At 38.7% G+C, this 72,089-nt stretch overlaps 2 protein-coding genes and 1 long non-coding RNA gene across 6 annotated transcripts in view; all 3 read right to left on the bottom strand.

Moving 5' to 3' along the window:
* The window catches only part of ALDH9A1 (aldehyde dehydrogenase 9 family member A1), a 21,535-nt gene extending 17,138 nt beyond the window's left edge, over positions 1-4,397 (bottom strand). The window contains exons 1-2 of one of the 3 annotated variants that reach the window (XM_072946208.1): positions 4,193-4,397; positions 2,267-2,412 (exon numbers count right to left, since the gene is read on the bottom strand). In XM_072946208.1, coding sequence (XP_072802309.1) covers positions 2,267-2,412; positions 4,193-4,373 — 327 coding nt within the window. In that variant the 5' untranslated portion in view covers positions 4,374-4,397. Of the gene's footprint in view, positions 1-2,266; positions 2,413-3,532; positions 3,661-3,847; positions 3,918-4,192 lie in introns of those variants that run through there. The other 2 variants (XM_072946210.1, XM_072946211.1) reach the window with 2 other exon arrangements.
* Positions 4,398-10,984: 6,587 nt separating this feature from the next.
* LOC140687950 (uncharacterized) lies at positions 10,985-14,808 on the bottom strand. 2 transcript variants are annotated; one of them, XR_012062579.1, is made up of 4 exons: positions 14,444-14,808; positions 12,807-12,832; positions 11,582-11,768; positions 10,985-11,172 (listed from the first exon to the last, which is right to left on the bottom strand). It is a non-coding gene; the product is annotated as an uncharacterized lncRNA (long non-coding RNA). The 2 variants fall into 2 exon arrangements; XR_012062580.1 differs by lacking the exon at positions 12,807-12,832.
* Positions 14,809-27,448: 12,640 nt separating this feature from the next.
* On the bottom strand, positions 27,449-68,178 carry TMCO1 (transmembrane and coiled-coil domains 1). Its single transcript, XM_006209024.4, has 7 exons — positions 67,908-68,178; positions 67,427-67,504; positions 61,363-61,422; positions 51,660-51,706; positions 50,151-50,218; positions 42,814-42,958; positions 27,449-28,013 (listed from the first exon to the last, which is right to left on the bottom strand). The coding sequence occupies exons 1-7, from the start codon at positions 67,975-67,977 to the stop codon at positions 27,915-27,917; spliced, it is 567 nt and encodes a 188-aa protein (XP_006209086.1). The 5' UTR covers positions 67,978-68,178; the 3' UTR covers positions 27,449-27,914.
* Between the last annotated feature and the right edge of the window lie 3,911 nt (positions 68,179-72,089).

The raw sequence follows: 72,089 nt of genomic DNA, 5'->3' as shown, positions 1-72,089 counted from the left end.
AGAGAGAAACAAATGAGGTGAGTCCTGCACCTGCTCCTGCCCGCTGCCTGGGGAGAGCGCTCCATCACAGCGCCGGGAGGAGGGGCCTGGGGACAGATACTCTGCGTTGAGGAGACAGGTTGGGAGTTCGGGGAGTCTGTGATGCCTACAGTCTGCAGTCTGAGGACGGCAGAGAAAAGAGCTGCACAGAAGGAGGACCCCAGAAGTCTGCAGAGTCCCCCTAAGTCTTCACCTGAGAACTGATGAGAGTGAGGAAACCACCCAAGGCTGGGGTAAAAACTGAGAAGGTGAAAAAATCCCCATAACGCACACAGGGCCAGAAGTGGTTCATGTTCCTACCAGCCGGGGGGAGTAAAATCTCACTCACACACAGAGCATCAGGCCAGGTGTTCAGAAGGGTACTCGGCAGTGGGGCAAAATGAGCTGCTCTGGCCACACCTAACAAAGGATAAAAGCAAGCCTTGCACAGGTTAAACTGATTCCAAGTAACTTCACTGTGTCCCAGAACAAAGCTCTTCAGTATTTTTTTAAGTACAAGAATATTCAGCATCCAACAACATAAAATTCGCAATATCTGGTGATAACAAATTATCAGGCATACAAAACAAAGGAACGTTATATAAACACCCAACCAGGAGGAAAAATCAGTCAACAGGAACAGATCAGAAATGACAGATGACAGAATTAGGGGACAAGGATGTTGAATGTTATCCGAACTACAGTCACGTGTTCCAGAAGGCAGAAGAAAACATGAACATGTTAAGGATAAAGGAAAAAAAGTCATTTTATAATGATAAATGAGCCAATTCTTTTTTTGCTTCTTTTTAAAATTTTTATTTACTTATTATTAGTTTTTTGTCTTTTTTTTTTTAGTCTTTTTTTTTTAATGGAGGTACTGGGGATTGAACCCAGGACTTTGTGCATGCTAAGCATGCACCCTACCACTGAGCTATACCCACCCCCTAAATGAGCCAATTCTTAGGAAGACATAAGAACCCTCAATTCTTATGCATAAGGAAAAAGTGAGAAACAAATTAGAATAATAAATTATCAGCTTTGAGTTACCACTTTTGGTTTATCAAATTAAAAATAAATTTTAATAGCAGAAAATACTGTGTTGGGAGAAAACTCTCCCTGAGTGTTCTGACATTACTGCATCAGGCTTTCTGAGCAAAGGACACTAGCAAGCTGACTGAAAAGCAAAGGCCTTGGAAGGCAGAGACAGCGTCTCCCTAAAGACAGAGGTCTCTGGAGAGATGTGGAGATACAAAGTTCTCTACTTCCGGTTCCTGGAGACATCTGCTTACATACCAAGGTAATAAATCTGGGGACACTGGAAGGTGTCCCCTTAACCCTGGAGATCTGTTTAATGAGTAACCTGTCTCTCTCCAGAGGAGAGGATGGGCAGATGTGCCACCAGCCCAATTTTAGGGCTCCTCTCCTGTGGTGCAGCCCACTGCGTGCAACAGGGTAACATCTGGCTCTCACAGCATCACCCCAAGGGGACTGGGGCTCAGAAAACTAGTGCTAATGTATTGCTCTGGATGCTGCATTTCGCTGTAATAAACTGTCTCTTTCCCTAATCCAGAAAGCCTCATGTCGCTTGTCAGGATACACATACAACCTTGCAAGTAGAGGAACTCTCCCACCCTGTTTCCGATGTAACACATTGAGGAAAAAAACCACCACAGTGCTATCACTGAGAGATATCCTTGATTCAAATTTTGGGGTATAGTCTCTGAATTTTCTAATTTTCTGTAATGAGCATCTAGTAATTTTGCTTTTTAAGACTGTAAAAAAGCTGAACTTTGCATTCTGAGAGGGGAGCATCTATGAATCTATGAAATCTTCCCAGGCAATTATAGTAGAAAATAAACCAGAAAAAAGAAAAGTCAACTTTAAAAAAACAAACAAAAAAACTAGAAACAAAAAAGAAACACGAATTTAAGAGTCATCAGAGGAAAAAGTAAAAAGGAACAATTCCACAGGGTTAAAATGGAAAAGAGACAGGCTCTAAAGAATACCTTACCGCTCCAACAAAGAGGAAAAAGAAAACCTTTCAAGGGAGATGTTACAAGAAGAGCCAGAAGGGAATTACTGAGTGAAAGCTTGCCGTACATGCCAAGGTGAGCATATGGAAATGTTTCTCAATTTCGTTATAAAGGTAGAACCTAGTAGCACATCCAAGTCTAACTGCAAATCATCAGAAAGAACTTGCAGAACAATGCAAGAGGACTTCTCTGGAAGACAGTACATTAAAACATACCCTTATTATCCTGGCAGCCTCCAAAAGGATTCGGCCACGCTCCATGCCAGATTTTTTACTCCATATTTTAAAGGCAGCCTTTGCATCCTGAACAGCCAAATTTACTTCCTTTTCTCCTGAACATGTGAAAGTAGCTATCACTCGGCCTATGAATACAGGGGAAAGTCAGTGTTATTGCAAATGGTTGCCACACATCTTTTTAAAAGTACTGTGTATCCAATTTTCCTTTTAGTGATCCACTTCTTAAGTACGGTTTGAACTAGTGACCACCCCTGCACCAGTAGTTCTTAACTCTTTTTAGGGGGTCACTGGCCCTTTTAAGAATCTAATCAAAGTTGCAGGCTTCCCTCCAGAAAAATGAACTTCACCAACCTACAGAATTACAGAGACCGTGTCCCTTGCCTAACACACCAAGAACTATGGGCATGTCCTCAATTGGGCAAACCTCTAGTTGAGTTTACTGACATTAACTTCTATCAGTTATTTTGCAACTCTCCTTAACAGTGTTTGAGAATCTCAGTGATCTTGCAAAACCAAAATTGAAGTGCTCTGTCTCCTGGGTTATGAACTGATTTTAAATCATTGGCTTTTCTTCTATACAAATCATATAATACTACTAGTATTTGATAAGTATGGTTAATAAACAGATCAAGAAAAAACAGTTCAAGAAGCAAGAAATTTTTTTCCCCAACATAGGAAAAAACCCAACCTCCTTTATTTCACTGTTATTCTCTATCCCAGGCAAAATATGAAATGATGTTTTTCTAGACCTTAATCCCAAGGGTTGTGACTGACTCTACCAACAAGAATTCTCTAAAATAACAAGTCAGCAGTTTCTTTTCCCCTCCCACAAGAACATGTGAAACTGCTTTTTCCAGAGATTTCACAAACCTGCAATTTCTGTTTCAAGTTTGAATAGCTAATTGGTAGAGCCAGTGGCTAAGGTTCGCACACATTGTAAGCAATTAAAATAAACGGCAGTGTTTTTTTGCTTTTGTATCAATATCGGGGTGGGGTTCAAGAGCTGTTTCCTCCTACTTAAAGGAGAGCCTGATCATGCCTGTGACCCCTTCCTGCTCTGAAAAGTCGCTGTTCTGTGGTTTAGTGCAATTGGTCAAACCTAAATTCTCCAGTCCCTTGCAATCCCGTTTCATCCCTTTGGCTACACGCCATTCTGGCTTGCACAACAATTTACATTTTTCTTCCAAACAAATACTGCATTAAAGCTCAGCAAAACAAACATAAAACAAAAACAAAACAAAAAACCTTTTCCTCATTTGCTTCGTGATCTTCTGAGCTCCCAGGGCAGAACCAGAGCTTGGCACACATTAAGCACTGGATAAAGGCAGGAATTTTCTTCCCTCCCCCTGTTCTGATTCGTGTCCAGAAATACTTTAACACTAGGGGATGGTAACAAAGTCCTCATTCACGCTCATTAGGATCATCTGGGCGCGCTCCTCCATTTTGGCACAAGTGTTTCTTTTCACTCCCGTCCTTCTTAGAACTCTTCTCCGTGCACGGTTGAAGACCTTACTGCAGTCCTAGCTTTAAAAATCAATAATAGTAACAACAGAACCTCACACATTGGGCTTTGTGGACTCTCCGTTCAGGCCGTTGTAAAAGTCCTTCAGACGCCACCACGCAATTCGCCAGCTTTTTCAGGTTCCTACGACTCCCTTCCCTCCCGGGCCCGATGCATCCGTGTTTGCAGAGCACCGTTAGCTGCCTACACAAACACCTTTACAGTCTACACGGCCACCTGCCCCGGTTCAATAAGCGTCTGCTGAACGCACTAAATGAAGGTTGAGGGCGCTAAAACAGGTGCCCCGCCGCGGCGGCGGGGCGTCCCCCCGCGCCCGAGCCTCACCCCAACCCCGGCCCCCGCCCCACCGCCCGCGGCCTGCCGCCGGGTCCCCGTCCCATTACCCGTTGCTGGCTCGAACGCCTTCTCGATGCCGGAGGCGTCCGCCGGATCCACGCGGGCCCCGCCGCGGTAATTAAGCGGCTGCGACACGACAAAAGTGCCAGTGCTCATGGTGGCGACCGGAGCAGGCACGAGAGCGCGGAGAAGCAGAGAGCGCGCCGCCCTGACTGCTCCGAGAAACATGGGGGCGGGCGCAGCGCGGGACGGACGTTGAGGGCGGCGGGGAGGGGCGGGGCCGAGGGCAGGGGGCGGGACCTGTGGTGGGAGCAGGGCTGCGGGAGGGCAGGGGCAGGGGCGGGGCCGCGGGGAGGGGCGGGGCTGCGGGAGGGCCCCCTGGAGGCCCCTTAACCGGAAGGACGGGCAACACAACAGAGCCCTACACACAAACACACACTTGCGGGCGCGCGTGCACACACACACACACGTGTGCGCGCGCGTTTTCTCTCTGTCTTCCAGATCAATATTTAAATAGTAATTTGCAAGAATTTTCGGGTACATCACTGCCTGTAATTAGCCAAGGATTCTACTCTTGATCCTTCCGGCTAAAGGAAGCGGAAGGTTGGAGTGCTAGGAATTATACTTTGGCGATTACTTCACTCCCAAGACTGTTTCTTTATCTGTATAATAGTACTTTTTAAAAGTTATTGTAAAGACCAAGGGGAGGACTGTCAAGGAAACATACGACATTGTGATGTCAAGCTGATTTTTAAATTCTGAAAGGGCTATGTAAGTGCTATTACTGACAGTGGCGCAAACAGAAGCCTAATACCAGGGTGTAAAGAGCAAAGCGCTTGTGAAAAGGTGTGAGAAAAAAGGCTCTCTCTGTACGGCCACTTGGAGGCACTCCCAAGGGCCCATCGGCTAAGGCATCTTACACAAAAGCAGCCTTGTTCGTTCTTCATATTGAACTCCCAAGCATCCGCCGCAGAGACTCTCATGAACAGAAATTAACTGGCAATTTAGACATTCCATTATTCCCTGCAGGCTTGTTTCTCTTCTCGGGACTGCAGTCTTTCTCCATGTTCTTTCCCTTACCTACCAGCACAATATTAGGGAGGGTGATTTTCAGGTTTGAAACAGAAATAAATTACGCTGGTCAACTTTTTCCAGAACTCTATGCCAATTTGTTAACCCTCTCAATTCTACTGACATTTGCAGGTCTTTGTCCTCAAACAGAAACATACTCAAACATAGAGCAGTGTTCAAACATAGAAGACCTTGGAGCCAAACTCAGCTACTACCTTTATTATTGACTACTGGAAACAATTGAAAGATATTAGGATTCCTGTAGATTTCTAGAATCATTGGAGCAAGGATGGTCATTTGTGTGTACAGAGACCATACATCTCAAGGGATTTTTTGGGGGGGGGTAGGCAATTCCTATTTATTATGTTCTATCCCAACAAATGCATTTTGACACATCAGATCATGATTCTTGATATTTTAGACACATGGCCATGACATCTGTTGATATCATTCACAGATTGTAAAAATGACAAACCTTTGCCAAAGTATCTAGCTGTTCTCCTTACCTACCGGTGCTTTTATTATTAGTGTTATCAATATATTACTGTTCACACAACCCAACACTAGAGCTTTATAAGTTGCAAAGCCCTTTCACATTTACTTTTGCACTTATGTGTTTCATAACTCTGGGAAAGAAAAGGAGACTAACACAGATTGAGCTAGGAACTCATATAGGGTACTCGCATGAATATCTCAGTGGCAATTCTGCAAGACAGGGTTTATCATCCTTTGTGTAGATGAGGCAACTAGCTCAGAAAGGTTGTAGTGCCCCCCCCACACACACCTCCCCGGAAGGAGCTAGGATGGGAGTCCAGCGCTGTGCAAGTCCAAAGCACATTTCCTCTCACTACACCAGATCCATATGTTGTCCCATGAAGACTGCCATCAAAATCCACTCTTATTCAGGTGGTCATTTATCAAAAAAAAAAAAAAAGAGGATTTTTAAACCCAGCAAGCTGGCCCTGGGGAAAAGATTTAAAGGACCTGTTAAGTTTCCAGGGAGGAGCTTGTTATTGTTAGCAATTCTCCTAAAGCAGCTGAGAAGCCACAGAGGGTGTTGGCCAGTTGTATAGGGTCAGGGGGAAAATATAAAGAGAAAGAGGGGAGCACACGGAGCGAGAGGAGTGCACACTCTGAAATGCGTGTGCAATGGAGGGCAGTGGTGGAGGGAGAAAGGCCTGAAGAGGGAGTTTACAGATTGAATTCCATCTTAAGCCTTGAGTCCACACATTCTTCATATGATTTTCCCACTCAAGAGTTAATAGGTTTCCTGATCTAGGTACACTGACACTATGATTAGGTCCTTAATGAATATTTGTTGAATGAGGAAATGAACAGTAATTCAGTCAGAAGTGTTGCAGATCTGGACTTTGACATCACCACCCTGATAAGGATGTTCTGGGATGTTAAGCATCTCTACTTGGAGAATCCAGTCTTTTCCGTTTTCAGCATATTTTTCAGGCTATAATAGTCATATGTTCAAACACATGTCTGCCTTGTAAATCTCAGGTAGTATGAAAGAGGGTATGTGAAGTTGGTCTAAAACTGGAAAGCGCTATAAAATTTCTGTCATTATAATCGTATTACGGTCATAGTTTATAATGCCTTTTTGGTTTGTTTCTTTTTTTTCCCAAATGAAAATCAGAGTCATTGACACTGCAGTTTGTTCCTAGAGTTAATAATTACAGAACACGGAAGACCATGGACCTTACAGAAAAATTTAGAATCCATCTGTATCTGAGAAAGCGGAGTTATATAGGAATTATTTCAACTCTTTTAAATGTATAAGACACATCAGTGGTTGTGTTAGTGGGGTTTTTTTTTCCTAGAACATAATAGAACTTTGATTATTTGCATGTATATAATATGTAGTCAGTTAAAAACAAACTTTAGAAACCTAAACAAGGACCTCTCTGTACTATTCTTCCAATTCCTTGACTCTCGTATTTCAAAATAAATGGTTTAAAAATTAAACAAGGAATATAGGCTCATTATAGAAAAAAAAATTTAGAGATGTTTTAAGACTATTAAAGCAATTTTTTTCACCACCTAGAAACAATGTTAATAGTTAACCCCCCATTAAATACTGTCAGACTTTACAATGTTTTACTTTATACTATCTCGTTTATTCCTCAAAATGACACTATAGGGTAGGAACTATTATCCCCGTTTTACAAGTGAGGAACCTGAGGTTTGGCAAGATGGAGTAATTTGTCAGATATCAGTAAGAGATAGAGCTGAATCTGTCATTGGCTTTACTATTTTCTGAGGACAGGCCTAGAAGTAGAATTTCTAGGTCTAAGGGTATAATTGTTATGAAAGCTTTTGATACCAATCTGCAGGAAACTTGTTTTAAAGTTAGAGGTATTGAGGTATATGGTTTTACAATAAAATGCACTCATTTCAAAGGGACAGGTCAGTGAGTTTTGGCAAAGGTGTACGCCCGTGTAACCATCACCCCACTCAAGATAGGTTAAGCCATTCATTTTTTTACTGTATGAGTGTGTAGATTTTAATCACCATTGAGCCATGTAGTATATTTTAATTACATTCACTTTCTTGAGCAATTTTTTGTTTTTCCCGGAGTTCATAATTGTTCTAATTTCTATTTGTTTAGTTTTTTGTGAATCCTTGACTGAATCCTTCCACACCCTCTAGCAGCTCTGTAAAACCATGCTCCACACACTTTCTTCATGGTCAAACCTATTAGAGAATGTGTTTTGTTTCCCTTGAAGGGATCTGTGTTGAAGCCTTTTGACTTCCTCATCTACCCTGGACTGGTTGCGCTCTCAGCCTGCTGCCCAGCTGGGGCCCCCGGGGCTTCCCTTTGCTGTCATCTTCAGCATCCATTCCCTGTGCATTCGCCCTGTGGTGTCCTCTGCTTCCTGTCTATCATGTCTTCTTTTTCCCTCAGTGTACTTCCTTATTTTAACAAAGCCACTTTCTGGTAGTCACTTTTTGAGAAAGGATACAAGGAAGGTAAATCTTTGAACATTGCCTGATTGAAAAATGTTCATTCTCATCTCATACATGATTCATCAACGATCTAGGTGGGGTTAAGGTAAGTACAGAACTCTAAGTTGAAAATAGGTTTCATTTAGAATTGTGAAGATAACCCCCTTAGCATCTTCTGGTTTACAACATTGCTGTTGAGAAGTCTGGTCTGTAGGCAATTTTTCAACAAGCATTTTTTGTTTTTGAGGACCTGTTCTCCACCAGGTATTGAATTAGATGTTGGGAAGTACACATATAAAAACAAATAAACAGGGGGAGGGAGATAGCTCAGTGGCAGAGTGCATGCTTAAGCATGAACGAGGTCCTGGGTACAATCCCCAGTACCTCCATTAAAATAAATAAATAAATTATATATAAACAAATAAACAAACAAACTTAATTACCTCTCCCCCCCAAAAGAAACCAAATTAAAAAACTGTAAACAAAATAAACTAAATAATTAAGAAAAAGACACACATAAAAAAGATGCTAGAATTATACAAACCTGAATAAGCCTTGCACACAGTAAGAACTCAATAAATAGCTGTTTGTGTAGCCAGCGTCCAAGGTGGCCTCAAACAATCCCTGCCTGATGGTATTCACACTTTTATGTAGTCTCCCCTCAAAGCATACCGGGGTTGGTCTCTGACCAGTAGAAAATGGCAGAAGTCATTCCAGGATTAGGTTATAAAAAAACACTGCAGCTTTCTTCTTGGCCACTTTCTCCCTCTAATCACTTATTCTAGGGGATGCCAGCTGACATGTCACGAGATGGCTGTGGAGAGGCCCACGTGGTGAGGGACTGAGGCCTGTTTCTAACAGCTGCACCAGTGGGATTGGAAGCAGACCTCCCCAGCCCCAGTCTGCAGATGATGCCGGCTCCAGCCGATGGCTTGACTACAACCTCATGAGAGACCCTGAGCCAGAACCACCCAAAGAAGCTGCTCCTGGATTTCTGACCCTCTGAAACGGTGTAAAATAAAAATGTTTGTTGCCCTCAGATGCTAAATCTTGGGATAATTTTTTATGCAGCGATAGATAACAAATACACTATTGAATTAATTGAGGAGGTTACAGTTCTCTTGCCCTCCAAAAAATTGGAGCCTTGGCTTTTTTACTGGGCCAGAGTCCCCTCCTCCTTCACTGTGTCACGTGCACCCCACCTGAAGCTGCAGGCTCAGTGGAAAAGGATGACCTTCCCCCACAGAGAAGGGCCGTTCTTCCATCAAGGGTCTATGAGTACTCAGCCATAAAAAAGAATGAAATAATGCCATTTGCAGCAACATGGATGGACCTGGAGATCATCACTTCTAAGTAAAGTAAGCCAGAAACAGAAAGAAAAATGCCATACGATATCGCTTATATGCGGATTCTAAAAAAAAAAAAAGGACACAAATCAACTTACCTATAAAACAGAAACAGACTCACAGATAGAGAACAAACTTATGGTTACCATGGGATACAGCAGGTGGGAAGGGATAAATTGGGAATTTGAAAATTGCACCTCTTGGGGAGAGATGGAAATGTTAGGTATCTCGACTGTGGTGGTGGTTTCATTGGTGTATATATCTATCAAAATTCATCAAAGTGTACATCCAAAATATGTGTAGTTTACCATACAGGAACCATACCACAATAAAGGTGTTTTTTGAAAAAGGGTCTTTGAGTAGCCACACTCTCCACACCTGCCAGTGGTCCAGGAGGGGAGCAATCGAGGTGTTTGGATTTGTCTAGGGTGGAGGATTGATGGAGCAAGAGAACAGACGGCCCTCGTGAGAGTGTCATTGAATGGTAACTGCACTGGGTTGGTAAGAAAAGGAAACTAGAAAAAGAGAATGATGGGTAGAGATTAAGGCTCCAGAGGTTTTCGGAATGTGGAAGAGCAGGTCTGGTGGGTACACACACACATGGGAGAGTTGGGAGGATAACAGGGAGTGTCCAAATGTGATTTCTGGGTTCAAGGTTTCAGAGGTTTAGGTGGTGGTTAGCTCAGTTCATGGGGATGAGCTGTTGGAGTGAACTGGAGGGGAGTTTGCTGCAGTGCAGGGTGCCCAGGAATTGTAAAGCTAATAGACAGGAAACATAATGCAGCAAAAAGAACAATGGCCACCGTTAAATCTTGGCTCTGTCCCTTAGTAACAAATGAACTGGAACACATTGCTCAGCCCACTCAGCCTCTGTTTCCTTATTTGTTAAGAAAAGGAGAAAATAATGCCTATCTGGTAGGAACAAGGTGAGCAGACAGCATATGAGACGTACGTGGCACAGCGGGCTCAGTGAGCGGGAGCTGTCATTATTGGATGGGTCGGCTCTGCGGATCTTATAGATGCCTGGAGGGACAGCGGAAAAAGGATGAAAAGGGGGAGAACAGGCCAGATGATGAAGTCCTCCGTGAAGCTGAGGAACGGACTCGCAAGTTGCTAAAGGGGAGATCGTGATCTGAGAGATGGCTGAGAGGGTGGTCTTAAGAGTTCTCAACACACACACACACACACACACACACTCACACTCTCTCTCATACACAGAGAGAGAGAGAGAAAGAGAGAGAGAAAATGCTAACTATGTGAGCTATGTGAGGAGATGCACCTGTTAATTAGCTTGATTATATCACAATGTATATTTAAACATCATCATATATCTTAAATGTATACGGTTTTTCAATACAGAGGTTCCTTAAAAAACTAAAAATAGACTTACCATGTGATCCAGCAATCTCACTCCTGGGCATATACCCAGAGAAAAATAAAATTCAAAAAGACACCTGCACCCCAATGTTCATAGCAGCACTATTTACAATAGCCAAGACATGGAAACAATCCAAATATCCATCAACAGATCACTGGATAAAGAAGATGTGGTACATATATATAATGGAATACTACTCGGCCATAAAAAAGACTAAAATAATATCGTTTGCAGCCACACGGATGGACCTGAAGATCGTCATTCTAAGTGAAGTAGGCTGAAAAAAGAAAGAAAATGCCATGTGACATCACTTATACGTGGAATCTAAAAAAAAAAAAAAGGACACAAATGAACTACTTATTATTTATAACTTAGGTGATTGATTTCTTGAATATGTGTAAACACATTTGACTGTCCTCTATGATTGGATTACTGCATTCTGTTGATTCTTACTTTGTGGTTGGCTTTATTCCTTTGATAACTATGTAAGATTATAAGGCTAAAGCTCTAATCTGTTCTTAGAAACAATGATCAGAACATATACGTAAACTAAAAAAATGTGCAGTATGTTGTATAAATGTGTTTACATACAATATAATGTATATGTGCAGTCAAACTGTAATAATTCTACCTAATAAAACTGAAAAAGGAAAAAAAAGTATACTTTTTTTCTTTGCCAATTATACCTCAGTAAAGATGGGCGGAAGAGGGCGGAAGACCTGAGGGAACTCAGAAGATGTTAAGCCCCCGACCGTGGTACTTCTGTATCCACTAGCCTTATGTCCTCACTCGAAGTGGTGTGGAGACTTCTCTTCCGACGATGATGGAATAACTGGGGCCAGGTTCATCTTCCTGCCTTAAACGACTAGAAAACTGGACAAAACAGAGGAAACAATGTTTTACAGATATTGGACAGCAAATAACATAGGGCAGGGATCTCTGAGAATGGGCCCTTCAAATCTCCCAGCTCGCTGCCTTAAAAGGGTTTCACAGCACAAGAGAGGGAACCCAAAGAGAGCCCACTCATCTTCCTGAATTAAGGACATCACTCAGAGTAGCTAGAAAGGAAGGAGCTGTACAGAGAGAGAGCTTTGGAGATCTGCAGGGAGTCCCTTGATTTGAATGAAGGCTGTGTGCTGATCCATGTTACTCAGTAATGAGGAAGCTACCCAGGGCCAAGGGAAAACCCACCAGGGACGAGGAAGAAAAAAAAAAAATCCCTTGGCTCACATAGGACTGGAAATTGTTTTTCCACCAGCCAGAGTGGAAAGACCTTAAATTACAGGGTATTGTGCAGGGCCCTCAGAAGGACATTGCCTCAACAGGGGGGCCAAATTAGCCCTAGGCTAGTGGCTGCTCCGGGACTGACATAACAAAGCTTAAAGCAAGCCTCAGAAGGATCAAGTCAATTTCAAGTAAATTATCTGTGTCCTGGAAAAAAAACCCTCAAATTATTTAAAGGAATACAACGAAGCCCTGACAAAGTAAAAATCGCAATGTCCAAAAGCCAATTAAAATTATCAGGCACGCAAAGAACCTGAAGGGGTATCAGTCAAAAGAAAGACCCAGAAACCACGTTAAGTGTTAGAACTATTAGATATGAATGGTAAAACAGTTGTTATAAATGTACTCCATGTGCTTAAGAAGGAAGAGGAAAGCATGAAAGTGAGGAGAGGGAAAATTTGGAAGGTTATATAAAAGACCCATATTAAATGCCAAAGACGAAATACATTAACATCAAAAATTAAACATACACTGTATGAGATTAACAGGTTGGATATTGCAGAAGAAAAGATAAGCAGATTTGAAGACAGCTGTAGAAACTCTCCAAAACTAAATACACAGAGAGAAGAAGACTGAAAAACGCAATGAACAGCATTAGCAACTGGGAGGCCGTATCTAGTGACCTACCATGGATGTAACCGGATTCGCAGAAGCTGGGCAGATCGACGAGTGGAGAGAAAAAATATTCGAAGAAATGTGGTCAACATTTTTCCAGATTTCATGAAAATGATACGTTTACCCATCCAAGAAGTTCAGTGAAACTCAAACGGAAGAAATATTAAGGAAACGACACCAAAACACACCCTAATCAAACTGCTGGAAACTTGTGAGAAACAGAAGTCCTAAAGAAGGCGTTAGGGAGAACTATTCAGCTTTTGCATCCTGATCTCACAAATTTGGGAGCTGAGGATTTGTTTTATTATAGCAAAACTTTTTTTAGGTCAGGCTTCCTGTGGCTTCCTCAGGGAGATTCTCACTTCACAAACTCACAAGGCATTTAATCGACTTGCTTCTCTCCAGTTCCAGGCGCCAGGGACTGGACCCTGGGTTCTTTTCTAGGCAGAATCCTTAATTGTTTCAGTGTTTTGCTTCCTTGCCCTGAAGCTTCTTCTTTCATGCTTTCCTCTACCTTCTTAAGTTAGTGGCAGTTGCCTTGAGACCATCTGAAACAGTTGGGTGAGAGTGAGCTGAGGTCTTTGTCTGACTGGGATGGCTTAATGGGAAACCTCTGAGCGGTAAGTCTTGTTTCTTTCTGACAATGGCAGTGAGGCAGTTGGCTTTCCGATGTCCTCAAGCTCCCAAGTTTCTGGGCCCTTTATTCCCTTCTTCTGCTTGCAAACCAGTAGATTCTGGTCTGAACTCATCTTCTTTCTTGTCATACCTTGCTAGAAACAGTGAGCAAGCAGCCAACGCACACATCCTGACTCATTCCAACCACGTTCCCTAGGAGATCTGGCACGACAGGGGTGTGCCTGCCTTTTTCACCGCAGCACCAGTCCTGCCAAGCCTTTTGCTGTAACATAAGAGGAGACTCCATCTTTTCAGCCAGTGATATCAGTTCCTAACCTCCTCTATGTGCATCTACTAAGTCAATGCCTATACTCTAGGTGTTTCTTTTAAATAGCACTCACTCCGCATCAAGGTACCAATTTCTCTATCAGTCAGGGTAGGTTAAATTAGCTTATTAAACAAATACAAAATGTAGTAGCGAAAGGAGGGGGAGGGTAGAGCTCAGTGGTAGAGCGCACACTTAGCATGTACGAGGTCCCGGGTTGAAAAACACCAGGCTGTAGCAAAGTCTAAGCAAAGAACAGGAGCTGCACAGGACTCGGTGGAGAGAAAGGGGGTAGCAATGAGGAAGCAGGGTTTGGCTGGATGGGGCGACCAGCAGGATAAGGGGAACCCTTCTAGGACCATCTGTTTCTCTTTCTCCCCTGTTTTTAAGAATGTAACCATGTCAAGGAAGAAACAAACCTTGTTGTTGTTATTGTTGCTGTTTTTCATGGAAGGATATTGAGAGGCTTGGGGAGTGGCAGGAGAATCCAGGAAGGGAAAAAGGTAACAATACCTGCCATGAGCCTATGAGGTCTGTGCCTTCGTGCTCAACAGGGAGCCTCCCATTAGCCCTATTCGAGCACCCATTCTGGAATCCTCTCAGTATGTGGTCCATTCTGCCTGCCTCCTTTCTGCTGTGCCCTGGACAAGCGGCTCCAACGGAACACAGCATCTCATTCCCTTGAAGATCTTGCAGGACCAATACTCACCACGAGGTGGCACACACACATTAGCAGTAGGTTGAGTGGACGGAAGAACAAGTTCAAGACAGCTAGAAAAAGCAAACCCATATAGTATAGGTCTTCAACGTTGAGGTCCACGGGTTCAAAAGTCTGTTGCATTTTTTAAAATCTTCACCACCAAGTGGCTTTTTCCAGTGCCCTCAAACTTGAGGCTGGATGCTTGGAAAGACATATCTCTGCACCAGGTGGCAGCAAATAGCAAGATACAGAATCAGAGAGGCTGACGACCCACCAAGGGCCAGGTTGCCCCCGAGGCAGCCCAATTCTACCTTGAATGGCCCCTCTGAATCGTTATCCCCACCTCTTAAGATTTGTATCCTACCCGAAGCCGTTTCTCCCTTTTCCCAGGCGTGCAGGTCCTGAATTTTGTTCCAGTGTCTAACTCCCTCACCACATTTAACTAGGGCAGAGCATGAGTAGGTGAAGCCAACCAGGGTTGTCTTACTCCCCTTGGCCCTTAAGAGCTTGGGGATGAGCATGTGACCCAGATCCAGCCAATGAGCGCTGGAGAGGCTGGGCATCACCTGGGAAAAGATTTCCCAACTCTTATAAACAGTAAGTCCCGATATAATAAGAGCCCTCATTCCTTCTCCCACTAGTAAGGAAACTAGGTTTGCCTAAGCAAGGAAGAGGTTTACCAGAAAGTCAGAGAAAGAGGGTTTTGTTTTGTTTTTTTTCTCAGTGGGTGGTGGTCGGGGAGAAGCAGTGAGAACAGGGGGAGGGGGGTGCTCCCAAGCTGAGCCTGAGCTGTGGCTATGGCCCTCTTCCCACCCCTCCCTCCTCCATCTCCCAGTTCTCCCCAGGTGGGGAGGATGCTGCCAGGGCCCCAAGCAGCCTCAGTGCTGATACAGAGGTAGCTGAGCAGGGGCCCAGCCCCCCGGAGCTCTTCTTGCCCCCCTCCCTTGTTCTAGTCCCTTCTAAGGTGCACGGAGACCCAGCTATGTGACCCCGGCTAATCCATGGGCCCAGATGCCACACATGAGCTCCGTGACTTATTTAAGCTACCTCTTCAACCTTTAAACAAATTCAAGTGCCTCTCATCTTAAAATAACGGTCCTGGGGGGAGGGCAGAGCTCAGTGGTAGAGCGTGTGCTTAGCACGCAAGAGGTCCTGGGTTCAATCCCCAGTACCTCCATTTAAAAGAAAAATAAAATAACAGTCCTCTTCTACCCTACCCACTTGTCTCTCTCTCTCTAGCTGCAGACCTCTCTCCCTCCTTCCTTCCAAACCAAACCAACGGTAAAATAGTATACCTGCTGTCTTTACTCCAGCTCACATTCACTCCCCAATCCACTGTAACCTCTCTACCACTCTAACGAAATTGCTTTGGATAAGGTATTAATAAGATCCATATTGCCAAATCCAAAGGCGGCTCTCCTGACCCTTTCATGTTGGCTTTTTCGGACGCTATTGATCATTCACTCACTTGTTCAGCAAATATTTGTTAAGTCCTGACCATACACCAGGCATTGTTCCAGGTGCTGAATGTACATTAGTGAGTGAAATAGTCCCAAATCCCTGTCTTCATGAAATATCTGTTCTGGTAGGAAGAGACAGGCAATAAGGTAAATTAATAAGAAAATTATATGGTACATCAGAATGTATTAAGAGAAAGTTATAATCAGAAGGCATTATAAAGAAAAATAAAGCAAAAAAAATGATAAGAGTGATAGAATGATCTGAATGTAGAGTGTTACAAACATAAGGGCCAGCGAAGGCCTTACTGAGATGACCTTTGAGCCAAGACCTAAAGGAGGTGATGAAGAGATCCATGCAGAAATCTAGGGGGGAGACTTTTTCAGGCAGAGGAGAAAGCAAGTGCAAAGTCCCTGAGGTGGAGTGTGCTTGGAACATCCTGGAAGTCCCTATGCCAGGACCAGAGTGAACGGCAGAGAACATTAGGAGATGCTGTCAGAGCATAAGGAGGGGTTGGGGTGAGGAGGAGAGTGGGGAATGGACACATCTCATAGGGTCTTGTAGAACCTTTGAAAAGACTTTGAATTTCACTCTGACCTGGGCAGTGTTATGGGTTGAATGTTGGAGTCATAACCCCTGGTAACTCAGAATGTGACCTTATTTGAAGATAGTCTTTGCAGAGATAATCCAGTTAAAATGAGGTCATTCGGGTGGGCCCTGATCCAATAGGAGTGTCCTTTAAAAAGGAGGAATTTGGACACAGAGACAAGACACAAGGAGAACACTGTGTGAACCCTGCAGTCATGCTGCCACCAGCCAAGGAACTAGCAGACGTTAGGAGAAAGTCCTGGAACACACCCTGTCCTAGTGTCTTCAGGGGGAACACGGTCCTGCTGACACTGAGCTCGGACTTCCAGCCTCCAGGACTGTGAGACAACGAAGTTCTGTGGTTTAAGCCACTAAGTTTGTGATGTTGTGTCATGGCAGCCGTAGCAAACTAGCAAACGGGAGCCAAGGGAGGGTTTTAAGCAGAAGAGTTACACAATCTGGCTTACTTTTTAAAGCAATCACACATTGTTGCTGTGTTAAGAATAGAATAGCAGGGGTGGGGGAGGGGATAGCTCAGTGGTAGAGCGTGTGCTTAGCATGCATGAGGGTCCTGGGTTCAATCCCCAGTACCTCCATTATAGATAAACAAATAAACAAATCCAATTACCTCCCTCCCCCCCCAAAAAAAACCCAAAACAAAACAAAAAAAAGAATTAGAAGAAAATAAAGAATATTAATAAAAATAGAAGAGCAGAATCAAATGGGCCAGTTAGGATGCTAATGCAATAATGTAGGTAAGACGTGGTGTAGGGTGGGGTGATAGACCAACGTGGCAGAAGTGATGAGAAAGGCAGAGCCAACGGAACATGCTGATAGATTGGGTGTGGGGACTGTGTCTGTGAGAGAGAGAGAACTGACAGTGCCCGCTTCTTAAAATATTAATTCATCTTCAGCTCATACAGCCTCCCTTTCTCCTGGGTTTTCTCTTTCTTATTCTGTGTAGGCATGTCTGCCTCTGTTTCTTCTATAACTGATCATGCTCCCCAGGATTTGTTCTTCTTCCTTCATAATCTATAGGTTCTCCCACAATCTATAGGTTCTCCTCATAGATCATAACCAAACCTATGACTTCAAATTTCACTTGTGTTCTGATCACTCCCAAATACGTAACTTCATCTTTGATTTCCCTTCTATGCGCCAGAAACACATATCCAGACCCTATTATAAGGGATTCCCACCTAGCTACCCCACAAGCTTCTTGCACTCACTTTGTCTGAAATTGGACTCAGTATGTTTTCCCCAAAGCATGTGCCTCCTCTGGCTGTATTCCCATCGGTGGAGCTGTGAAGTTCAAAGGTGGCTTCAGCTTTAGGCACAGTTAGATCCAGGGGCTCAAACAATGCCATCAGCATCTTCCCCCGCCCACCCCCACCTCTCCTGTGCCACTACTGTATGTCCACTGGATTCATTCTCTTGTTCTCCACATTTAGCAGGAAAGAAGGTTAATGGTTCAAGCTTATATACTTACTATAGCTTTTGATCCGAAAGAATGAAAGGCCCTCTCTTTCCAGCACCCACGTATCAAACATTAGAGAAGTTCCTGATTAGTTTTGTTTGGCCCACATGCCCAGCCTGGAGCCTAATCAAGGGGCCAGGAGAATAGAGCGTTTTAATTCGCTAGTCTTGGTTTATATGCCCCCCTTTTAGGAAGAGGGGACAATGCGCCTGACAAACCACCTGGAGTGGGGCAGGTAAGGTTCCTTGAAGGAACCTGTTGTCAGAAGGAAGAAGGAATGCCAGGCAGTCAGCAACAGCAGATACATGAAGTCACTCTGCCATATTCTCTCCCAGTGATTATTTAGAATACTTCTACTTCGTAATTATGTGTTCATTTGTCTGACAATTAATTCAACACCTACTTCCCCCACCAGGGTGGGACTTGATGAAAGTGTAACTCTGCATATTTTTGATGACCACAGTACCCTGGCACACAGTAGGCACTTAATAAACATTTGACTGGATGGTTCCTAATCTGTCCAAAGGCTCACCTTTTCTAATCTCGGTCCACCCTGCCACCAGAGTGAGCTTAAAATGCAGATCTCATCATCCCCCTTCTCTGCTTGTTATCAGTGACTTCTTGAAGATTTCAAACTAAACTTCTTGGCTGGCCTCATGGCTTACCAGTTCCCCATGTACCCCCAGTGCTCCAGTCAACCTAAACTACCTACTCTTTCTTGACTCTTTTTTTTTGTACATTATTCTGTCTACAATGCTTTTTCTTCCAACTTTTTCTCAGCCAACTCCAGTAAATCTTTCAGAATTTGGCTCTTGTCACCTTTTTCAGAAACCCTTCTTGAGCCTGTGTTCGATGACCTCCTCCAGCACTGTGTTCATCTCTGCTTGTCATACCTGATTCGTTCAGACGCTGCCCCCACCTACCCTCTAAGCTCCTGGAAGTCAAGGGTTCTGTCTTACTGATTTTTGCTGACCTGTACCCCTCCTCCTCCCCAAATAGCATCGACGGTTTCCTTCTCTCTGTGGATCCGCCTCTATTGCAGCATGCACCACAACCACTAATGCTGCTCATCTCTGCTCCTGGAGGATACTGACTATGTACTATTAGCCCCTGCACCTAGCCTGGTGCTTTTGGTTTGCTCTGATGTAACTGAGAAGAATCACAATGGGGAGGCGACAGTCAGTCACATTGTTAGAACTTTTCAGGGTTGAGTCTTAACAGAGTTACACAGATTGTGCCTGTAGCCATGTGATTTTTTAAGAGCAGACCTAATAGTACTTCATGTTATTTTGAAGTCTTCTGGGTGTTTTCTAAATCTTTGTTGTTCATCCATAAATCCTATCTACTAAGATAAGCAGGAAATTGGTTTATTATTGTTTATTGGAAGATAAGATTTTTTAATTAAATCATCCTGTGGACAGGGGTACAACCAAGACTAGAAGGAAAGGAAATCTGTTCACCTGCAAGTGTAGTTCTTTTTATCAGCAAGATTTTACCAGATAAAGCTAAAGCTTTTAAACAAATGAACTTCAGAAAGAAAATCTTCTAGCTACAACCTGGAGTCCTTTTAAATGGATGATTAAAGCGGGAGAAAGAAAAATAAATTGTCAAATGATTGCTCAGTATATATAGAAATAAAACAAGTGAGCATTTTACTATTCAACTGTTTCTAGTAATGTTCCCTTACCATTTACGAGGTATGTATCTATTTTTTTAAATTCGTTTTATTTTTTCAATTTTTTCCTGAAGTATAGTTGATTTACAATGTTGTATCTGCTTCTCATTTCATCTTTATAACCATTTTGTGAGTAGCAGGAATTATCATCCTTTTTTGTTAGATAAGGTAACTAACACTAATAGCTATGCGCTGTCACTCGTTTGAGCAGAATCCTGCTCAACTCACTTTTGTGGCCACTGTACCCCCAGCGCAGGCTCTTGCATCTTGCACAAAGGTGGTGCCCTGTGTGTGGCGTGGCGGACAGGTGAATGCACGTATGTGATTACATCCTGACACAGACGTCAGGTTCTTGGTTCTTTCTGGGATTCCAGGAAGTGTCATTTCAGCATATGTGAAGGAAAAAGTCACACTTTGGCTAAATCCTTTCTAGAAATTTGATTGTTCTTCATTTTTAAGAACAAATTATCGATTAACATAATACAGTCAAAGTCTTAGATGAGTTTACCACATCTAATTGGAGCAGTGTTCTTTATTGCCCCAAATCCAGCTTTGGCCAAATCTCCTAATTCAAGTTCCAAAGAGATCTCTCTCTCTCTCCTTTTTCTTCTTCAAACTACCTGGTACCACCCATTAGTATATGGTAAAATTAGTGGCTTGTGTCCAAAATTTTTTTTTTGTAGATACAGTATTTTTATAGATTAAAATTAGAAAAATTGGTGTGAATGTGGAGAACAAACAAAACTTTAGAGGGATCTCTTCAGCAAGTTGACTTTTCAAATGTACTATCACATTTTTATGTTTTAAATACCACCCCTGAGTCAAGAGATATAAATGGAAATAGGGAAGTGGAATTTCCATTTTCCTGCCCAAGCTGACATTACTGTTTATATCTGAGTGTTCTCGGAGCAGTGTTATAAAAAAAAAAAGAGTGGAAATGCCATTTAAAGGATTTGACCAAATTTTTTGAAAAATAAAAATAGTATGAAATTATCGAAGTGCGTACAGGAGGAAAACATGGTTTCTTGTCTGGGTTACAAAAATGAAATGTATTCCTTACCATGGGCTGTGGTCAAAAACATTTCAAAACCACTGCTCTGAAGTTACTGTCCCATTCTGCTTAAACATGTGAAATTTCCTCCAAAATGGAATAGTCCGTCACCACCTCAAGCAGGTTTCAGCTTTTTCCAACCTTCTTGATATGACCTGTTTACGATCAAATTGATTCTGTCCAGCAAACGTTTGCAGTAATTAATTACAAACCTAAATCACTTGTGTTAAAAAATGGCCTTTGCTTGTATTCATAAGCAGCCAGATGGGCTTTGGATGCAAATATAATTTTCTGGATTAATACATGTGTTTAGCCTCCATCTTCAGCAAGCAGCCATTCAAAACACCATCTCTTAGTAGACTTGAGTTTATTTTCTTCCATATTCATCGGGTGACAGCTAGACAATTTCCTAATTGATTTAATAATTTAACATTTTCTTCTAAGATTCAAAAAGTCTCGTTAATATGTACCATTCAGATGGTGAAATAGGAATGTGGGGAAGTTTTTTTTTTTAAATAGAGGGAAAAGTGATAGTCATTTAACCGATCCTCCCTGGGAACCCCAGCTTGTCTTACACGAAGACATTTTGCACACACGGTAACAAGTCCAGGTAGGTTTCCAGTTCAGCAGTTTCACAATAAAGCCCCAATGAGTCAGCCTACTGGGTGCTACAGCAGAAAGAGCATGGACCCTGAAAACTAAGGATCTGGGTTCTTCCTGGTTCTGCCACGTACTGTGCTCCTGGATACATCACTTAATATCTCAAAACCTGATTTGTCATATATAAAAATCAGGATGATAAAAAACCAGTATCCTATCTACCTTATAGGACTGCTGTGTTTGAAGATCCAATGCTTTCAATATGCCAGGCATAGATCAATTGCTTTATATAATCCATCAAAGACACTAAGGGAAAAACCCATTGAGCTCATGTGACTGGGATCAGAAATTTGCAGGTTAATCTAAAAACAGAATCATGAAAAAAATTCGTATGTACTTCAGACACTTTTATTTTAACTTAAAACACAACAAATATGTACCCGTTCACTTTTGATGTAGGGCCAAGGCTTCTTCCTTAAATAAGAGTCTATTATTTGGAGTCTCAAGTTTTTTTGTTTTTTTTTTTTAATACCCCAAACCCAAAATGTATCCCCTCTTTTTTGTTTGACTGTTTCATCATGACTTGCTCATTTATTTCAAAGAATTCTTATCTTTGTTTTCCATGCATAATTTTTAGCAGAAATACAATAGAACCGAAAGTTGGAAAAATTTAAATAGAATTTACGATGAAAATTCCACATTTTGTGCTGCTGCTTCCCTAAAATAAAATGTTTTTAAGACCAAGCTGTATCACCTCTGATTTCCAGTGCTGATTTCTTTAAAATGGAGTATGAACTAAAACACTACAAGAATATGAGGGCTGAATCTTTCTAAATTTTTATTACCTTTTTCAATCTGTTATTTCACCCACATACAAGTCAAAGCAATAATTTTTAGCAATTTGCTTTTATTGAGTCATTCCAAACCATTTAAATTGGTTTTCATGGACATAATTGTCTTTTTTTTGCATTCATATTTCATTAATTTACATAATACTTAGTCTATGTATATAATTAAAATTAACCAATAGAACAAGTAATGTTATCCAGTCCCCTGGTGAGAGCTGAAGTGCGTAAGCGTGGCTGGGCGTTCAGCGTGCCTGGGCATCAGTCAGCATGCTTTGCAGAGGGAACTCAGGGAATCCAGCTGCACTCAGATAAAACTGGGTGTTGGATAAGGGAGTTCTGACTGGAATAGTAATCCCATTATCCAGATGAGGCAGCGGGAGGCTTAGAAAATTCAGAGATCTGCCCATTTAAAAAAAGTGACTCGTATATGAAAGCTCAAACTGAGATACAGGGAAAAGGAAGTCAACACGGCTGCGTAAAGGTCAGAGGAAACATTTCTGAGGAGATGCCTGAGCTGAATCAAGAAGGAAACGGGAGAAAATCAGGCAAATAAGAGGAAGGATAGTCCAGGCAGAGAAAACAAAGGTAGTAAAGGCTAAAAAGAATGAAAAACGCAGAATGTAAAAATCTGCTTCACTAGAAAGCAGGATGTATGCGAGACAGGGGTGGGAGAGACTGGAGATCTATGCCAAAGTTTAAATTTACCTACAGGCTACTGGCAGCCGTTGGACAACTTCCCTTGGAGAAGCAACACAATGACATTGATATTTTTAAAAAGAGCATCGCTTTTACAGGATGGCTGACGGAGTGAAGCTGGGAGAGACCAGAGTAAAGGTGGCTGGCTACCTGGGAGGCTATTTAGGCAAATGAAGGCGACAGCCAGGAGGACCTGAATGGGTTCATGTTTGCGATGTCCTCCCATGGTATTCTTTCCCCACTGGGTCTCCTCCCTTTATTCAAGCGTGGGGATAGAACAAGAGAGCAATATCATGGCAGGAAATGTTTCTGGTTTAAAATAAAACTGTTTCTGCTAATACTCCGTATCTGCCCATCTTTCCACACATTTGGGAGCTTATGAGTGGCGTTATGCCCATAAAAGAAGTATGATAATGGGTACTTAGGTGCCCATGTCTACGTAGGATTAAATATGCTTTTATGTGAGCTAGCCTGGAAACCTACTAAAACACTATGTGTCATTTTTTATAAGGTAAAATCAAAGAACATGCCCTAATGAAAATAAAATCAAACAAATGTAAATGGTGGCATAAACTCAAAAAACAAACTATCCCAGGTAACTTGAAATCTCAGTAATTTGTGAACCCAAAGTGGGATGTATTTTAAAGACTCTCCCTCCCCCTACCAAAAAAATACTATTTTCAGTAATCATATTGTTGGTAGTAATGTTGGTGTCGACAGTCTCAGACTTTTGGTTGGATATTGTGGGATTATGCTAATGATTAATTATATGATATTCTATCATTTCTGGCACTAAAAACTAGAATTCTTAGCATGTGAATTAAGAGACACAGGTCAAACAAATCAAGGAAAAACTCTGTAGCCCTGAATTTAAGTGAGAAGTAGAGTACTGGAATAGATTCATGACGTATTTTATCTTAAAACAACAACAAAACATATATTACCTATCTTAATCCACAAAAAAGGCCTGGAAAGCTAGCAACCTAGTCTCAGTGACCATTTTACTGCTGATTGTGGTCTCCAAATAATTTCCCAGTAAAACAACCCAGGTCTTCTTGGAGAAAGTGTTGTTTTCAGGTCAGGCAGGAAATGTGAGATGGCCCTGGGACATCTTACCATCATCATCATCATCATCACTTGGCAAGGATGCTACCAGTGAAAACTACGGTCAAGTCAAATAGACCCAGAAGACAACTTAAAGAGCCCCTCACTGGCCAGAAATGGGACAACCTGAGCATCCACAAGAAAAGCAACTTCAGTGAACTGAAGTTAATCAGGTATGTTTAAATCTACAAATTGCTAATAACACACATTCTCACACACATTGTTCACCACTGGAGATAGGAGTGAACAACTTATTTTGAAAGCATTTATTCTACCTTTCCTAAAAAATTTAACATTAGGTAACCAAACAGTAGATGAAGCAAGTTTCTACCTATAGAGGCATTTTTCCTCATAAATGAAGGGATGCTAGCATTACAGTATCATTTTTCAATCTCCAATGAATCAGTAATTAGTAATTAGATTAGCAAAAGCTCCTACCACTACAAAAAGAGACAACCAACCAACAGTGTGTAAAACAGGCATGCAACCAGCAAAATCCAAACTGAGGGAAACCCGACAGGGTCAACAATGCAGTTTATTCAACAGATAAACTGCAGGAGGGGGAATGAAAGAGAGATGGTGGGAAGTAAAACATGAGTGGACTTCAAACAGGCCAACATCAGTGTCACCTTGCGATCTGTTGAAATGCTAATTCTCAACCTCCACCGCAGACTCAGAATCAGAAACTCTGGGCTGGGGCCCAGCAGTCTTGTGTTTTAACAAGCTTTCTAGGTGATGCTGATGCATTCTAGTTTGAGAACCACTGCAATAGATTAGATTTACAACACTTATCAACCAACTGCAATAAGGTTCTTACTTAGTGCCTGATTCCAAAAAACTAAAAAATTTTGACATCTATAGACAATTATGCTGTCAAGGGATTGTCAATTTTTAAAGTGTGAAAACAGTATTAAGATTATATAGATATATATTTTTAAAGCCCTGAAATACTTATGAATAAAAGATACGTCTAGGATACAATGTCTTTAGAATAATGCAGGAGGGGAAAGAAGCAAGTGAGGGTAGACGGAAGACTGGGCATGAGTTAATAATTGTTGAAGATGAATAATCAGTATCTGGGTATTCTTTATACTATACTTAAAAAAAAACTTTTATTGATTTTTGAGGTTTTTTTCCATTCTAAAAAGTTTAAAAACTCAAAGCAAGAAGTAACTTCAAACAAAATAAAAGACTATAACTTAAGTAGAATTAATCCCTAAATGGAGAAAGTATATGGTGCCTTTATTTAGAGGGCAGTACTGAAATTCACAAAATAAGTTTAAGTACGTTGAAAAAACCCTACTACACACTAGCATGTGACACAGGATTTTGATTTGGATGTAAGGGAGTTCGAATGCTCATCAACCCACTGATGTCATTTTAAACCCCTGATCCTACTGAAGAGAATGACTTACAAATGAGAGAAGAGGGAACACAATCTGGTTCAAGGCATCTGAGCACACACCTTTGCTTTCCAGCTTTCAAACTGGCTTAGATTTTGAAATGTTATCTGTTAATACAGTCAGGTTTACCTGCATTTTTTAAAAGTTTACAACTTAAGTACACAATGAGGACAACCTGACTGGCCTAGTGCAGATATTAATGTTTGATTATTTTTAACTAGAAAGGGGTCAGTCTATCCTTTACGTAAGCAAAGTAGCCAAATCATGTGTTTTGAGAGCTATTCCGAGGCTCCTCTGGCTTGAAATATCATCTCCATTAATTCAGTGGTGGTCTGGATTTAGAGTCATCGAAATGACTCGTCTGGAAAATTTTACTGGCAAGTAATTAACAAAAACGAATTGTGAGGCTGCAGTAGCCCTTAATATCTCCTTGAATTTACACTCTTGTGATGTGATAGCTTTATTTCCTCTGTAATACATCTTTGCTATTGTGTCGTTTTAGGAAAAGGGTGAAAGGATGTTACCTTTCCTCCTTCCTTCTCCCTTTTTACTTCTCCCTCTGATTCACCCTCTTCCATTGAAACACTTGCTGAAAGCTTCAGCCATAGGAAATCTGATTAGGAAGCAGCAGCTTCAAAACTGAAGCGGGCGGGTGGTAGGATGAACTCTATACTTTCACTTCAAAAGCGTGATGGCAGAATTTGAGTGTGGTTCCTTTTCTTTTTATGCTTTGTTTTAATAATTCTACCATTTTGTCATCATTGTTGTCATAATCATTTCCCTCACTGTCACCCTTTTAATTATTATTTTGCCTGGAATAGTTAATGACACGGAGAAAAGACCATTAGAAGTCATCACCATACATTATCAGGCATCTTTTCTGACAAAGGTAACCTTGAAATAGAGACTCCGATTCCATTTCATCTGCTTTTAATGAGCACCTCTGTACTCCCACCCACACGAGGGCTTCGGGGAAACAAGAACCAAAAAAAAAAAAAGACAAAGCCCCAAGTTCAGAGCTCAAATGCTCTAGCCAGAGAGATGAGGGAAGGTGATGGGAAGACACTCACCACCACTACGTGGAGAGTACAAGAGAACATAGCATCTGAGGGCCTGGAAGGTACGGCTTTAGACTGCTTGCGTTCAAATCCTAACTCTGCTCCTCCCTAGCTAAGTGAGGCTGAGCAAGTTACTGAACCTCTCCTGCCTGCTTCTTCATTTGTGAAATGAGGGGGAGAATAGTCATTATTAACCTTATGGGCTGGTCTTGAGATAATCCTTCAACTGGATAATCCATAAAACATTTAAATTTATCCATTTATTTTATCAATTTTGGTGTTGACCATTGTTTCTTATACCCCACATCTTCTCATGGTTTTCTTTTTTGCCCCCTGAAGCATATCGCTTAAAAATTCAATGACCTTGGATTACATAGCTCTGAAAATCTTGTCCCCAGTTTTGTCCCCAAATTTACGGTTTAGCTGTGCATAAAATTCTAGGCTGCTAATTATTTGCCTCGGCTTTGAAAATACTATCCCACTGTCTTCTGGACTTTGCCTTGAGAAGTTTGCTGTTGGTTTAATAGTCGTTCCTCTGCAAATAAATGTATCTTTCTCACTGAAAGAACACATGCATCTAAGGACACTACTGATAAATGTATATATTTGTCACTAGGTTAACATGCCACACAAGATTCCCAATTGCGTGGATTAGGGGAAGATCGTGGTATAAGCATCCTCTCATCCGTTACAAAGGAGCATGGCAGCACTGAAGGCCATTGTGACTACAAGGACGTGCCGTAAGATCAACCACGTGTAACTATAACCTTGCCTCCGGGGAGTCTGCCCAAGAATCCAACAGACTGTACGAGGGTACGGAAGAAACTGCTGAGGACCCTCATGTTTATACTTCCGTGACTTATTACTTTCTTCTCCCCTCATTTCAATAACAGGACAATTCTATATTTTGAGCATAAGAGGCGAACATGACAAAATAGTACATTTAAAACATTGCCCCTTCCTGGCCTATGTTTACCCTCCTTATGGTTCAGGGGATTTAAAAACATGTATCTAGAAAAATGGCAAAACAAAACAGATCTCTCCTTGTAGATGAAATAGCTAAAATTTTGGCCTCTTTATTGATCTCAAGTCATACATTTGGCTTGGAAAAAAGCACACAACAAATAGTTTCCATAAACTAAATGCGTCCTCCAGATCTCTATGCGCATGGAGAGTCGGCTTCCCTGGGACACAGCACAGAGCACGCACTTGAAGGTCGATCCCACAGAAAATACTTGTGTAAGCAAGACAAGAATTTGTTTCTCATTATATACACACATCTGAGCGTACTTAATCAACACAACTGTTTTTTAAAAAAAAAAAATTAATCTGTGACCAAAAGCACTATCGTGTTTGCTGGGTGCCATTCTCATTCGAATCATATCCAAAAAGTCTAGAAAGAACTCAAAACTAGAAAGTGGCCCAAATGCTAAGGCTGCCTATGGCTCTTGCTGAAAAATAGTTGCCGGTCTGATTTGAGTGTCTAAAAAGAATGACAGGAATTATCGGGTTCTTCCTGATTTCAAGAGAACTTCCCAGAAGGAGGTGGAGGGCCAAGAAAGCCACCTGCCTGCTTGGTGGCCGCTCGTGAAGGGGCAAGGCCAAGAATCTTCTGGATGTTCTGAAAAGAAAACAATAAAAACTGGGTTTTAATATGAGATATAGAGAAAAGTGTTTTACAGAGACCTTATAGACAGAGAAGACGTTACAGATAAAAAGTACCTCTGCGACCTAAAATAGGATGATTACTACTGTGCTATTTTTAAAAGGTCTATGATGCTGTGGAGATCACTGAACAGTAAAAGCCCTCTTACCTGATGGGACCCTGGGCTACTAGCCAAAGAAGCTGAGTTTTTCAAGTGGAGAATCAAAAAAAAAAGATAATCTTTTATTTCAACACAAAGCATATAAAGCATATTCAACTTAGCTGCTATTTCTTGTAGCAAAGCCTTTTCTCTGAGTAAGGGGTCTTATGGCTGGATTTAGTTATTACTGTACCATCTGAAGTTGAAACTCAACCAGTTTCAATGTCTTCAAAGGTGTGAGAGATTTCAGAATCTTGCAAAGCAACCTGAGTCCAGAATCCTCCTAGATTTTTAGCACTTCCCCTCATCTTTTTCAGTTGTCTCACTTATATCTAATTCACTAGTTTTTCTTTTAGAAACTCAGCTTTATTAAACCAGTTTTCATAAAAAAACAACTATTTTTATACTCAGATTTCATCAGTTAATAACATTAAATTAAATCACATAAATACAACAAGTAAAACCCAGCATAAACAGTTTGAGGGTAAACACAGCTGACTCTTGACAAGGCAATGACTCAACTTGTGGGAGCAGAGAGGTGCAGGCATACTAAAGAGCAGTCAGGAGTGGACAGTGTGATCTGGGGAGGGATCGGTGCTTGAAAAGGCGAAGGAAGGGGGCTCACGAGCAGAGATTAAGTACAGGTCAGTTAAGGTTTTGTACAGCATCTGTAAGAGCGAAAAACCTTAGAGATCATCTAATTATTCTTCCTCAATTCTTTCATTTTATATTTGAGAAATTCTAATTAGAACTTGGAAGAGTAGAATGGCTTGTCCAAAATTACAGTTAAGTGAACAGCAGAGTGAGAATTAAAACCCATGTGCTTTGAGTTATAATGTAAAGGATTCTCTTGCACAGTACTTCCTCTGTTAAAGTTCTGATCTTCAGAACAAACTGTACGCCATGGTAGGCATGTTAGCTTGTATGCATTCACTGACTCAACAGTTACTAAGTACCTGTTGTGCATAAGGTACTATGAGAATGTCCATATCCATGCTTCTGACGTATACTCTCCCCTGAGCCTTTATCATTAAGAATGATGATTGCTACAGAGGTGAGTGTTCAGATTTCTGAAATAGTACTCTGTCAGAATTTAACAGAATATTTAAATATGAAGGCACAACTTTAAAACTCATAAAATACCATAAAATATTCATTCATTCATTCATTCACTCACTCACTCTCAGTACTATAGATCATGCTTTACTTTAAAAAGAAATCTGGGGAGGGGTGGGTCGAACTCAGTTGGTAGAGTGCATGCTTAGCATGCACAAGGTTCTGGATTCAATCCCCAGTACCGCCATTAAAAAGAAAAAAGAGAAAGAAAGAAAGGAAGAAGGGAAGAAAGGAAGAAAGGAAGAAAGGAAGAAAGAAAGAAAGAAAGGAAGGAAGGAAGGAAGAAAGAAAAGAAAGAAAAGAAAGAAAGGAAAGAAAGGAAGGAAGAAAAGAAAATGGAAACACAGAGAAGAAAAAAACAAGAAGAAAAATCAATCATTAGTAGCTCAGATTACTTCTCCTCAGTAAAGCTGAAGAATGTTTTTATTACTTTCATAATAATTATTCTTCATGGCTCGCTCTAAAAATTCACTGCACGAGGCATTAAGAAGACCAAATGATATAAAGTCACTAATTTCCCAAGTTCTTTTATTTAATCACTAAGTATTTACTGACCACCTACAAGTATGCTGCATTAAGCAAGGCATTGCGGGAAATTAAAGATAAAATTCAAAATAATAAGACATGACAGAAATAGCTGCTGATAAACACATTTGTCTGGTTAACAAACACAGTAACACAGTCTAGACAAAATACACAAGGCATCACAGCTCAGTTATCCTGTAGAGACAGGGGGTCAGTTAAGGGAGTCCTTATCATTTTGGAAATAAAGACCAGTGTAAAAACCTCTGATGCCCTTTAAATTACAGGTTTACTATCATTTAAGGAAGACAAATGAAAGGAAAATAAGAAATACTCTGAAGGGCAGGCCAAAAGGGTAGACTGTTGACAGTCTCAATACGAATTAAAAACATGTAAGTGACTGCTGGACACAGGCCAGGGCTCTAGATGGAAAACAGCCCTAACGGCAACAAAAACGTTAAATGTTAGTAACCAAGGCTGAAGTTCATGGAGATACAGGCAGGTCTATAATGTGTTCTCCTTGTGGCTCCTGTCACAGGCTCCCTTTGGGAACACTAAATCAAATTTATCACTGGTACATTACCCAAGTATTTGTATTTTAATGTCAAACGCTCTGCATTCTCTGTCATAAATCGTATCCTTTAGTGAAGTTCTAAGTAATCAGTTTAAATTCCTAAAGTCTCACAAATGAACTCATGATGATTTTTCTTAGATAAAACTCCCCCGGCTTCCCCGTCTGTGAGGTCTTCTCCTCTCAAACACAGGTGGGAAATAACTGGTGGTCTCAAGATGCAAAAGACGTAAGTAAAAGAGTAGAGGTCACTATTCTGTCCACAGTGGTAATAACATCCTATATTTCTATGCACTTTAAAGTTTGCAAATAGTTTTAAGGACAGGGTCTTGGTCCATAGTTGTCTTGCTTTTGATTTGACAAAGCTGAGGCAGAGTGAGGATATAAGTCAGGATGTGAACTGATACATAACTCAAGGCACAGTTTTCCTCTACTAAACCACAACTTTCTAAGGGACCTTCATCTTAGGAGTGATAAATCTTGTAGCAGGCCTGGCCTATAAAAAATTCACAATTATGAAGACCATATATGAGCATACCATAGAAAAAATATGTTATATTGTTAAGTGAATTAATGCATATAACTCAAAACCCACAAGCACCAAGAGTGAACACTAATGTAAATTAGGGACTGTGGGTGACAATGATGTGTCAGTGTAGGTTCATCAGTTGTAAAAACTGTGCCATTCTTATGCAAGGTGTTGACAGTGGAGGAGGCTGTGTGTAAGTTGGGGACAAAGAGTAGATGGGAAATCTCTGTACCTTCCATTCAATTTTGCTGTGAACCTAAAACCGCTCTAAAAAATAGTCTTAAAAAATGCATACAAAGACTGCAAGAATATATGGAAAAATAACAGTTGTATTAATAATAGTTGTATACCCTTTTCTCATTCATTGCCTCCAACTGTTTGTAATATTGCTAAAAAGGACAATTTAAAATAAAGATAAATATTTCCGTAGGTACCATCTCAAAGGACTTTGCATGTATATTCTCATTTAATCCTCACAACAACTCAATGGAGCAGCCTTATTATTATCCTTACATGCACATAAAAAAAGAAGATCCAACTGCTGGGCTGTAATTCAACACATACTTGCTGAGCTTTACACCGTAGAGCAGGTATGTTTGTATATATTATCTCCTTTATATCTTTCAACAACCTCATCCATTAAACTTGACCTGACTGCTCTCCTATGGTCTCTCAATTCTCCTCCAGTTTTTCAGGCCTTCTTAATTAGCAAGATTTAGTTTAGAAATATGTATTTTGCTAAAAGACAGGAGTTTTAACATATTATGGAGATAATATGGAAGAACACAACAGAAATGCAAAATATAAGGTATGGTAAGGTTTCAGAAAAATATAAAACAATTATTTTGGATTTCTGTCCAGTCCTATAATAGGGTAGCAACTGAAGACTGTATGTCAGAAGGGAAAAACAAAGGAAAAACATTTTCCCGTAATCATGCCTTCTATTGGAAGGAAACCCAGAAAAATACCACTACAGGATTTGCGTTCCTTCCTCCCTGAAAAGGATAAGGACCAGTGATCAAGAAGAGGAAGTTGTTGGTTGCTAACTGGATATTTTGGGAAGACTCAGGTCACTGGCAATAAACACATTCTGCTAAATTTTATTCCTTAGTCATTTAGCTAAAATAACTCAGCCATGGCAGTCTCAGCTCACTCTTTGTTAGTTTCTCTGGCATCTGGTTACTAGCCTTCGCTTCCAATTGATTACAATTTCCCATCAAGTTCCCATAACATAATCTTTACTTTATCCATAATGCTGTGTGGAAAATCCAATCACTTTAAATGGCCCCATCCAATAGTCCCAGGATTTTCACATTGTATCTGAATAGGCTGATTGGGAGAATGGTGTACAGATTAAATTTTTACTGAAAAAAAAAATGACAGTACAACATGGGTATAGCTGAAATATTACTGGGTTAGCCTTCAGGAGACTTATTTCCAGTACTGGCAAACTAAGGAAAGAAAACAAGCATTCTCTTTCACTTTACCAAATCTCAATTTTCCTTACGTTTAAAAGAAGGGGGCTCAGAAGATCAATTGTTTTCAGACCCTTTAGCTACAGAATCCTTTCTTTCTTTTTTTTTTTATGAGAATCCACAGAATGTAGCAATCCAATCAAAAGGACAGTCAAATGTGCTTACACATATTCAAGAAATCAGTCATCTAAATTATAAATATTAAGTAGTTCATTTGTTTCCTTTTGTTAAGGATTCCACATATAAGTGATATCATACAGTGTTTTTCTTTCTTTTTCGGGCTTACTTCACTTAGAATGACGATCTCCAGGTCCATTCATGTTGCTGTAAGTGGCACTATTTTATTCTTTTTTGTGACTCAGAATCCTTTCTTTAAACAAAATCTCACTTAAAACTCCAACAAATAAAACAGAAAAAACAGTGTTGGGAACCTGAAGCCCCTTGCTGGGCCCTTCAAGCTTCCCCAATAAGCACCTTCAAGGAGCCACAGTCCTGTGGCTACGAATGCGTTTATATTGCAATAAATTATATTGCAGACTTTAATACATATTCTCCAGAGTGGAAATCAAAATTCTGAAAAGGAGGATGAGCACATAAATCTGCACAAGAGTAACACCACTTCCTTTGTAAAGCTGAATGACTATTTTCTGTCTGGGACTGTCCAAAGGCCTCTTTTGTAATAAAGGTCTCTTTTTGGGGGGGGGGGGGTAAGGGATCAAGTGACAATTTCAATCTCTCTCTCTCTCTCTCTCTCAACCATATTTCCAAAGAAAATTTCCCTATATCTCTTATTTATCCCCTATTTAAGGATCAAGTCAAGGAAAATGTTCTGAATTTTAGTTAAGTACAAGAAGAAAAGATGCTTTATTCTTTTAAAATCTCATAATGGATAGAAGAACCCAGCTGGCACTGTGTGGGGTATCTAAAACTCAGAATGAAATTGCAGCCTTACTAGTTTGAAGAACCAAAGGACAGGGTTGAGAGCAGCCATAACAGCTGAAAATCAAGGGGGAAAAATCCTGTAAAACTGAGAGGAGTTCAAAATTCTACATCTAAACCCTGCCCACATCTCTGGCTGACTCAAACTATGCATGCGTGAGGTTGCCTTCAAGCAGCCCAGCTGAGACTAAAATAACAGATTTCAGGTGCTGCTACCACAAAGGAGAAAGAGTTTGGAGTTCTAGTGCTAAATTAATTGCCCATTTAAACAAACAAACAAATGAACAAAAACATTCTTTTAAAGAACAACAAAATCCAGAGTCTCTACAGCCTATCAGTAACAATGCCCAAGATACAAACCAGAATTACTAGACACAAGAAATGGGAAGGGGGAAGGGCATAGTTCAAGTGGTAGAGCGCACGCTCAGCCCTCAAGAGGTCCCGTTCAATCCCCAGTACCTCTTCCAAGTGGAACTCAGTGAAGAATCCTAATTACCTCCCCCTCAGAAAGAAGGGGGAAAACATGATTCATGCTAAAGAGAAGAACAGGCAACAGACAGCGTTCAACCTTGAGATGATCCAAATTTTGGAATTAGTAGACAAGGTTTTCAAAGCAGTTAAATAACTATGCCTAAGGACGTAAAAGAAACTATGTTCATAATAAAGGAACAAGTAAGAAACCTCAGCAGGGAAAGAGAAAAGCCAAAAAGAACTAAATGGAAAATCTGCAGCTAAAAAATACTATGTGAAAATTTTAAGATCATTGGATGAGCTAAGGGTTAATTCATATTAGAGCTGAAAGAGGAGTCCTTGAACTTGAAGACATATTACCAGAAATTATCCTATCCAAGGAACAGAGAGAAAGAGACTTTAAGCCAAACTTAAAAGGAAAAAGCCTGAAAGCAGCCAGGGAAAAGTGACACATTATCTATAGGTGTACAAAGATATGAAGGACTTCCATCAGAAACAATGGAGGCCAGAAGGCAGTGGAAAGGTACATTAAAAAGCCAAAAAGATGAAAACAAAACAGTCAACCCAGAATTCTATATCCTGTGAAAATATCCTTCAAGAATAAAGATTAAAAAAAAAAAGAATGATAAAATAAATATTTTTGGATAAATGAGTATTAAGAAAATTTGTCACTAGCAGACTTGCACTATAAGAAATACATGCCAAAAAAAAGAAAGAAAGAAAGAAAGAAAAGCAAGCAAGCAAAAAAAAAAAAAAATCGCTTAACGTTGTACTGTGAGGTAGAGACATTAAGCAGTAACATGCTTCATCTCCCTGTTATATCCCACCAGTCACTCTGGACTCAGTGGTCTCCATACTCACCACATACTTTCAGGCCTCCATGTTTTCACTCGCACTGCTTTCTATGCCAAGAATATTCTGATAAGACTGGAAAAGTCCTACTCATCCTTCAAGATACAACTCAATTGGCCCTCTTGTACAAAATCTTAGTTTCTTAGAACTAATCCATGTAGCATTTCACTTCCATAACATGTTTTTCCCTCCTATACCATTCTGAACATGCACACATGCATAAAGGGCGTCAATCACACGCTCCTCTTACTCATGGGTCTGTCTGCCCACACTGATTGTGAGTTCCACAAGGGGAGAGAAAATCAGTTTTTGCTCTTGTATTCTTAGCATCAAAGAATAATTCCTGGCATAGTATAAGGACTTGAGTCATTCTTCAGCAACAACAGGAATATTCTAAATAAAGCCTTGAACTCACGTGCTGAAACACTTCACAAAAGGATTAGATGAAGATGATGCCTGAGTAAACTGTTCTTTTCACTCAGTAGTTAGCTATCACTTTCTGAACCCATGCATTCTCCCCCTGATCTGAAGTGAAGTACTACTGCTTGCAGACGAGCTATATTGAAATTAATGAATTAAGTTCTAAGCCTTAAATAAAGTGACAAAAATAAAGATGAGGTGCAGGAGACGGCAGGCATCTGTCTGGTCCTTCTATCATTTTGATGACTTTAAGATATACTGGCATGACATAATTAAACTCTGTTTCTATGGATATACAAGCCACATCAAATTTTTTTTTGCCCTAGTAAAGCCAAAAGTGTGAGAAAAAATAAAATTTACTTATTTCTATCACTGTTTTGAGCACATATACCTGTTGAAGGAGACAATAACAAATTCTTACTGATACTTTTTCGGATTACAGTCATACATCCATAAAGTTACATATTAAGATGTGGGTGACAAAAGAAAAAAAAAATTCTTTCTTGCACTTTTCCTCAGAACTACTCATCTTTCTCGCTTTCAAAAAAAAAGGGGAATTCTGTTCATAGCTTTTACTGTCATATAAATTTAAAAGAATAGACCAGTTTTCCCTTGGCTGTTTACCAGGTAAGTTTGCTTGGATTTTCACTAAGATTTAGAGCACTCTCTATAGAGATCACCATTTACTCAACCCACTACAGACTCAAAAGAAAAAGAAAAAAAGCAAGTACTTGAGTTTAGGAGTTCAGAAAACTTCCTTTTATTCTTAAATTCCAGCACTACCTTGGACTAATTTAACACCTCTGATAAAAGCTGGCAGATCTACCATTTCCGCTGCTACAAATTCACACAAAGGAAACAGCGGTGTGAAGGTCAAGGCAGCTAATCATTCATCACTAAACATTAACAAAGTAAACAAAAGGGGAAAGAAAAAAAATGAGGAAAGGGAATTAGATTTGTTTTCAGTTAATATGACATATTACCATGTTTTAATCTGTGGAAAGAAACTTTGTCCTATCTTGGACTGGGAAACAGAGATTAATTTTTAAAATACCCCAAGGGTTGGGGGCAGGCACTAACTGGTTAAAGAAAGAATCACCTTAAGAAAAACTGCTAATGTTCTATATCACTGTCATCTGATTATGATAACATGGTAATGTGGTGAGGCTGTACACTGAACCCCACTAAGACTCAGACAGTTTATAAGATTTTCTGAAGGACACTCAGCCAGTTAAGTGGCAACAGGAATCAAACCTTGGTGTTTTACCTCCAAATACTGTATTTCCTTAACCTTACAATGCATTCCTACTCTATCCTCACCATTTTAAAGTTTCTAAAGTAGGAATATGTCTTAAAAGCTATTATACGATCAGTATAGTATTATTTCTGCTTTTTCTTGAACACTCTAAGTCAATGGTGAATCATATAATCAATAACATACTAGAATGTGAAAAAATATGTAATAGATGAAAGCCAGACCCTCAAACACTTCTGTGAATTAGTAAAATGTCATAAAATTGCCTTAGTTTAGGTTTAAAAATAATCTGCCTCTACTCTGAATTAGTATAACAGAAATAATTTTAAATATACTTCTACACTCCATATTTGATAATGATTTTTTTAAGTGGAGCTGTAAGTGGGGAAAATTAACCTTTTTATTTAAAAAAAAAAAATTAAGTTCCAGAAGGCAAGGGCCATAATTATATGTCAGTTTTGTCTGCAACTGTCTTTTAAGCACCCAGCACAGACCTTGATACATGTATGTGTTCAATTTTGTTAAATGAATAAATGAACAGAGGACTCTATTAAGGAATTATTACTAATGTGATACTAATAAGTTCTTTGAAAGATAGGGGCCAAAATTACTGGAGCAGATAGATACCCTTAATTCAACGTAACATTACATCTCCATCATAATAAGGAGGGCATGTTATAATTATCAGATGACAATGATATAGAAAGTTAGCACTTGTTCTAAAGGTGATACTTTTTTTTTCACCAGCTAGCACCCCCATCTCCCCGCATCTGGGGTATTGTCACGAAAGGACTAGAGCTAGTTGGTTTAATCATTCCATTACTCACATTTAGTAAAGGAAGTGGATTCTGGTTAATACTGTAGAGGTGTTATTAACTGACGTATGTAAATGTGGTCACAAACAAAAGGAGTTAAAAACATGAATTCTGGAAACCTGCTGATGAAATAATCTACTCTTTTCGGCAAGTAAACTGTTGACACTTTAAAGACTCTAATAAGAGAAATGCTCCCCATTCTCAACAACGCTCTGTTCTGATTTACTATAAGAAGGCTTCCCCACTAAAACAAGCAATGCCATTCTCCCATTGCTGGAGGTAACTTGAATAAAATATACTTTGTTTTTACATGTTTAGCATGAACATCAACCCTGAGCGAAGGAAATTACGTTTTTCACTCATTGAAACAAAAGCATGCGAAATTACTTGTATCCTTTTAAAAATGGTCTCAAGTTGGTGGTGAACTAAAGCCTTAAGATTAACAGTACTGGGTAAAACGGAGTGTAGCTATGGAAAACAGTACGTTGATTCCCCCCAAAAAATTAAATATAGAATTGCATTATGACCCAGCAATCCTACTCCTGGGTATATTTGCAAAAAAGAAATGAAAACAGGAACTCAGACGTTTATACATCCATGTTCATAGCAGTGTTACTCACAAAAGCCAAAAGGTAGAAGCAATCTAGTGCCTTTTGACAGATGAACAGACATTCCATACTATGTGTATACCACGTCTGGTTTAGCTATTCACCCCCAAAAAAGGAAGGAGATTCTGACACATGCTACAATACGGATGAACCTTGAAAACACTACGCCAGTTATAAAAGGGTAAGTATCGTATGACTATACTCATATGAGGTCAATCAACTTCACAAAGACAGAAAGTAGCATGGCAGCTGCCGGGGACTGAGGAGGGGAGTGGGTAGTGCGGAGTTAATTAATAGGCACAAGATTTTCAGCTTGGGAAGACGATAAAGTTCGCGAGATGGATAGTGAAGATGGCTGTACGATAATGTAAACTGTACTTCATGTCATAGAACTGTACAGGTGAAATGGTTAGAACAGCAAAGTTTGTATCTATCTTATCATCATAAACAGAGATTATCAGCACTGGAATTACTGGATACAGGAAACCAGAAAGTAGTTTCTAGGCTTAAGAGAGATGCCTTGAGAATTCCTCAGGAAAACTGCTATCACGAGCAGTCAGCTGACAAGTTTAAACCTTGAGACTCTCCAGGCATGACACACACGTGTTCTGACCCACTCTTCCATATTCTTTTACTCAAGAGGTTCAGAACACACTGCTTAGCCTGCCCTGTGTATTTAACACCAGCACATTCCAAAAGACCTGATTATCTAAACAAGGTGTGAAGAACGTAGGAGTGTCCCTAATTAAACACTTGCCACTGGATCTGAACAGACTTTCAAATTTCAGAGAGGAATTTAGCCAAGCACTCTGGAGAGAATACTCAGAGCAGGCTGCTGACAGGGATTCAGCAATTCAAACACACACCACATTCAAGAACAATCATTCACCGCACTGCATTCTTTTCACCCTCTGGCTTCTTAAGTCTTTGAAAAAAGGGGTAGGCAACCTTTGATCTCAAATGAATCCATGTTTTTACATTTTCCCTCATAAAAATCACGTAAGAGTTGGCAAAGTACAAGAGAGCAAAGAAAGAATAAATAAGGTACACTACTATCAGCGCCAAATGGGTCAACCCATGACTTAAATATAAGGAATGAAACCAAAAAGTTCTCAAAGAAAACAAGGGTGACTTTCTTTACAACTTTGGTGTAGAGAGGGACTTTCTAACCATGACTAAAAATCCAAAAGCCATAAAAGACTAATAAACCTGACCAAAAAAGAAAAAAAAAATCCAGCAAATAAGATTTTGCCTGGACAAAAACCATTCTAAGTAAAACTGAAACACAAATAACCATTTGCAAAAATTATTTGCAACTTGCAGCATACAGAGAGGGCTAAGAGCTAAAAATTAAGAGAAAGACCAACAACCCAAGAGAGAAACAGGCAAAGAGCATACAATCTCTCGACCACCAAAGAATGAAAAAATATATAAACAGCTCTCAGACAAATAGAGACGCTAGATGCAAATGCAAATTGAAACTACAATGAGATATCAATTCTTATCTATTAGATTGTTAAAACCCCAGAAGTCTGATAATTTCTATTGGAGGTTGAGGAAACCATGAATTTTTCATGCATAGCTCTAGGGAGTGAAAAATGGTAAAACTCCAATTTACCCAGTTTATAAGTTTATACTTTGGTGACGCATCCACTGTTTGTTTAACATGTGCTTTTCAGGTACATACTATGTACCATGCATAGGAACTATAACATATATAAACACAATTAAGAAATTACTACCTTAATACACACCTGGAAGCATATCCATGAGATTGTTAAGTGGTAAAAAGGGTGGGGTGGGACATATCTAGAAGCATAAAATAACCTTTGTGATACTGTTTTCTCTTTTTTGAAAGTTGCACGTGTGAGTAAGTAGATACATCAGTATTCAGTATTGTAATATTGAGGAGACTGTTTCAAACCATTTAAAAAAATTACTACAATTGTGCTGAACACTGGAATTTGACACAACACTGTAAAATGATTATGAATCAATAAAAAATGTTAAAAAAAAAAATTACTACCTTAAAAGAGTTGGAGAGGAAAGGAGAAGAAAACAGATGAAAATTAGAAGCAGACAAAAATAAACAAAAAATCCTGTAATATAAGGCAGAATATGAAAAACTGTGATGGAAACTGGAATCATTCTATTTAGTTCCCTCATCTTTACAACCCAAAACAAACAAACAAAAAACCCAATTCATATGTTCTCCTAAAATTACTTTATGCTACAGTGCATATCTGAAACCAAGTGACCTATTTCCTTGCCTGAGAATGACCTCATTGAAGAAATCATAGTACAGTTTATAATCTGAAAGCCTCATATTTTGACTGTTCATGTCTCAGGTATCTATAGAGTCAACTGAGATATAACCTAAGATCCTAAAAAGTAAACAAAACGACAAAACAAAACATGGAAAGAGCAAGCTGATATGCATTTTAAATCAAAAAAAAGAAGTATATATCCCCTAGTAACACTTCAAATGCTCAAGTGTTTCACACTGGATACAAGTTCATAATCCTCCAGTATAAAAACTAACAAGCAATAAAGAACAGGTACAGAAACTATTTGCAGCTAATAAAACAAAAATTATAGAAATAGGTCATTTCAGTGATTTTCCGAAGATCTTTAATATCTCAGAATACCTACACTATAGCTCTATATATTCTTCTCTTATTAATATTGGTGCACGGAGCCAGGCAAGCAGAAGTGAAAAACGTGAGTATACATCCTCCTTGGCTGCAAACAAACACATGGGATTCTTTTGTGTTTTTCTGCTGCCCCTTCCCTACCCCTGCCCTTTTTTGTATTCAATACGCAATTATTTCACTCAGCCCTACCAGTCTAGTATTTGTGGATGTTCCTACTTCACAGCGCATGGTGTACACTCTGGTCCTCAGGGGTTAGCATAGCTGGTCTGCTGCCTGTTTTACTGGAACACAGCCAAACTCATTCACTTACATATTGTCTAGGGTGCTTTCATACTACAATGTCAAAGCCGAGTAATTGTGATAGAAACTATACGGCCTGAAAAATAAATACAAAAATATTTATTATCAAGATCCTTACAGAAAGTTTGCTGACCACACTGGTAAATGACCATGGCATGCCTGATAAAATTAACTGCTAGACATACGCCTCACCAGACTTTTTGAAATAACTGGAAGGAGTTTAAAGACCAGCTTGAGCTGAACTTCCTCAATGATCATTCTTAACCTTTATTTCATTTAAAAAAACTCCAGTTTCAGATGGTGACTTCTAAGTACCAGTGTCCAGGGAGCAGTACAAATGGGGCATCTAAAATGACTACTGTAAAAAAAAAATAATAATAATAAAATAATATAAAATAAAATGACTACCGTGAGCCATCACAAATAAAGCAGTAACATCTGCATATAATTAAAATACAATTGCTCTTTGTCGCTTAAAATAGAAAGTATACATCATTGCATTTTATTAACATTTCGACCCCAGCTACAATTTTAAAACTTCATATTTAAATAATCAAATTTAAGAGCAATAGTCTACATATCAATGGACCTCTGTCAAACCAACAAAGAGATCTATGTTGTCACTGTCTTGGCTTTCATCTTTGGGTAAGCCAAAATGCTAAAGCATTTCACCAGGTGCAGTACACACCCTGGCTGCACAAGAATACAACTTCCTGGCGGACATCCCAACTTGAGGCCCCACAAAGTCCTCAAGCAGCAAGTCTTCTAACCAACCTACTCCTCTTTCCTCTATTCCCAACCTTCATTTGGTCACCAAAGCCGTAATGTGAGTGTCACCTTAGTTTCTCCTTCACATTAAATCAATCACTAAGTTCTACTGGTTCACCTCTATGTATTTCTCAACTTTGTCCCCTCCTTTTCATCCCTCTCATTGCTGTAATAGCTTAGAACATGATTTTTTGCTAGGCTACTATAACAGTCTTCTGACATTTCCACGTCTGGGCATGTCCCTTTCACATTTATCCTTCAGAATGCAGTATGCATCACAAAATGATTCCAGGAAGCCTTGAAACTTAGTTGCATTTAATATGCAGAAGGTGGGAGGCACCCAGATAGAAGGGAGAGCAGTTCACAAAAAATGAGTGGCATGTGGAAACTGTCAGACAGGTCACAATGGCTGGAGTGCTGGATGAGATGGGAGATGAAGCATTAGGCAGTAAGAGCATGAAGATCTTTGAGAATTTCAGACTATAATTCCATCTCCTACTTATTCCCACGTGCCAGACCAACCAAAATGCTGCTGTCACAGACAGTATTCAAAGAAGACGAAAGACAGCTGTGAAAGAATCACTTATGTAACAAACATTGAAAGAATCATGATCATACTTCATGCGTGTGCCAACCTCCCCACTGCACTACCTGCTGAATGACAGTATGTTCAAGAGCCAAATAATGCCCTGGAACATAGAGTTCCTGAGCCAGTGACTTTAGCCCCTCTTACTTGCTAAAGTCCCATCTCAAAAGCCACTTCACTCTCAAACTTTCTGCCTGAATCTTCCCCTACTAACTGAATGTTATGTCTCTCTCCCAGGTTCTCACACCCCTATACGCCTCTATTCGCTCTCACTCTTTCACTACGAAAGTCTGATCATCCTGTTGCTCAAATGTAAATTCCAGACTTTATCTCAACTGTGAACAACTTAAAGTCACCAAATTATTACGCTTACTTGTGTTCCTGAAGTGCCAAAAGGCACTGGTGTATAATAAAGGAGAAATGACAACAGGAAGACAAAATCCTACTCTACTTTTCTATTTAGATAATTGCAATAAAGAAGAAACTTGAGAGCTCTAAAAATAGGATGTGGAACCATGTTTGGTTTTATGGCTACTTCCCATCCCTAAGGATCAGTAATCTAGACCTATATACATTTAAAACAGCTTTAGATGATACACTGGAAAGCTAAAATAAGCAACTGAAAGATCTCAGTAGCAGCAGGCAGACACTTTCAGTATGACAGAACCAAACACTAATTTAGGATAGGAGAGCAAGGAAGGACATATACATTAAATAGTGGATGTGGTCACTCACCTGTCGAATCGACATGGTGCAGAGAATATACAGGAAGATGAAGGAACAGTCAGTGGTGTCGTCCCCCAGCAGATTTCGATGAGACAGTCCTTGGATGTAGGAAAGTGGAGTGAAAGGGAGTTTTGCCACCACTCTACCATCAAATCTAAAGAGGAAAAAACAAAGAATTGTTATTTTTGGAAGACTGACAAGCTTCTTAGTTCCAGAGGAGAATCAGGGACAGAAATAGAACTTCAAGTCCTTTGATCTCTAAAAAACAAAGAAAAGGTGATATTCTGAAAAGAGACCTGGAGTACCAGAATGTACGGAAAGACCTAGATTTTTTCCATCTAGGAAAAAATTTAGTTTTTTCTAAACTAGTGGTTCTTAATTTTTTTCAGTATCAGGATTCCTTAACACTCTGAAAAATTATTGAAGACCCTAAAAAGGTTTTGTTTAGAGGTTATATCTATCAATATTTACTGTGTTAGAAATTAAGACTGAGAAATATTGAAATATTTATCAACTCACTTAAAAGGTAGAAATATTCATTACAAGTATTTTTATAAAAAAAAACTATATCCCTATAGATCCAATACAATCTCTATCAAAATTCCACTTTTCACAAAAATGGAAAAAAAAACAATACTAAAACTCGTATGGAACCACAAGAGATCCTAAACTGGCAAAGCAATTTTGGGAAAGAACGAAGCTGGAGGCATCAACTTTTTGATTTCAAACTATATTACAAAGTTATATATATATAAACAAACCAATATGATACTGGCATAAAAACAGGCATGCAGACTAATGGAGCAGAATGGAGAGTCCAGAAATAAATTCATACGTATAGAATCATTTGACAAATGAGCCAAGAAATACTCACAGGGGAAAAGGATAGTCTCTTTAAAAAATGGTGCTGGGTAAACTGAATATTCACAAGCAAAAGAATGATACTGGATCCCTATCATACACCACTCATAAAAATTAACTCAAAGTGGATTAAGGTCTTATATATGAGACCTGAAACTGTAAAACAAAACAAAGAAGAAAACAAAGGAAAAGGCTCCTTGACACTGGTCTTGGCGATGATTTTTTGGATATGACACCAAGAGCATAAGCAACAAAAATCAACGAATGGGACTACATCAAACTAAAAAGCTTCTGCACAGCAGAAGAAACAACAAAATGAAAAGGCAAATTATGGAGTGGGAGAAAATATCTGCAAACCATATATCTGATAAGGGGTTAATATCCAAAATAGATAAGGAATTCTTACAACTCAATAGAATCATCATCATCATCATCATCATCACCATCCAATTAAATAGAAGGTATTCTAAACAGAAGGGCAGAGGGAAAAAAAAAGTGGGCAGAGGATATGAATATATATTTTTCCAAACAAGACAAATAGCCAAGAAGTACATGAAAAGGTGATCAACATTACTAATTATCAGGGAAATGCAAATCAAAACCACAATGAGATTTCACCTCATGCCTGTTAGAATGACTACGAACAAATGAATGAGAGAAATCAAACGCTGGCAAGAATGTAGAGAAAACCCTTATGCACTGTTGGTGGGAATGTAAACTCGCACAGCTACTATGAAAAACAATATGGCTATTGCTCAAAAAATTAAAAATAGAACTATCATATGATCTAGCAACCTCATTTCCAAGTATTTACCCAGAGGAGTTGAAATAAACTACTATCTCAAAGAGATCGGCACTCCCTTGTCACTGCAGTATTATTCATAGCAGCCAAGACACAGAAACAACCTAAGTGTCCATCGACAGATGAATGGATAAAGAAAATGTGGTGTGTATATATGTATATATGTATATATATACTGCATGTACAATGGAGGTTTTTTCAGACATAAAAAAATGGAAATCTTGCCATTTGTGATAACACAGATGAAACCTCAGGGCATTATGCTAAGCGAAAAAGTCTGACAGAGAAAGACAGATACTGTATGATATCATTTACACGTGGAATCTGAAAAGGCTGAATTCATGGAAACAATTAGATTGGTGGTTCCAGAGGGTTGGGGGTGGGGGAAATAGGGAAACACTCATCAAAGGGTACAAACTTTCAGTTTTAAGATGAGTAAGTTCTGGGGATCTAATGTACAGAAAAGTGGTTATAGTTAATACTGTATTATACACTTGAAAGTTGCCAAGAGAGTAAATTTTAAGTGTTCTCACCACCACAACAAAATGGTATTTACATGAGGTGAAGGATCTGTTAACTTTATTGTGGTCATCATTTTGCAATATATATGTGTATCAAATTATCACTCTGTACACCTTAAACATACACAATGTTCTATATTGTATGTCAATTATATTTCAATAAAGCTGGAAAAAAGCTTTTAAAAAAAGCTTATGTCCTTTTTTAAAAAATAACTTACGTAAATTATTCATTTATGTGAAACTGAACACTTACTATACATGAGACCTTAAACTAGCCACAAACATGAGAAAAAAAAGTCAAGTTAACTTTTCTAGAAGACTAGAAGCTTGTCATAGGAATAGCTTATGTGAACTGGTGTCTAACCTAATGAAGAGTTGGAGAGAGAAGGAAAAAGGTGTAAAGAGAGGGATGGCTTATAATAGGTCAACTATTTCTTTAAGTGCACTTACTCTGTGCAGTTTCAGACGGCTGGACCACTGCTCATGAACAGGAGAACAAGGAAGCATATTTTGGCGCAGTAAAAGGAACCACTTTCAAATCCTAAAAACTACTCAGTAAAACTGTATAATCTCAGAAAACATCAAGCCCCTCATCACTGAAAATAATTAAAAAGAGGATGGAAAATTATCTGCTAGAGGTATTTTTGGAGGGGTTTCTGTACTGACACAGAAATAATGTGTTAAACGGCTTTTAAGATCTTTTCTAATTCTAAGATTATAACGTTTCAGCTTTATGGAAATGATGCAGAAAGAGAAGCCAAAGAGAAGTAAATCGCTAAAATCAGTGCCTTCTATTGCTTCTCTGGCAATCTGGGAGTTCAAGTCCTTCCTATCTTAGCCTAACCTGAGCCTTTTTTCTTGTCAACAAATTTTAAAACTAAAATAGACATTAGAGAGAATGTATTCCAGTCTACAGATGGTAAAGGTGAAACTAAGAGAAATTACGCTGAAGAATGAATAGTTACTGTTCAATACAGTCAAATACGTACTAGACTTTTAATTTCACATGCCAGCTTATAAAAACAGAGATACAGCCTTTAACTTCCAGGTGCTTGCAGTAGTCTCAGACAAAAGAAGTATACATTTTTTTAAATGCACAGGGCACAAAGACCAGAATGAAAACATGAACACAGTCCAGCAATTGTGCTCCTCGGTATCTGTACAAAGGAGTCGAAAACTATGTTCATACAAAAATCTGCACACAGATGTTAACAGAAGCATTATTCACAACCGCCAACTGATGAACCTATAATGGCACCTCATTATCACCCAAAGTACACAGTTCACATTAGGGTTCACTCATGGGGTTTTGTTTTGTTTCATTTTAATCAAAGTATAGTTGATTTACAATGTTACATTAGTTTCAGTGTACAGCATAGTGATTCAGTTATACATATATATATTCTTTTTCATATTTTTCCATTATATGATCTTATTTACAAAACAGAAAGAGACTCGTAGAAAACAAACTTATGGTTACCAAAGGAGAAAGCAGGGAAGGGATAAACTAGGAGTCTGGGATTAGCAGATAATAATTTGGGGTTTTAATAAATATATAGCAACATGTGTCACTATTAAGTATCATACAGAATAGTTTTACCTTAAAAATTCTCTGTGCTCTGCTTACTCATCCCTCCCTCAAACCTAACCCTTGACATACACTGATCTTTTTACTGCCTCCATAGTTTTGGCCTTTTCTACAATGTTATATAGTTGCAATCAAACAGTATGTGGTCTCTTTAGGTTGACTTCTTACGCTCAGTAACATGCATTTACAGCTCCTCCCTATCTTTGCATAATCAATAGCCTATTTCTTTTTAGCAATGAATAATATTCCACTGTCCAGATGTACCACAGTTTGCTCGTTTACCTACTGAAGAACATCTTGGTTGCTTCCAAGTTTTGGCAATTAACAATAAAGCTGCCATAAACATCTGCGTGCATGTTTCTGTGTGGACATAAGTCTTCAACTCAATTGGGTCCACTTTCACTTCTTATTCTGTATTATTCCATATTGCTTCAATTTTTCAGAAGTTATTTGTTATCACTAATAAAAGAAAATTATTTTTTTAAACTCTGATTCTGATATCCATTCCTGGTTATGCTCTACTGCATAAGCTTTGGGATGCTACCTGATACACCATAAGCAAGTCATTTCAAATCATCAGAGAAAATATATATTATTTATTCACTACCTGGTATTGACAATGGCTAAGAACTTTGTAAAGCTGGAAACTAAACACCAAAATAAATTACAGATGAAACAAAATTTAAATATAAAAAACAGAAAGTAGAAAAAAATTATATAATCTGGTATGAGAAAGGCGTTATTTATATAACAGAAAAAAGAGTAATAGATTTTATATAAAAATTAATATTGTCTATATATCTCCAAAAAGAGCTTAATAATTTCAATACATAAAGAATTCTTGTAAATAAAAAAGGAGGGAAGAACATGAACTAGAAATTTAGAAATGGAAAAATATAATAAGTATGTGAAGAGATGCTAAATCTCATAAAAAATACAAATTTTTAAAAAATATTACTTTTCAACTATTAGATTTTCAAAAATTAAACCGACACATAATTCCCAGTGATGCCAAGCATACAGAGAAGAGCTGCTCACCAGCACTGAGGGCAATAATCTAAAAATATACATTAAGAAAACTTTTGTGGAGAACAACTTTCATCAAAAATTTTACCCAAGTAATACTTCTAAGACATACCCGAGGAAAAAATAAGTATATACTAGTGTATATAATTCCTGTGAATATTCTATGTAAAGATTATAGAAGTTAGGATACATCCATTCAATGTAATACAGACACTAAAAATGATTATGTAAGGCTACAAGTACTGTATGTAAAAAATTATCACAGGTAACTACAGCAGGTTATGAAACAACCATTTTTGGGGTATAAAAATCAATATATACAAGTGTCTAAATGTTTGTATATAGACAGAAAAAGGACAAATCTTGAAGGATATGCATTCCTAATTGAGGAAGGCAGACTGATATTCAGTTTATTTTTTTAGTGGAGGTACTGGGGAGTGAACCCAGGCTCTCACGCATGCTAAGCACATGCTCTACCACTGAGCTACACCCCATGCCCTCTACTTTATAGTTTATACATTTACATACTATTGGAATTTTTCCAGCAAGAATGTATTACTTCAAAAATTAGAGGAAAAAAATGTCATAAAAGAGGTTCCATTAGGGGAAAAATATGACACTAGGAGAAAAATATAATTCAAGTAGATGTCCCTCCCATAGAGCAGACTTTCATACCATAATATGTTCACAAATAATATTAAAAAAGGGAATCACATGACTATAAGGCAGCATTACTACTGTTAGAAATTGCCACCTTTCTTTTTTTTTTAATTGAGGTATAGTTGATTTACAATACTACATAAGTTTCGAGTGTACAACACAGTGATTCACAATTTTTAAAGATTATACTCCATTTAGAGTTATTATAAAGTGCTGGTTATATTTTCCACAGGTATTTCTTAGTCAATTTCATTAGACTCCATCTGCACGTAAGACTAAGGAATAAAATCAAATGCTGAACTTTAAGCAAAGCAGGGTTCAAATTCTTTACCGTCATCACACAATAAAGCCAAGACCAACAGGAATAGCTACACACACACACACACACCCCACTAACTTTTAAAAATATTATTCAAAAAAATCAGACTATGAGAAAAATAAGAGGTAAAGCATCAAATTAAAAAAAATACATATATAGATGAGTACTTAAGCAGCTGCACACTGCCCAGAATGTGACAAATTTAAGAATATTTCAGTTGTACCAATGGAACTTACTAGATAACTATAAAGTCTTTCAGTGTTTGGTCTACTTGGTAATCCATGGTGATATATACCCAAGAAATGAGAGAAAGCATGGCAGTGAAAAAGAATACTGAGTTTAGAATTTTAAGTTAGAAATTATGAGACTTCTGGATACTCTGGGCAAATTATTTAATCTCCCAAAGGTCCTTTTCTGCTCTAGAGGTCTATGATTTTAGTAATCATTAGTTAACTGGAAATTCTGTATTAAAACCATTTTGGGCAGTCTCTCTAGTCCCTCACCTAGGTAAAAATAACCACTCCCTTCTTTCCCCTACTACACACACAGGCACACACACACACACATCTATTATAACTTCCATTTATTTGTTTATCTGTCTTTTCTTCCTGTAAAATTTTGATATTACTAAGGGCAGGAACACAGCTTATTTGTTATATTCTGATACCCAGCACAAGCCTGGCACAAAGTAGCCCTTAACAGGTGGTAAGAGAAGGACAGACTGGAGGTGGGGGCAGGGGCTGAGTACAAGGAGAGGCAGAGGGACAGACAGAAATGAAGCAGGGAAGGAAGAACAGGAGAAATGGAAGGAAAAGAGTGAGTGAGGACAATTCTAATGGGCGTGGGATAGTTCAGGTGAGCTCTGAAAGGTAATAAATGACTGCCTGTCGTCTCTAGATATTTTCCTAGCTTCTGTCAAGAGCAGGACCACAATTACTCAGGTCTGCAACATGCTAGTTTAGACAATAGTAATTTACCTTATCATTCAACAAAATTACAGTTGTTAAGACTATTTTAAGAGTCAAAACATCTCTATATGACTACCTTCATTCTGAAGCAGTATGCTCCGAAGTAACTTAAAACCCAGAGGAATATTAAATTATTTTGAGAGGCCCATAATACCTTAGCCTTTGCCTTATACATAAGGTATCCTCAATATTAAAAGGGTGAAAAAGTTATCATATAATTGTATTCTATCAAAATTTAACTTCCTTGATTTTGATAATTGGATGGAGGTTAAGTAAGAGAATATCCATGTTCTTCGGAAATACACACTTTAGCAGTTACGGATAAAGGCGCATGAAGCCTACAACAAACTCTTGAATGATTAAGAAAAATATACAAACGATGTATTAATGAGTACATATATGATATGGAGAAACAGAGAAAAACAGAAAGAAATGAGGCAAAATATTCACAATTGTGAATCTGGATAATGAATATACTATTCTTGCAACTTTTCTATAAATTTGAAATATCAAAATAAAGTATTACTAAAAAAGTTTGAAGCTCACATACACACACACATAGAGCAATAGTTAGATAAAAATGATACAAAAGGATACTCACATAGAATTAAACATTCCCATTAGGGCAGTAAAGCAAAAGCCAATTGCAAACATGGACTTCATTCGAACCTGGAAGGAGACCAACAAATTGTCATTTCACGTGAAAGACAAACCAGCACTAAAGCATACCCCAAAAGTTTTGGTTTCATCTCCTTTTTAAAAAGTGCTCCTTGGCAAAAAGCTATTTATTAGCTAACCCACCCTCTACCTCCAAGGCTTCCTCTCCTTGCTACCTTCCGATGAATAGTATTGAGGTGACCATGTGACCCAATTCCAGCCAGTAAGTTATAAATACAAGTACTAGCCAGGACTTTTTAAAGGGACAAACTTGAATATATATATTTTTTAATTACATAAATTTAAACTGGCAGACATTTAAACATCTGTGATTAGAATTTTTTTTTTTAACATTTTAAAGGGACAAACTTGGTCAGCAACCCTTTAGGCTTTCTGCCTGGCCTTCTTGCCCAGAATGAAGAACACGATGCCTGACAGAAAAGCATCATCCAACAGCCAAACGACTGTAAAGTAAGGCAGGCCAGCCTGACTCCTTAATGACGTTACTGTGATGCCACCCAGCCCACGAGGACTACCGAGCCCTGCATTTCTCGAGCAAGTAGCAAAACCATTACATGTTTAAAATATTGTTTGTTAAATATCCTGTTACTTGCAGCTAACTTTTTTCTTAATTACATATACCATAAAAATATAAACAAACCAAAGATCATAAAGATATAAGATTAACAGTTTATCAGCAATTTTTATCCCTCGTTTCTGTAGTTTTCAAATCTGGTCTCATGAACTTATAGTGATTGAGAAAACAGAATAGCTTTTTTAAAAAAATGCACTTCTAAATTATAATCTCTCTTAATAAGCGTTTCGAGAAATAGAAGATAAAATAATACAGCAAAGGTCTCTCGGTAAGCAAAAGACAACTGTTGCACAGTTCATGTGTCCTATGTTAAATATCCAGAAATTAAGTAGAAAAATTAGTCAAGCCACATAATTAGCCTACCTATGCCTCAGAAAAATAGGCTTGAACAAACACTCCTCTTTATAAATAATGAGTAAATGGCTAATAAAATCACTTACACTTTATGATGTGCCTGGCCCTCAGAACAAAAGACTTCTTAAAGAGCAAAGGCCACAATGTAGGCCACCTATAATGCCAGGTCACCATAAAACCAAAGACTCAGCAATAGCGTGAGGAAGAAAAAGAAAATAAGCTATTTCATTTGAAAACATAAAAGGAAGCTAATAAAAACTGTGTTAAAAGGGACAAATTATGACCTCTGAGACAGCCTAAAAAAGCTATTTATATTACCAACATGAAGCTTCAGCCCAGAAGCATATTTTCATGTCTGCTTGGCCCAGGAACACTCATGACACTATAAACGGCCTGAATAAACTATAAATTTCTGAAAAGGTAAGTGCAGTGTACTTGATGCAAATCAGGGTCTTTTGCTGAAAAACACATGGTTTATGATGAAGTTATATTTAGGACTCTTACCATTGATAGATCTCTGTTGTTATTCTTCAGTTTCTCTTCTTGCCTCTCTGCAAAGAATCAATGAACCGGTTAATACACATAGCGCTGAGCACAAAGCAGATGTTAAACTGTCACTGACTGTGACTACAGAAGCCCTCTGGCCTCGGTATCACTCAACAAGATTAGCTGCAAACCTGGAATACTGTATGCTTTGTACTAACAGAAAATTCAAATGCTGCAGAGCACCAAAAGATTTCATTTTAAATTAAAAATCTTTAAAGTTTAATTTTTTAAAAATTACCTCTGGTACTAAGTGCCTTAAGTCTATACATTAAGATACACTCTTATATTACATCAATGGGAAGTGTAACCATAATGACTGTACTTAGGTTTCAAATATTAATTACCCATCTCTCAAGTTTTTCCTCTCTTTCAGTTTCTTTGAGAGCAGAGTCTAAAAGTTAAAAGCCAATTAAGATGAACTTAAGATTCAAGTTCTTTCCTATTACAGTCTACTCAATTGAAAAATAAGCATAATTTCATAGTTCAGGCACTGAGAAAGCTAGGAAACTTGACAAATATCGCAAGGGAATTGTTATATACACCGAAGTCTCAGCTGTACATTAATGCCCTTAGTTTACTGTACTCCATCAACATAAGGGACTTCATTGTTGCACCTATGAAGAAACTGAAGCCCAGCAAAGGAGAAGTGACTTCTCAGAGACCACCCAAGTCTTGTATGGCAAAGCCAGGACTAGAACCCAAGTTTCCTGGCTCCTAACCCAATGATCTCCATACATACTAGGCTACTGCTTTCTCTGATCATGTATTTTTATCACCAGGATCAATTTATTCAAGAAATACTTACTGATTACATATACACATATGCCAAGCACTTTTCTGAGCACTAGGGATAAATGAATGAATAAGACATACACAAATCCCCACTCTCATAGAAGATTATGAAATAATATAATACCGTCTAAAACAAAAAAAAAATCCCACTGGAATACATTAAACTGGTGTGAGGGCTGACAAATTCAGGCAGGTAAAGGAAAGGAAGGAACAAGAACAGGCCCACAGGAACTGCGGACTGGACTGCAGTTTCCAAACAGTACATGGTGGGATGAACATGCGACCCCTTGTCCTGAACGGTTCCTGTCCAGTGCGTTCTCCCTGGGAGGAAAGGATACAGGCAGGAGAGAGTGGGGATGGTGAAGACATATGGAAGAAAATGAACAAAATGGGAGTTTGAGGATTAGGGTAAGAGATAACTAGAAGGTAAACAGACATAAAACTAGAAGTTCTGGGTTAAAGGACTACCACCGAGACATCAAAAGAAAAGGTACAGAAAAGCATCTGTTAGAGACTTTGGCACATCCTTGACTCCCTAATCTCTCATCCAAACACCAAGTCTTATTAATTATACCTCATAAACACTTGTGAAATCAGCCTCCCCTCCTCCTTACTACCACTTCCTTAGTTAGGATTTCTAACATCTCTTACCTGTCAGATGTACCAACAAGGCAAAACTGAACAAAATCAGGATGCTCCCCAGCTTAAAATCCTTCCACGCTTTTTCATCCTTACAAGATCATGTTCCGGTATCACTTACAAGTCCTGTATCCAGCCTCTGCTTACTTCTGCAACCACATTTCCAACCACTCTCATGAAATTTTATGTTCTTACAACACCGAACAACTTCAAGTTCCTCTATCCAGGATGCTTTTCTCTTGAGTCAGTGTTTTTATTCACAAAGTCTCTTCTACCTTGGGTGACCAACTGTCCCAGTCTTCCCCAGACTGTTCCAGTTCTAGCTCTGAAAATCTCACATCCCAAGAAACTGCTCGGTCCTAGACCAACTGGGATGGGTGGTTACCCTACTTCTACCTAGAATGTTTTATCCCACCCCTACCCGGCCCTTTCCTGGCTAGCCTGTATTCAACTTTTAAGCCTCAGCTTTTGTGTCACTTCCTTTTGAAAATCTTGATTCCTTTGGCAATACTGTTCTAAAGAACTTTCTACGATTACGAAAATATCCTATAACTATGCCATCAATACAGTAACCACTAGCTACATACAGATACTGAGCAATGAAATGTGACCAAGATGACTGAGGAACTAAATTTTTGACTTCATTTAATTTTAATTTAAATTTTAAAACAGTCAAACGTAGCTAGAGGCTGCTGTATTGGACAATGCAGTCTTAGACACTGGCTTAGAAGTCCTCTATTTTGCCTCCTTCATCTTTGTATCCTCAGTAACTGGCATGTAGTTAGTTGCTCACTATTGAGGTATATGCTCAATATTGCTTCATGAATGAATTGGCAATATAATAAAAGCTGATCTGAAGATAATAGTTCACCAAAAGTCCCTTTCCAGGGACAGCAGTCCTTCACGATAAAGCTGGTGGCCTGAAGAGGCACATAAAGCCCAAAAAGGCTGAAAGTAAACTAAAGTGACATAGTTTTTCTGAAATTCTATTCTACTCCCCCCGCCTTTGGAAAGATTGATTGATTGATTGATTGATTGAAGTTCTGTCAGTTACAATGTGTCAATTTCTGGGGTGGAGCACAATGTCCAGGTCATGCATACACATACATATATTCATTTTCATATTCTTCCTCATCAAAGGCTATTACAAGATATTGAATATAGTTCCCTGTGCTATATAGAAGATATCTGTTTTGTATCTATTTTTATATATAGTGGGTAACAACAACAACAACAAAAAAAACAAAGTTTAATACCCAAACAGAAACTGTAACCATAAGTAGCATCCAGGTAGACCATGTATGCATGGCTTACCCAGAATAGAGCAGTACAGGTTTACGACACATTCCAACACTACTGTACATGGTTTCTGAAGATTTTTCAATTCACATTGCTATTAAATGCCTATCATATATAAAAAGTAGGTTTCGCTGGTTTCAAGTAATCCAGAAATAAGTTAATGTTTACTTGGTTTTGGAGGGGGTGAAAGAAACACAGTCAAGTTTCTCAGATGTCTGCCTTCACTTCTGACTTGCTCTCATAGACTCACAGCACAGCACCATCAGCTACACAAGATCTAGGTAGATGGTACAGCAGAAGTGAAGACTAATTCTTAGCACAAGTATTTTACTCATGGATGAATAACAGGTGACTGTGTCTGAGGTGACCTGAAAAGTGTACGTTATATACTCCAGTGGTTTCATTTTTCAATAGGGACCATTTCCAGTAAAATAGAACAAAAAAGATATTATATAAAAAGGTAAAGTTGGTTTAAAAAAAAAACCCTCTGTAAAAAAAAAAAGGAGGGGAGCAAAAAGTAGAATAGAATAAAGGAACAACAAACCAGACAGGTATATTTAACAGGGAAATATTACACACTTGATCCTTGAACAACATAGGCTTGAACTGCACGGGTCCACTCACATGTAGACATTTTTCAAAAGTAAGTAATACTACAGTACCACACAGTCTGTGGTTGGCTGAATCCAGGGATGCAGAGGAACACCGGATATGACGGTTGACTGTAAATTACACACAGATTAACCCCAAAGTTGTTCAAGGGTCAACGACACAAGCAAAGTTTTGTCTGAAATGAACCTGATCTTTTTAATTGGTAAGAAATGCTTAGATGCCTCAACTGGCATAAACACTATAAAGAACTTATTAGAAGCCCTAGACAATGTAAGGGTCTTCAGAAATCCAAAAACGGCCATTTGGGAAAGAGCAAATCTAATCTAATGGAAGTGTTACCAATAGGGAAGCAATTTAGGTACTCCCCCCAGTTATGAACAATAAACTTGTAAAGGTCTCCATAAAGCCAGTTAGCTTCATATGCTCCCTTCCTCCCCACAAATGAATGATGCCTTTAAATAACTGCTAGAAGAAATGCATAATCTAAAGTTTCTCCATTTTCATTTTCCTTCCTTCCTAGCTTAGTTAACTGCATCTCAGATGCTTCTATTTGCTCACTCTCACTACTCATGCTTTTTACCTTCTTTTTTTTTTTTTCAGGTCTTAAAAAATTATTACACTTTTTATCTCTCTTCCATTATGACCACCAAACCCTGACTCTAATAATTGCTAGACAAAGATTTGTCTTAATTATTCATTATCATTATTTTAAAATATAAGGTTCAAGTTTTGCAAGGATATCCTGTTAGACACAATGAGAAATGAAATGTTTGAGTTCTTAAAAATATTTAAAACATCCTCTTAGAGTTTCTGTCTGTCATATTCCAATCAAATCTACTTTCCTTTAAGCCTCAATGATTTAAATTAATTTTTAAATGTCATTTCATATCCAATTTTGCTTTTAATCACCAGCAATACCAAAAAAACACAAAACAAAACACAAAACCAACCATTGTCCCTAAATATAAAGTTTTTATGTTACATTATGGGTTAAATAAGCTTATGAAGACTGATTTGTCAATACAACCACCATGTAATACATGGTTAAATGAGAATAATCCAATTTCTAATAAACTGCATTGAAAAAAGTATCTTTTTTTTTAAAGAAGCTAATTTTTCCCTTAACAAGAAACTTTGTTTCCCCAGGTGAATAATTTTTGGGAGAGCTACATTAATAGCTGAAATAAGTGCCAACCATTTATTTTGAAATGATGACTTACACTGTTTATTAGCAAGAACTGAATATTTGAGCATAATGCTTCATGTAATTAGAAGAATAGTTTTGACCGAGATGATGCAATAAATGCTAGCTATTCCACTGCTTGAAATGCTTAACTTCCAGTACCCCAAATAGTTGAATTCATTGAAATAAGTATAAGTGGCTGGCTCTCTCTATTGCTCTGTTAGCCCTTAACTGTTAGTGGTTAACTAGTATAAGTCTTCTCAAAAGGTTGTCTCTTGGTCCCAAAAAGGTAGGGAAGTCATTGTCTCAGTCTAATGTTATGTCCATCTTGGTAGTGTGTTACTTGAAAGTATAGCTAGTGAACTTTTCTCCTAAGGTTCACTCAACATCTCCTAAGAGACAACTCAACATCTAGAAGCTCAAGATTCCCAAGATGCGTGTGCTTCCCAATCCATCTTTCAACTGTTAGTTTGACTCAGGAGGGTGAAAATGTGTGTCTAAAACCTTCTACACCTTCCTTGAAGATCTAGAATTTAAAGGTGCCTAGTGCTGGAAATAAACAGCATACATCATTCAGTGTACACTTGTCCTGGGTGAACTATTTTTTTCTATACACCATCCAGAACCTCAGGATTTAATACAGAGGAGAACCATAACTTAGTTCCTCCATGTGGAAGGAATTTTATGCACTCTCTTACTACTGAACTTTTGGAATACAACCTCTATGAAATTTGAGGAAATTCCACAGAGAGAAGAAACTGGGAGTATGAAGAAGACACATTTATATTCTAGAATGATTCACTATTTCAGATGACAGACAAAGGGAAAAATTTAAATTCTAAAAGGGAATACTCAATTAAAAAGAGGCTACATTTTCTTGTAGCTATTGGAATAAACTAGTAGCAATGATGACATCCACTCTGACCACACAGTGAACAAACCCCAAGCCAATCTATTACACATTTTTATTTGACAGCATTAGGCTATGTACAACAAAATAATATAATTTAACTAAGAAAGGAACATGTCATCATTTACCTTAGTCAATAACCAGTGTTTGTTCTGTCAAAGAATATAAATCAAAGTACTCAGGGGGCAACTGGGTAGTCTGATCCAACCAGTGGTCTGGGAGATGGAGAACATTTTCAAACAAGGAAGAGATGATCAAATTAGCAGATATTTCTCTATACATTAAAAGAATAATGTATTCCATGGCAGTTCTATATTCTGAGTTGTCTTGAATGGAACACTAATTATTAATAACACGCTTTCAAAATTTCACGTAGATTGGGAGAAGTAAAATTTAAATGAAATGTCTGATACAGCCTTCTTTTATGGAAAATCCAAATAGCATAGACAAAAGGCCTAGAATGAATATATAAATCCAGGGCCCCAAATAAATTAAATTTCAAAAATGTCCTCCCATCTTTCCAAGTCACTAAGAAAGGAGATACACACCCATTCAGTGAAGCTTCAGAAAGCCTGCCCTCCCTTCCCTGGCCACTTCTTGGGGATATCTGCCTCTCACCATGGTCTTTGCTGAGGTTCAACCTTATGAAAATTCCTAACACCCACTGCCCTGCCACTACTGTCCCAAAAGGTAGCCAATCCATAGGCTTTCCCATGACCTGTGGTGTGAAAAGATGAGCTGAGCTCACTGGAATTCCTTCTTTCAGGAATTTAGACCAGGAAACCTTGGGAAAGCAAGTCATTTAACTGTGGGAGCAGAAACAGACAAATTATAATGTAGCACTGCCTCTCAAACTTCAGTTTATTTAAGAATTACCTAGGCAGCTTATTTAAAAAGTAGGCAGTGGGATCCCACGCCCAGAGATTCTGATTCCGTAAAGTCTGGGAGTAAAACTCAAAACCCTTCACTTGTGACAAGCATCTCAAGCAATACTGACATCGGCGGCCCAGAGAGCACATCATGAGTAATACGGATGTAGAAAAGACCGCAGGACACAAGCCAAAGTTAGGTGCGACGAAGCCCAAGTGGAGAATCTGAGCAAAGGGAAAGTAAGGTTGCATAGTGACAAAACTGTAGATAAGGCCAATCTACAGAAATACATTTAATTGGTCTTATAAAGTTGTTGGTGATGAACAGCAAATCTGACAGCGGCCAGTTCAAAGCGGGAGGCAGGGAGGGGGGAACCATCATTTCAGACACAGTGTCAACAAGATTAAAAAAAAATCAATTATTTATGAGAATCACTGCTTTTCTAGAGGCTGAGAACTCTAGAAAGTTTCCATAATTTCTCGTCAAAGGAGTATTGTGTGATGTTGTTGGTAATGTTCTCAAAAGCATTCCATAGTAGTACTACAATAAATTGTATCTGGCTGAGCTTTTCATGAGAGGCCTAACAGGGTAAATGTCAAGGCGAAAACAGAGTAGAAGCAACTTTATGAAATCCAACTTAACCCAAGTTTAGGTTTACAGATTTCTGATAGTCTGGCTTAATTTAAGAGTAAAATTTCTAAATCTATAGGATAGGTAGGATGTTTGTCCTTCAAACAACTCCTAATAAATATTACGTCTTGTAACTCCTGATAAGATTGCTTTTTCCTGATAAGATTTTGATAAGCAACTCTTCATAAATATTATTTCTTTACCTTCTGATGACATTCTGCTGAGCACACAATTTAAGGTTGCAATCCATGTTAAGATAATTTGAGTTTAGATACTTTGTGTTGTCAACTTAAGGGCAGAGGGTAATGTCTCCTCCATGTTTGTATCTTCCCTATCCTTTACAGCAAAGCCACTTGAAAGAACTGTCCATGTTCCATGTCTTCACTTCCTCACCAAGCATTATCTTCCTAATCTATACAATCTGGCTTCTGTCCCCCATTATGCCACTGAAATCCTTCTTGCTAAATCACCAGTTATCTTCGCTTTGCCTTTGAGATACTTAACACACACCTTCCAACCTTTCCTGCCCCGAGAGTCTCCCCTCAACGTCTGTAACACAATTCCTTTCCAACTTCTCTGGCAATATATTTGCAGAGCTCCACTTCTTCTCGGACCCTTTAAATTTCTATGTTTCCTCAAGACTCTCCAACTCAGCCCTTTACTTGTCTTACTCTGTATCGTCTCCCTGTGTGATCTCATTTACCTCGTAGACTCAATTACTATTTATAAGCATATGACTCTAAAATCTATTCGGAGCCTTTATCTCTCTGCCAGCCCCAAACCATACATCCAACAAAAACTTTCCACCCTATGTCATCCAGGCACTACAAATCCAACATGCTCAAACCTGAAATCATCCTCTCTTTTCTTCCCCAGCCTAATCTGTTACTCCTCCAATACTCCCTCTCCTAATGAGAAATCTGGGTTTCTTGCCAGACTCATGCCTCTCTCCGTACCCTACGTCTAAAATGTCAAGTCCTGTTACATCTACCCCCTCTATATCTACTGAATCTGTACCACCTCTCCATTCCCACTGCCAACACCTAAATTCAGGTTCTTGCCATTTTTATGTCTGGGATACTTAAAAAGCTTCACAACTTCCCTACCTCCAAAATGATCCCCACTCTGATTTATCCTCCAAACTACTGCCAGAGTTGTTCTCCTCAAAATCTGACTTCAAACCTCTGTCTGAATCCCTGAATGGTAATGGGAAGCCTTCTGGATACAAGTTAATCTCTTTACCTTGGTTTATTTAATAGGGACCTTTATGAACTAGGCCCTACTTACTTCTCTAGTCTTGTCTGCCTGGACTTTACACATACCTTCTTTCATTTGTTAAACTAAACTATAGTTCCAGACACACACCTTGCTATTTGATCCTCCTCTGCTTTTACATATGCCTATCCTTCTGCCTAGAATAATTAAGGCTTAAAAATGTGGATTCAAAAGCTATAAATGAGCAGGTTCAAATCCCCTCTTTACCACTGACTTAATTCCATCATACCACTGGATGTACAATTCTGAAATCATTCATGACACTGAATGACCCAGAGCAAGTTATTTAACTTAAACCTCAACTTTCTCATCTCTAAAAATGAGGTAACACCAGTCACTACTACATACAATTAAGAGAATTTAAAAATTTGTAAAGTGTTAACCTGTGTGTTGCAGGCGGTAAGTACTCAATAAATACCGACCAGAATTTTATTTACTTACATGTTTATTTCGCTAATTCACACTAAAGCTCCAAGATTCAGCTAAAGCACTCTCTTAAAGAAAAATCTGACCCCAAGGTTGGTTTGACTACTCTTTCTCTTTACTTTTATAAACTGAGAATGTATCTCTCCAAAAGTATTTACCGCACTGCACTGATCTGGTTTCCCTCTCTGGACTTCTTAAAAGACAGAATTTTCTTCTACTTTGTTTCTCCAGTGCCTACCGGAGTGACTAACACACAGATTAGATGCATAGTAGCATCTTGCCGTGGAACTAAATGAGTAGGCCATTTAGAAGACATGATACTGCTACACTATATTGAACAGCTTTAACCAGAACAGGACACTGCTACAGTCCAGCCTGGTAGAGTCTCTCCTGGGATTTAATAGAAGTCACCTAGTTTCTGAACCAAATACACAATTTTACAATTTTTTTCCTGATTTCAGAATCAGAAAGCATCATAAGGTATAAATGCAAATATTCCAATCATTTATAAATTGTCTTTTTGGAACAGAATTACAACCTGTAATTAAATTCTAAATTACACCGAAAAAAAACAAAGACATTCACACCAGGTAAAGTTACTCAGCAGAAAATTTCCTACGCCCTAGTGGATTTCCATCACCAGTCAGTTCTCAGTAAGGAAACCATGGCAACAATAAACACAAGTAACTCAGACTTAACTGGAAATAATCATCTCAGATAAGAAGAACAATGCGCTTTACAAACTATGCCAAAAACTCTCAGCCAAGTTCAAAAGCCATGACTGTCAACATCATTCTACTAAAACTGAAATTTCAAAGCTAAGGGCAAAAGGAACAACTGCTTGAACTTGTCCTACAAAACGGTGAAGAGAATCGAGTAAGATGACGTGTGCAAGTGCTCTGTAAACCATTAACTATACAAACACGAGTCAGCACTATTAAAAACTTCACTGTGTTTTCATCATCTAAGAACTCATTTTTCCTCAAGAAAACCTGAATTTTCCGTATACCAGTAACTCATCTTACCTATTTTCTTTTTTTGCTGTCGACCAGCTGACTCTGTTATTGTTTCCTTCTTCTTTTCCACTGTAAACAACATAGGAACACAGTTAAAATTAATTATGCTTTACACTAGGGAAACAAAGGATGCTTTATCACAGCTAAACCAACAAAACAAACTTATAAGAAAGCTACACACTGGCTTTGATCATGGAGATGGTTAAGTTCACTGGTCTTGTTCCCACACCTGCTGACAGTAAAGGGAGACACAATATTCTAAGTGTAAAACAGTAATATCATAGGCATCATTAATCAAATACCCATTTTGTCAACACAAAGTCATAATAAAAGTTGAGATGATTTTCAGACCATTACCTGAGGGTGATTGCCTCAGGGAGAGTCTAAGCACAATTTCAGAATTCTGTTCTCTCAGATGAATTAACTGTAGTTCCATTCTCACACTCACTAAAGAAGGTGAGAATTCATTCAGTTATTGGCTGCCAAAGTAACTGGCACCGTTCTGGGTAGATAAAAAGATAAACATGATCCTTGCCCTCTAAAAAGAAATCTAGTGAGGGCAGATAATCAAATAACAATTATCATATAGAAAGCTGGCACGACAGCCACATGCAGAGTAGGAAGACCTGGGGAGCCAAAAAAGCTACAACCGGCTTTTTCTGATGCTTTTGAATTAATATGATGATACGGTAACAGTAAGCTTTTGAAGCCAAATAGCGTAACATGTTTCATTTTATATTTACTATCTTTATTCACCTATGAATGGACGAGCAATAAATACATCAAAAATTACCTTCATTTATGTTACCTGCTCTAATATTATCTTAGGACACTTCCTTTACTCGCCAGTAGTACAGTACACGTATTATTTCTAGAAGTTGCATTAGAGAGAACTGGCAGGTAGGAATCTTTCCCTTAGCACATTAAGTATGCTGCCTGAATTCTAAAAGCTTAATTGGTGTTAGTCCTTTATCAAAGAGATGGAAAATTCAATTTAATCTCACTATTACAAATGAAATGGTGAAGTTCTCACTAAAATAAAACATGAATATATACATTGGGTGTCTAAGTACCAAGTACTGTTCCAGGTAGATAAAAAGATTAAATATACACAGGGGGAGAAAGAGAGAAATTTAGAATGAACTATTAGTATGAGATCATAAAAGGAAATTAAGTCAAACTCTACAAGATGTTATAGAAACAACATTTCAAAAGACAGAATGGACAGAAAAGTTGATGCTTTACTCTTTATCATTATTTTTTTTCTTTATCATTATTATTGACCAAAGAAACAAAAATTATTTCTTTCCCACCCCAGAAGGACTATAACACAACTACTTGCCATTTAACCATGATTGCATAAAAAACAAGGGCAAAAAGAAAAGGAAAAAAAAAAAAAGAAAGCTAGAAAATAGAAACATAAGATGATACTATGAACATTAACCTGGTCTTCCAGCACATTGGATTGAGACCAGATCAATCTTTTCCAGGGATAATAAAAAATAATCTAATTTTTTCAACCTCATAAGGTTGCAAAGAAACTCTTTTTCTTAATATTTATTCACCAGAACCTCACCCCATAACAAGAAGTGAAGATGTCAGAATTGACAAAAATAAAAGATGTCATCTATAAAACATTTTTGCCCATGACCTGGTATTGCTACATTCTGAATTCCATAGCTGTCAAACAGTTTATAATTCACTCTAGAAGTTTTACCCCATTTCACTGTAAGCAAAAGAAATATCTCATACTTCATAATAATTTGTACTTAATAAATGCTCTCAAATTATAAGAATCCAATTACATATAGGACTTTAATCTTTCTCATTTACTGAAGTGCTCTTTCACTAGTCTAAGTTATAAAAGTAACACAATGAAAGAAGACTTACTGATATTTACAGCACACTCATAAGTTTACAGACCACCTGAATCAAACAAATCGATACCTTCAAGAAAGCATCTTAAGTCAAAGCCCCACTACGGTAGGACAACTTTTTAAATAATACCAGTATTGGAGGGGGAAGGTATAGCTCAGTGGTAGAGTGCGTGCTTAGCATGCACGAGGTCCTGGGTTCAATTCCTACTACTCTCATTAAAAATAAAGAAAGAAACCTAATTACCTCCCCCCCCCAAAAAATGCTAAATAAATAAATAAAACCAGTATTCTTCAAATAATGCCTATGATCAGATCTGCACAAGAAAAGAAATCTACATCTAATTCTGATTCAAATCTATTTGTATTTCTTTATATTCCTCAAAACCCTACAAATTTCTCTTGCCTAGATCCTGACCAAATTTTGAACAGAGAATGTCAGAAGGGGTTATGTGTTTGCAATTAAGACATCTGTTCATACACACACACACACACACACACACACACACAAAATAGACACCTGTTCAGAGTGGGAATTAACCTTATTTCTTCCTGTTAAATATCCCCCATGCTAAATATAACAGCTGTCCATTTAATTACAGATATCTAGAAGACAGATATTTATAGTATCTATGCCCCTCCATTCTGTATTGCACTCATCATGGTAAACTCTACACAGAGCAAGCAATCACATGTGTCAACTGATCATATAAATGAAAAGAACACATGCTCACTGAGTTTTGATTGACTACCTAAAGTGGAGGACCTGAGACCATAAGAAACGCCATGAGACACTCCAATCATCATCAGCCTACCTCATACTTACATTCAAAGCAAGCACTTCAGGCAATTATATTAAAAGTTACATTAGGGAAGCTTTGCCTGGCAAATATATTACTTTGAATTTAGGTGTCAAGTGAAGACGACTTAATTTATTTCTATAATATAGATAACTAGAAACAAGGCAATTACTTATGGACACTAAAGCAGCCCAAAATCTATAGAGGAGATTCATATTCACATAAGAATTTAAGGTATGAGAATATTCATCCAAACAAACTTGAAGCTAAATGTGTTGTGTATTTCAGAAGGCTACTCCATGATATATGTGACATGAAGAAATGTGGATAAGGCTGCCACTGTGTGCTGACTAAACAGTTTATGATCATAGAACAATCCTCACAAAGAATATATATGTGATGCTATAGAGATAACTTACTCTTCCATCTATTCAACACACTTATCTCAAGTATTGAACCTTAGCCAGGCAGTGTGTTAAGTGCTAGAGATACAATGGCCTTTGCCCTCCTAGAAATTACAGTTTAGTTGGGGAAAGAACATTATTTGAATAATAATAATCATATACAGATAAAACTGCAATTAAGACAAGTTCTCTAAGGGGAAGTATATGGATAAATTAATGCCCATGATAGGAAATCTCACCTTGTTGGTGAGACTAAATAAGGCTGTGAGATCTGAAGAATGAGTAGGAGTTTACTGGACAAAATAAGGGAAAATTATTTCAGGTAGAGCAAAAGCAGATACAAAAACTCAGCCCCATAGTAGGAAAAAGCAAGATTAATTCAGAGGATGGAAAAAAAGTCCGAGTGGCTAGAGAAGAGAGAGCTGGGAAAAAATACAACATTGATGTAATCGGAGGGGCGGGAGGGAGGCACCACACCATGCTGGACCTAAAGCAATGGGAAGAAATTGCATGTTTTAAGAAGGGCAAATAACACTATCAGATTTGTGCTTTGAAAAATTACCCCAGGTGTTACTGTAAGGGGCTGCACGTAGACCAGTGAGGATGCTATTTCAGATCAAATGAAATGTGACAGGAGTTTAGACTAGGTGGTGATGGCAGAAGTGAAGAGATGTATAAAGACTGAAAACTCTTCAGGAGAACAGTATCAAAGCTTGACAGTGGACTGCACATACAGGGCAAGAGAAGAAAGTATTCAAATCAACAAATATTTATTAGACATTTATCACATGCTAGTCACTGTTCTAGGTGTGTAGAGTATACACCAGTGAACGATGACGATAAAAAAAAAAAACTCTGTCCTAATGCAGCTTTTATTCTAACAGGTGAATAGGAAAAAAAAACCCAAAAACACAGAACAAGACAAGACAGATGAGGCGCAGAGGTAGAGGAGGTGGGAAGACTGCAGTTTTAAATAGGGTAGTCAAGTTAAGATAAACTGAGGTGAGCTCTGAACAAAGATTTGAAGAAAATATGAGGGTCAGCCAAGCAGGTATCATAGAGAAGAACATTCTAGGTACAGGGAACAGCCATTAGAAAGGTCCCAGCATAGGAGTGAGGCTGATGTGCAGTGAGGAACAGTAAGCAGGTCAGTGTAGGTGGAGCAGAGTGAGAGAGGGAAAGAATATCAGAGCCGTAACAGGGAAAGCTCTGTAGCCACTGGAAAAACTTTGGCTTTTTCTCTGAGTGAAAATGGGACACGATCACAGGGTTATGAGGAAGGACATGATCTGACACACTTTTTTTTGATGCACTTTTAAAAGGAATAATCTGGCAGCTATCTTCAGAAAAGACTACAGGCAAACCTGAACACTTGTTGGAGATTATTACAATTCATGCAAAGGATGATGGTGGCAAGGACTATGGTAGTTATCAGAGGAAGTGATGTAAAGAGGTCAGATTCTGGATATATCTGAAGGGAGCCCATCAGTACTGGATGTGGGCTGTGAGAGAAGAGTCCAAGGTAACACAAGGATTATGTTCTGAACAATTGGAAGGATAGAATTACCACTGGCCAAGATTGTGAAGGCTACAAATGAAGGAGGAGTGGAAGCGAGGATCTAATATTCTATCTGGACAGGTTGGGTTTGAAATGTACATGAGACATTCCAGTGGAATTAACAAATTGATAGTTGGATATATGAATCTTGCATTAAGAAGAGAGGGCTAAGGATGTAAGTTTGCGGGTCACTGGCAAATAGAGCACATAAAATGAGTTCACCAAGGGAGTGAGTAGAGAGGAAAAAAACAAATTTGGGGTCATCCTCAACAACACAAGGTCACAAATAGGAACCAACAAGGAAATTGCAGAAGAATGGCCAGCAAGATGAGAGCAAAATCAAGAGAGTGTGGCATCCTGGAAGCCAAATGAAGAAAGCACAGCAAGATTTCTGGCTTGCACCACTGGAAACGAGGACGTCCCATTCACCAAACAGAAACCCTGGAAGGGGATCACATTTATGAAAACAAAGATAATGGGCTTGGTTTTAAATATGTTCAGGTGCATTATCAACACTGAATAAGTAAAGGAACAGTAAATTGTAATTTAAAAGGCCTGAGTTAGTTTGTAATTCTTTGCTCTGTGACATTAATATGTCATTTAAACTTTTTGAGCCTCACTCTCCTTTTTTATAAAGAGAAAACAATATTTATACAACTGACTACAAATGGTTGCTATGTGGATTAAATGGGATATTGTAAGAAAGAAAACTTCAAACTCTTACAAAGACATAAAGAAAAGTGATAGAACACAAAAAGTCAGAGGACTTTGAAGATGCAAAAGCTAGATTTCATCTTTATGAAGCAGAGAAGGCTGAAAAATCAAACCAATAAGGAACCATTCACATTATACCTCTAGCAGCCTCCTCAGCTGTATCCTATGGAATCTGTTTTATTTCAAGGACAACAGACTCTACTCATACTTAACCTCTTCCTCAAATACACTAGCCATCTCACCCAACTGAAAGCTGGCTTATCTCTGAAGACACTACTTACGTTGATACCAATCCTAATGGTCTGTTGTTCTCCAAACACAGCTTACTCATTATAATTTCCCTATTTTTGCACATAAGCTATTTCCTTTGCCTAGAATTCCTTTCCCCATCTCACTCCCTATCCAAATTCTAACTATCCCTGAAGGACTCAAGGCTATCTGCATCACAAAGGCTTCCATGGCCCCTCACAACTGCATGGGAACTCTTCTTTAGAACCACCATAGCACATAACAATTACTGCGCCTGTCCCTTACAGCCCGGTAGTTTGTATTATACATTTTGCATAAAAGTCTTACATTTCTAAATAGACTTCAAGTCGGATTCATCTTTGTATTCCTATAAAGTTTTTACATCAGTTGGTGTTCCTAAAATATCTACTGTGAACATGCACTCAGTGAGCTTGATGTGTTGAAACTATTTCTAGAGGATGTTGCCATACTCACATTTTTTACTCTGTTTTTCCACTTCTGCCTTCAGTCTCTTGTACTTGTCTGTCCTGTAAACCAGGACCCAGGTTATACCTGAAACATTGAAAGCAGCATGCTAATAGGGAAATGTCTGAAACAGTCACAACAGCCTTTATTAGTGGTCACCGTTGGATAAGAATGGATTTCAACTTTTTCCTGTACATTTATCGGTAGTTAACTTTTTTCAAATGTGAAAACAACTGACTCTTCAACCAAAACTGTGCCATGATACGAAGGTGTCTCCAAACACGCAAGTGAAATCTACCCTAGACCAAAGAAACCTCGGCAATCGATTCCACACGAACTCTCCCGACCCTGGAGTAGAGTAAACCCCTGCCCCCACCCTTAACAAAGGAAGCAAGGCTCGCGACCTCTCCCTTGGTGGCGCGAGGGACCCCGGGCCTAGGAGCGTTCCCCTGGGGGACTGATCAAACGTCAGAAAAGCAGCCGCTCTCACCCTCGGCAAGCAGAGCCGTGCACACGGAGATAAAAACGATAAGCAGCGTGTCCGCGAACATGGTGCTCATCTCGCGCTTCGGTCTCTGCACTCCCACCCGCCAGGGGGGAAGCGCTCGAGAGCCAGGAAAAGTGAAGCGAAAACAACTTTCCTATATTTCACGACCACCAAGTAACACACCGACTCTGACAGACTGGAAGGCGCACTTCCGCTTCCTGGGCGCAGCGCCGGAAGTGCTCGTCCCGGCGCGCCGTCTGGCCCCGAGAATCCAGCGGAAATCGAGTCGCAAGTCTCCGGGGCTGATGGGCTGGCGCTCGGGCCGAATCTCGCGAGAGTTGGAACTGGAACAGCTGAGACCTAGTATCGGCAACGTTGACTTCGTCTTGGGAAGCGTTTGCGCCCGGAGGTGCGGCTGCGCGACTTCTTTTCGGCCAGGATCCACTTGTTTGGACTCGTCGACACTTCTGCCTCAGGCCCACCTCTAAGGCCTAGTAGATAGTTTAGCCTAGGTTTGCGTAAAGTGGGGAGATTGACTTCCGCAAATACTTGCTGAACGCCTGTTTCGATGCCAGGCCACGGATCTGGGACTGGGGACGCGAACATCAGTGAGTCGTGGGCCGCTGGCTTCCAGTAACTCACGTCCTAGCACAGGAGGGAGACTTGTACATGCGGTGTGATTAGGGTTTTAATAGATGTACCACCAGAATGCTGCGATGACCCAGTTGAGGGGGTGGTCAGAGAAAGCTTGTGAAAGGAATTGAAGCAGTGACTTAAAGGAGTCAGTGTTTTTGGAAAAAGCAACGGTCTTTCTAGGCAAAGTGAAAGGCAAATCACGGGTGCTTGAAAATACCTGTTGTGTAATTGAACAGTGAGTGGTGTGTCTACAGAAGGGGTCCTAAACTCAAATGCACACCGTGGTCAGATACAAATAATCTTACACAGGCTGGGCATAAGAAAATGATGGGAGGTGCTACGAGGAATAAGGGAGCACTAACTTTGTCTGATAGGAGCAATTGATAACACACATCCAACCAATGTCCCTCAAATGAGCATCCAGTTTCCAATATCTTCCCACTTTTCAAGAAAATCCAGAAATCCTGACTTTCTGTGATATTTCTAAAGTTCAGTTTTTAAATGCTGGTAACTCATTAAAATTTTAAAATGCTATATAGGTTAAAGAAGTTGTCTCAGCAGCTTGATTTCAGCCTCTTCAGCTTTCCCAGACTGATTATGTCTGTGTGAGTGTGTATGTAAATCTGGAAGCTGGCTGAACTGTCTCACCTTGACATGTACTTTCTATCGTTGGTTCTTTTCTCCTAAACTCCAACATAGATTATTTATAGTTTTTTCATAACACTATTTTTGGCCTTTATTAGTTATATGTGCATTTCTTGTCTTCTCTAGAGTCTTAGTGGCAGTGACCCTGTCTCCTTTTAACAGACATTGAGCTTCTAATATGTGTCAGAAACAGTGGTGGGCACTGTAAGCTTCAGACCAGGTGATGAGGATACTATTCCTGACTTCTTTGGAAGCTATAGATTATAATAAGATATAATAGAGGTATTCATAAAATGTTATGGGAGCACAGACAAAGGCAAGACTGGGTCTTTCTGGAGGAGTTGGGAGAACTTCACATTTGAACTAGACCTTGATTTGAGTAGAAGTTCAGATAGGGTGGTTTTTATTCAACTTTGTATCACCCATGAATAATGTTGAGGTACAACAGAGCATGACCTTTGAAGTCAGACCTGGTTTTCAATTCTCACTTTGCCATTTAATTGAGCAAACTGAGCAGTCCTTGAGCATATCACTTAACAGCTTTGAGCCTTTTTTATAAAATGGTGACACCACCACCAGCTTCATAAAACTGTTATGAAGGTTAAGTTAGAAAGAGTATATTATAAAGCATTTAAAGCTGTTCGCGGCACAGTTCAGTAAATCCAGCCTGCTACTATCGATTGTAAGATGCACTATTATTTTATATACTACTAAGAAAAAACTAGTTAAGCCATGACACACCATTGAGTGTAAGATGCATCCCATTCAGAGGTATTAAAATGGGGGGGGGTGGAGTCTTACAATCAGGGAGATACAGTAATAAAAAGCATTTCAGTTACTCCTATGTTAATGTTTACTACAGAACTGTAGACTGGTAGGATAACATTTCCTTCTCTAGGGCAACAATATCATGGCCCTAAGCCCCTTACAATGCTGGAGGCAATTTCAATGATATCTTTACTTTACTACTATCTTTACTACATGCTACCAGGTGTGTATCATGTCTCTAAGCTTTCAGTTGTACTAATTTTTGGTACATAAAAAGGTCACAGTAAATGTTAACTATTATTGTTATTATTGGTTCTTATTAAACCACCTAGCACATAATCCTTGGATGAATTTTTTTCTCATTCCATTCATTTTCCCTGTGACCTTGCTTTCTTCAGTACCCTCAGTTACCATCTATCTATTGATGATTGATAAAATAATATCTATAGCCTAGTTTCTTTTCTGATTTTCAGACCTAGTATCTAACTATCAACTGGGCATTTCCATCTGGATATCCAAACGGAACCTAGCCAATTGTCTTACCCAAACTCCAATTATGTATTCCTCCCTTATTCTCTTGATAAGTAGCACCATCACCTACCTAGTTTTTCAAGCCAGAAGTACAGAAAGTATCCTTAATAACTCCCTCTTCTTTATCCTACATGTCTAATCACCAAGTTTGATAAAGTCTTCCTCCTTCATATCTCTTTTTCCATGTCTTTCAATCTTCTTTACTACACTTTATTTTAAGCCATCATTGCCTCCCTCTGTAATACAGCCTTCTAACTCTTTAGTCTCCAGTTATACACCCAACTCTGTCCCCCTCCAGGCCATTCTTTTCATGTAGCCAATAGTGATCTTTCTCAAATACAGAGATGATTAGATATCAAGAATTTGGAAGAGGAAGGACTTGAAGGCAGTGGATGTACTTGAGGAGATGCACAAATCTCCTGATACCGTACACTACAAAGAACTTCACATGTGCATTTTTTAAGTCAAAGAATTATAATTTTCATCAAATTCTCTTAAGAAGTTTATAAACCAGTAAATGTTAAGAATTATTTATGTTGAACATTTGATGGACTGATAAAAAGTATTATTGGTGTTGTAGCCAGTTAGTCCTCAAAAATTTTCTACTACAGTACTCCTTAGGAGCAGAAGGGAGAGAATAAGAGCCTAAGATCTGGAGATAGAGCCTGAACTTTGGAACTTTATATTTATCCTAACGTTCTATGTGAATTTCACATTAAGGACCTCATATTAATGCTTCCATATCAAAAGATATTCAACCTCATTAGTGGCAAGGGAAACTGCAACTTAGGGCGACTACATTCAGTTTGCAAAAAGTTGGGCCATCAAATTGGAAAGGAAAAATTAAAAATTAATCTTTGTTTGCAGATGACATGATCTTATATGTAGACAACCCTAAAGAGTCCAACACACACAGAAAAACAACTATTACAACCAATAAACAAATTCAGCAGAGTTGCAGAATACAAAATCAACATGCAAAAATCAGTTATGTTTCTGTAACAATGAACAATTACAAAAAGGAAATTAAGAAAACTATTCCATTTACAACAGCTTCAAAAACAAAATGCTTAGGAATAAACTTATTTAAGGAGGTGAAAGATTTTTGTGCAACAAAATGTAAAGGAAAGCTGAATGCCATTGGATTTGGTAATGATCGATTAGATATGACACTGAAGCATGGGCAACAACAACAAAAATAGATAAATTGGACCTCATCAGAATTAAAGGTTTGGGCATGAAAGGACACAATATACAGAGTGGAAAGACAACTAATGAAATCAGAGAAAATATTTGCAAATCGTATATCTGACAGGGGATTAAAATCCTGAATATATAAAGAACTTTTACAACTCAACAACACCAACCTAAAAAAACTCAATTCAAAAATGGGCAAAGGACTTGAATAGACATTTCTCCAAAGAAGATAAACAAATGGCCAATAAGCACATGAATGGGTGCTCAATATCACCAATCATCAGGGAAATGCAAATCAAAACTACATGACACCACTTCACACCCAGTAGAATGGCAATTATCAGAAGGAAAAAAAAATGCCCAAAACCAGAAAATAACATGGTGGCAGAAGTGTGGAGAAATCTTGGA

This window comes from Vicugna pacos, chromosome 21 (assembly GCF_048564905.1).
Source record: "Vicugna pacos chromosome 21, VicPac4, whole genome shotgun sequence".
NCBI classification, from domain to species: Eukaryota; Metazoa; Chordata; class Mammalia; order Artiodactyla; family Camelidae; genus Vicugna; species Vicugna pacos.
This window is presented reverse-complemented; position numbering and strand designations above follow the sequence as displayed.

Coding starts and splice junctions, on each gene's coding strand:
- TMCO1 (XM_006209024.4), bottom strand. CDS start 67,977: ATGAGCACCATGTTCGCGGACACGCTGCTTATCGTTTTTATCTCCGTG. Junction 67,505..67,907: donor CACGGCTCTGCTTGCCGAGG/GTGAGAGCGGCT, acceptor TCAATGTTTCAG/GTATAACCTGGGTCCTGGTT. Junction 50,219..51,659: donor ACAACAGAGATCTATCAATG/GTAAGAGTCCTA, acceptor GTCTCCTTCCAG/GTTCGAATGAAGTCCATGTT.